Raw genomic sequence first — 72,089 nt, 5'->3', positions numbered from 1 at the left:
GCATCATAAATATCTATGTCACAACAAAGAGATTTTAGGCCTAAAATTGACCGACACGTTAATATTTTTGGTTTTCTATTTTGAGCACTATTGTTAGTTTGGGGTGTTTTTGCAAGAATATATTTAAATATATTTTTTGTGAGATGTTTTTAATTAGATAACGTTATTGCGGAAACTAGATTTAATGTTTTTTACTTTGGGGATTGAGACCGACACAAGGCCATCCCTTTCAAATGGAACTACAACAAGGTAAAGCTTGGGTAAAGAAAATTCTAGAGAGTGGACAAGTAAAAAACCCATAAATCACCCTAGGAGATTAAAAAAAAAAAAAAAAACAACTACCACCCAACCTAGATTAAGACAAATAAACAATATCAAGAACTTGACAAGAGACAACCCCAAATTTAAGATAAGACAAACAAAAAATAATTGAAGTTGTAATTGCTATTGAGAAACATATTAACAAGACTGAAAAGATAAAAGACAGAGAAATTATAATAACCACATCTCGAGTACTATCCCCTATTTTTAGAACTAACAAGTCTCTCATATTGTTATACAAAAAGATAAATTGAGTCCCACCTAAATTGCCCCATCTATCATCTTGAGGATGAGTTTGGCTTCAAACTTTGTTCAAACAAGATGAGTATGCCATGTTAATATGCCTTGGATGATCCACATCTCAAAGTCATGCACTAATGATCACATTAAACTTCCATGTGGCTAAGAACCCTCATAGTTTAGGCACAACGACATTTATCCTCTCTCCTATTTCCTTTGTTTTTCTATCCATTCTTCTTTGATTTTAGGAACCAAAAAAAAAAAATCAGTGACCACAGTTGTAACTAGATAAATTAATTATAAATTAAACCTATGCATCTAGGTTTAATTTCAAATTTAGATTCTTATCTAGGTTAAAAATCATACCTAGAGGCCAAGTTTGAAACTGCACCCAAGATCTTAGGTTTGTAATTGAACCTTGAAATCTAAGGTTGAAATCAAACCCAAAATATGAGAGAGAGAGAGAGAGAGAGAGAGAGAGAGAGAGAGAAACCTTATCTGCACAATGAACCCAAATTTTTTGGGAGAGAAATAGAGAGATTATCACTAGTGCTACCGTTGTTACCCTCAAAGAAAAGTCACTACTATTGATTTTTTAAAGGAAATGAGAAAGAATGAGTAGAAAGAGAATGGAGAAAAATATGAGAGACAAGGAAAATTCCTTTAAATTATAAGGGTATTTTGATAATTTTTAATGTGTAACTGGGGATAACTAACGTCGACAGAGAAAAATTGTAACATAACATTAAATTTAAGAGTACTTGTTATATTTTCTCAAATACAAAAGGTAATTTTTGTAATTATCTTAAACCTTAGAGGTACATGTGAAATTTTTCCTAAAAATACCATACCCATCTACATCATCAATTGCAATCAAAATCACCATCTAAGAAATCCAACCATTTCTAACCATTGACAAATTTCTTGTCTAGATCCCACATTTATGAAGCTACAAGAGAAATCCCATGGCTAGATCAAGCCTTGTAGAGACAACAATCAATGACTCTAGGGAGCTATGGAAATCAACTAAGGTGAGATAGATGGACCTGATTTAAGGGGGAAAAAACATGGGTTAAGGTAAGAGGATTTCAAGGAACAAAAAGATCATAGGGGTAAGGAAAAAAGGGAAAACAACAATGGTTGATATATAGAAAGGTAGTTATGGGAAGAGACTATAGAAAGGTAGTTCAAGAAGAGGTGTTGGAAACAAGCACCCCTTTCACCAAATACCCTAAGAAACCTTGGTAGAGAAGAAGAAGGTTAATCAATGACCTGGTGGTGGAAATTTCTATCCTAAGAAACCCTAGAAAAAAGGCAATGAGACTTGTTTTATTTACTAATATGGAATTACTATTATTATTATTATTATTATTATTAGCTTGGAATAACATTAAGGCTAAAAACAACAAGAGAGCAACTAATCTCGCCCTAACAAAGTGGTAAGATAGCTAGCCAAAATAAGAAGACAATTACAACAAATTCTCTGGCTAGCAAAGAACCCATATGCTCTTTTCAATAACTTAAGTGGATTGTGGAAAGGAAAACAAGGGTAGGAGAGCCAAGTGCAGAGCAAATGGAGTAATATAGGTAGCTTTGAAATCACGATTTAAAAAATGTCAGATGACCGAAAAAGGCCATAACCTGCATAAAGAGGGAAGCCACCTTCCTTGTCATACCAAAAGTGTTTGGTTAAAGAAATGAGAAAGGGGAACCCAAATACATAGGGAAGTATCAAGGAAGAAACAAAACCATACACGTAAATGCCTACATATATATACACAACAAAAGCCTAAGTACTAAAAAAGAAAGCTCAACCATATGCCATTCGATCTCAATTAAAAAAAGATGAATGAACATAACTTTAACTTTATCATCATCATAGATAAGACCATACCCATATTGTGCTTGATATTGTCAATTGGTTGTAGATAGGAAGATGGTTTAACACCCTAAATCCTCTTCCCAATGCGCTATAATGGCCAAATTACTAACCAAAGCCCTATATGGAATATTAGAATCACAACGTTTCAAAAGCTAGTTAGATTGTACGTATTGTTGGGGTAGTTTTGTTATCAAATGCCAAAAACCCAAAAAAAAAAATATCATCTGCAAAATAGAGGCATTGCACCTAAATTGTCACTATAAAGAATGAGATAGGTAAAAACGTAATAAACGTTGTTGCCTTTCACTTCCTACTAGTCATCAATCACTAGTTGCTATAAATCCTTCTTCTTTCCTCTCTAGAGTTGTCTAGTGTAGGATACCTTCCCTCCTATAGTTGTCCTCCACGATCAATCTTTATTTTGATCAATGTTCTTTTCCCTTTTCCCTTTCCCCTTTCTCTCTCTTCTCATCTTCCTTTTGCTCAAGTTCTCACCAACTGATCTTTACCACGTTGTCACCTCACATTGTAATCTCTTTTCTCACATCCTAGACCACCGGGTCGCTATATCATGTTGATCGTATGCTAGATTCGATTTGTGTGACCACAAAAATGCTAGATCCAACCATTGGTCCTTCACCTCAACCAAATTTTTCTATCATCTTGCCAATGCTACCATAACATAAGGTCACTACCACATCTCTACAAGATCTAGTCATTAACAATGAACAACCTCTAGATTTTGTCGGCATCGATGCATTCAGGCTAGATATATTCCTTGTCAGTGTGTTTGAGTTAGATCTTGCAACCATTGTCATGTTTCTAAGGCTAATCGTTGAAAGCTAGATCTTATCGGCATTGGCGTTAACATAACTATACTAGAGCTCACATTTGGTTTAGTTGATGGATTTTATTGATAGTTTCTATTCAAGTCCACATCAAAATTGTATGTTTTACCCATAGTATATGGGGATTGATCTATTGGATAGATTTTTTGGAATTAATAATAGAATAGTACCGAACTCATTCAAAGGAGATTAATGTTTTTTGTGGGTTATTTAATCTAGTAAGGTTTGACTACTTCAGATGTTTATCCACTAGAACCACGACTTGAATAAGTAATCTAAACATCCCTAGGTATTCTACTCTGATTGGTAACATACTTCTCTTCTATTTTTTCCCTTTTTCATTGACCAAAAGAACCTTTATCGCTACATATGTAGATTTGACCTCTCATGAAGAGTGCAACAACCTTGCTTGGTCATTTTTATCCGCATTGTGGGCATGTAAAGTTGTCTTGAATAACTTCCTTCCATGAACTTCATTCCATGTTGGTTGGATTGATTTGTCTATGGTCATTAGGGCTAGAGAATGGAGAAGTTGTTTTGTTTAGGTTGGAACACTTTTACCCATGTCTTGGATGATTAGAAACACTTTTTTGGTACTTGTAGGATTGTTGCACAATGATGTTTATTTTGATGAGCAATTATACTTAAAATATTTTTGTTTTTGCTAGTGCTTATTATGGCCTTTAAGTTAAGGTTTATTCATAATTGACATGTAGTCTATGTAATTGGATCCATTGTAACCCTTGGATCCCTATTTTGTAATGTGCTAGTCTACTCCTCAATCTATTTTACTTGAGAGAGAAAATGGGGGGGGGGGGGGGGAAGCACTAGATTAGGGATTACAAATAGATTATTGAGAGAAAATAAGATAAGAAAGACAAAAAAGAAAAGCAAAGAAAAAGAGGAAGGGCAAAAGGGGGGGGGAAGCACTAGATTAGGGATTACGGATAAATTATTGGGAGAAAATAAGATAAGAAAGACAAAAAAAGAAAGAAAAGAAAAAGAGGAAGGGGAAATGAAAGCAATGAGAGTCAAAAAGAAATAGAAGATACAAATTTAGAATTTACGTTATGTATCACCAAGGAAATTTGAATTTCTCTCTATCTAGAGAGAGAAAAAGCTCATGTTTCAAACATATACCAACAATTGGTCTAACATTAATTATGTTCTTCTATAAATTTGTATGGTTTAATGCATAGATATATTCTATATTTCTAAGAAAAGAAATATTATGATATTTGCTTTCAATATATTACATTTATTAATTAAATAATATTCCTCAAGACAAAGCCTTAAGACAATTGCTTTTTAGTATGGGCACTAATTAATAAATAAAAAAAATCTAGAGGAATATGTCTAGAACTAATTATATATGATATTTTTATATAACATCCATTATAAAAGTTACCCACAAAATAGATAAAAGCGCTAAGGCACAAAGCATCAAGCTAATGCACGGAAGTCAAACTAGAACATAAACTCAACCCTACAAAGGCCCAAATAATACCCGAAAACAGCGTAAAACAAAACATGTAAGGGCTTTAAATAAAATGCAACTACACTAAACAAGCCCTGAAGACGAGAAAACATTAGCCCTATCATCTATCGCTCAACACCAATCACCTTCTTTGTTTTCTCAAAATTCCACTAGATAAAAGGAACCAAAGCTTTCTTTTCCTCCTCGAAATCTAGCTACACCATAACCCTATAGAAAAACCTTTAGTGTCACCTTCATGCTTCGCAGAACTCATATCCCCTCTCCTCCCTCATTGTCATCAAATCTTTTAGGAACTTTTCTCCATTTTTCAATTTAATCCTATTTTGAGAATTGCTTCAATTTATGACTAATACTTTAAGATTGTTTGCAATTCTACCCTAATTTTCCCTAGTATGTGCCCCCACTGATGTGGCGAGCTAAGATAGCATGCTGATGTGTCAAATTGATGACTCAATAATGAAATGGTACTATTTTTGTCGCCATTCGCTTCTGTCATCAATGAAACGGTGTCGTTTTTGATAGGCTATGACGACTCACCCACCTCGTTAATGCCCCCATCAGCTATCCCAATCGCATTAAAAATCCCATTAACAGGTTAACCACGATTTGACCATGTGGGCCCAACATCTTTAACGCCCATTCTATCACCCCAATTGCCACCAAATGACAAAACTCAACTACATGTGACTGCCTGCCTCCATCCCCACTATCTCTAACCACAACTTCTGCTTAAATTCCTTGATACCATTTTTTCTGCTTTTTTTTTTCAATCCATTGTCAATTACCCGCCAAAGATGGTGTGTTAGCATGAACTAAGCACCCCATCTTGCAATTGCTCTTCTAGATTTCACTTACTTGTTCCATCTCCTGCGAAACCGCCATTAGCTAACAAGGCGAGATTTTAGGACCAAAGTGCCCTATACCCGAAACAACCACCGTCTGTCATCCCCATCCACTAGAAAACCTTCCTCTCTTGCCTTTAAACTTGTCATATCAATCATCACCGACTCAGGATGTATCTAACGAAAAGGATGCATGGACAAATTATGCATGGTACAAGCTGTCCTCGTGGCCTCTTCTTTATGTTGCTACTTGGTCATTTCCTATAAAGCCTTTTGCTACAACTCGCAATTACCTTGGAGCTGCACTGCAACAATCTACTCTCATTCGACCTCATTTTTAGAAGGCGAGTTGCCATAGTTGTCGAAATCTTCCAGTCCTTCATACACAAACATGTCCAAAGAACCAATAACTGAATTGAAAACAACTATAGCCATCGAAAATGACGTTGTTTCATTGATGAGTCCTCAATTTGACACATCAGCATGCCAACTCAACTCGCCACATTAACAAGGGCACATGCCAGGGTAAATTAGGATAGAATTGCAACCAATCTTAAAGTACTAAGTATAAATTGAAACAATTCTCAAAACACAATTAAATTGAAAAAAGGCGAAAAGTTGAGGATAAATCAAGCTATTAGCCCTATCTTTTAATCACCTTCTCCCACTTCGCATGCTTCAACTTTGAGCTTTAACCTCAACCTAGATTTGTTCACCTTGCATAGCTGAATTTGAGGAATACCTCACTAGCAAAATAGGGGATCAAAATGGAAGGGGCTAAACTAATAAGGAGGAGACAAAGGATCGAGATTAAAAGTAGAGCAAGCTCTAGAAGCGATAACAATAACTAACTAGTCATAAAACAACATTTGGGCTGGATCTACCATGACCAAGAATGGTTGAAAGAAAGGAAACAACAAGAAAGGGCCCACTACCAAACCCTTTGCCAAAAATCAATTGAGTCCTCATGGTGGGAAGACTAACTAGAATTTGGTAATGGTGAGGTCAGTGGGTCGAAAACGGTAGAACCCCTGATAAACCCTAGAGAAAAGCTCCATAGGGTCTTATTGATTATTTTTATCATGATATGTTTTTTTTCGTAACTAACTAATTAAGACTGTAAATGATCACGTGTCTTGTCACTTTAATTAACTAGTACTACAAAAACAACTTCAGAATATCAGTATATCATATAAAATGAAAATAAATTTGGTATGAAAATTTGAGATTAAAACTTCTCATCTAACAAGAGTTGTATTGAAAAAAAAAAAAAAGAAGGGGGAGGGGGGGGGGGGGGAAGAAACATCAGTTGTACGTGTTCAGAAACAATGAAAGGGTTGAGTTGGAGCAACATTAATAAACTCAACAATCAATTGACAGCTGCTCCTAAACTCAACCCTCTCATGATTGGATTGATTCCAGTACATTCAAGGTTGAAGGGCTATGGTTAAACCATCAAAATTAAGCGAACCCAACTTTATGCCAACTCTAACCACAATTAGGAAGCAAATTGTTTCACACACAAGATCAGAAGAGTTTCAAGTGTTTAAAACTCTAATTCCAAGTATTTGCAAGGGCAAAGTTGTTACTATCAGGCTTTGCATGGAAGCAACGTCTTATCACTTCCCCAGAGGACTTGCTTTTCTCAGCAAGAAAGGCATGGACAGATACATATCAAACAATGAAATGAATTTTGGGTTGGGGAGGGGGCATTAAATACTCAAAGGAGACGTTTCATAGTGATTCTTTTCAAGAATGTGGTTAATTGGAGAGTTGAGTTTGTCTCATGTGATTCGGTTGCCTATTCTAAGCTCTAGAAAGGCATAGTGGTCTTTTCCTCTCTACTTCTGAGTTTTCTTCTTGCATGTTGGGTGGACTTTTTTATGTCAACATTTATGGAATGGCAATGGGGCTGGATGACTATACAATGCAACGCTTTCATTTAAATGCTTTTGTTTTTTTATTTATGTGCTTACTCTATACAATATTAATTGATTGGGAAACGAGCCATTCTTGTTTGTTTCTTTTCATTGTGAAGTGTCACCCACAAGACATTATTTATATATACATATAGGGCGGGGATCAGGTGGACTTGGGCGTACTGACATTAAGTGTGATCACCCCCAAATTCATTCATCATAAGCTTACAGCATGGGAAATATATATGATAATTGCCTAAAAACAGGAATGGTTTCTGTCATCTTAATATTATTTTTGTCTTATTAGGTAACAACATATATAGAAAAACAATAAGAAAGTTGGGCACGATTGGATTTTAATGGTAAAAGAAATAAATGTTTCTGAAATTTTGGCACAATTCATTTTGGGTATGTGTTGGCTTAAAAGAGAAGTTTTTTTTTTTTTTTTGAGTGAGAGAAGAATAGAATATAACCTGTGTTCAATTCTTAACAATAGTATTTTAATTATAATAATAATAATATCTTAACTAAATAAAGAGATCGAACAGCAGAATCCGTAGGCCAACTATACAAATTGTTCAAAAATTGTCCTCGTGTAGATTTTAACAACCGCTTTTTATAATTCACCTAAAGAATATAGTTAGAATTAGATACCTTTTTCTTTTATCTATCTATCTATCTATCTATATTTCATAACTATAAAAAAATTAATTACTGCTTTATTATTTGAATAATATTTTTAGAAAAGGGTGAGAAAACTGATAAGAAAATAAAATTTTGGATGACAAATTGGCCGGCAATGGAATAGAAATGGGGATTTGCTTCTCCTAATTAGTTCAATCACTTTAGTTAATTTAATCTCTCTCTCTCTCTATCCCCCCATTATATATAATATATATAAATCTATATAGTATTAGATATTTTGAGGTGTATTATGAAATGATGACAACGAAAGAAAACAAAGTCCAAAAGCAAAACATATATATGCTGCATGGAAGAGGCCCCAAGGGGATCTCTCTGTGTCCCCCTCCCTCGTCTTCTTTTATTCTTTTAATTTGCCCCTTTGGATTCTCTCTCATACGTTTAACTATTTCAAATTATTGTGTGCAGTAGTTAATTAATTATTGATTCAAACATGAAATTTTGTCCTATGTAAACTATTCTAAGTTAAAGTTTATTAGAAACATAATTAATAATGACCGATTGATTCATACGTTATAATAATATTATTATGAAACGAAAACAATACTCCTCTTAATTTACTGTTTTTGTCACTCTTTGTATACATATATTAATTGAGCTATATATGGATTGTCAGTTAGCTGCTTCTTTCCTTACTATATCTTCTAAATCTTGCCCAGTAGTTTGGTTACGGTTTTCATGCTTACTTTTTACATATTTATAATTGATTCTCTAAAAATAATTAACTCATCTAATGTCTTGGTTATTCAAACTAAAAAAAAATATTTGAAATTATAATTATATACCGGAGGGTGTGTGGTCGATGAACACACACATAAAAAAATAAAAAAAATTAAGAAAAACGATTATGAGTTAAAATCTTATTAATTTTTTATTTTTTAAGCAAAATAAATAAAATTTCAAATGATAAATAACTCAAAACTGCTTGTATGTGTGTGTGAGGTATGCACATAAATAAATAATTCCCCAATATGGATGTTATTAATCAACCAATTTAGTTTAAGCTAATCTGACTCTGCCAAAAACCCACCACCTCTTCTATCAACTTATTTCCAGTTTTTTTTACCAAAAACAAGACTCCACATAGCACTCCCAAGGCAGCTCTTATATCTAAGGGAATCTGATATTTTTCAGATTATAATTAACCTAATAAAATAAGAACATTTTGATAATTATAAATCATTTGCTCTTCTCTATATTATTATTCATCACACCAGTCAAAATTCTAGAAAAATGCCAAATTCGGAAGAAATTAGGTACGACGCGTCCAATCAGTCACAAACGCATTAGATGGCCCTTCTCTCTCTCTCTCTCTCTCTGTGTTTCCTTTTCTCCTTTTATTTTTGTATTAAAATCAATCTTTCTTGTCGTGGGTGGGGAGAGGACCGGAGAAAAAAAAAAAACAGAAAAGTACCAATAACAATAAATAAGATGACAAGAATTATTTTTAAATGGGCCAGCTTTTGACAAAAGATTTGACAAGGGGGGGGGCCCCCACTGATCAAATGGCTGTGATTGATGGGAATGAGCATCATTTGAATGGTATAGAGCTGTACCAATGTTCAAGGATAACAACCATGCCATGCCATTCCATTCCATTCCATTCCATATCTTCCCCTATATATTCTTCTTTTAACCACTGACCCCCATTAATGTCTCCATGTGAGATTTCTCCTGCTCGGACAACAGCCATCTCCAGTCTGGGGCTTTCACACAAGTGCCTATTCTCAACTTAATTTGCCCAAGCTTTTACATAAATTAAAATAAATACAAGGGCTAGAGATTAGGACGGTAGTAGTTACCCTGCTGAAGTTGTTAATTATTGTTGAGCCTTAGGTAATGAGTTTCCTAAATTTTATTATTTATTTATTTAAATATAACGATTATTATTAATCGAGTTTAATTAAAAAGTATAAAAAGTAATAATTCTCTTAGTAATATCTAATAAGAAGTATTCTTAATGTTTTAAATAATCAGAGATGTAACAGAAACAGATAATTTATTGTCGAACTATCCCTCCTAGCTTAAGTCATGGGTGGACTAGAAGTTGGACTTGCCCTTCTAGTAAGCAAGCCCCTGACATTCAGCCTTCCCAATTTTTATTTTAAAAAAAAAAAAAGTTTTAAGAGTCCTTTCACAACTTTTTGTCTAAAATAAAAAAAAAGTAATAAAAATAGAATTCGTTTAATACACACACATATATATATATACAGAAATGTTAACTAAGTTTGGCGGTGTTATTCTCATGGTTAGTTATATTCTAGCTCTTTTTTTTTTTTTTTTTTTGTAGTTATGACAAAAAATAAAGTGTGACTAACAATAATTTTATAAAAATAAGAGTAACTTTCACACATTAATTACCCATAGGTTAGATAAAATGCATTAATTACCTTTTACATTTTCAAAACAACACATACTTTCCTTTGACTTATATTATCCACGTCAATTTATTATTACACCTTATAAACAACGATGATATAACAACTCATGTAAATTATATTTGTTGGGCATCTTTTCATCTTCTCTAAGTAATTATACAATTTACATAGATATGTACCGATAGATACAATCCACGCACGTAGATTGTCACATCATTGTTGTTCATCTTTACTAGGAATGAATAGCATTACTCAAAAATAACTGTTTAATTTTTTAAATAATCAAAATACCTTCATATTTATATATTCTTATATTTTTTCTTTTTCTTCTGCACTTCATTTTTTAGCTCATCAACGGTGTCAAGAGTCAATTACCAATAACAGTAGTTTTTCTCTCACTTTTTTTTGTGCACGCACTGTTTGTTAACAACCATGGCTTATCCTTTCTGGCCTTTCTAATTCCCCCACTTTCTTTCTAGAATTGTCCTTCGACTACCTTCTCAAGTCTAGGGCTTTTGAGTAGTAGAGAGAGGGGAAGGAAAAAGGAAATGATAATTGCACTACTTCTATTTCCTCTCGTTGATGGGTACCTCTTTCTATTGTGGAAGATGAATTCATACTTGGATTCATTCGAACCTAGATCGAAGGTTCAAGCGAATTTTGTAACGAACAAGCCTAAATGATTTGGGTTCGTTCAAACTAGATTTGGGTTTGATTTCGATAACCAAACCGAGATGATTTAGATTCATTCATTCGATCAAAGTTTGTTGATTCTTTGACCTCGAAAGATGAACAAATCCAAATTAGGGTTTGTTCATCTTCAAATTAGGTTTATGTAATTACCTTCAAACATGAAGGTCAACTCAAAACTATTTTCTTTCTTTTTTTAATTTTCTCAGCTCTCGCATTGGCTGCCATTATCTACTAGAAAGAAATGACAGGTTACAGAGAGATGGAATGGTGCTATGGGTCTGGTAAAATGGTCGTTTTGCTATGTTTTAACCAGTGAGAACCTTAGGTTGCGTTCTCTTTACTGTTTTCAAGTAATTTTTAGTTTTCAATTTTCTAAAATAATGAAAACGCGTTCTCTTTACTGTTTTTAAAAATGCATTTTTGAAAACAGAAAAAAAATTATAAAGAAAACTCAAAACAACAAAAAGTTATTTTGAGTGTTTTCATCCAAAACAAACTCAAAACTCAAAACACATTTATTTATTTATTTATTCATATTTTATTATTATAATGAAAAAAATGTTACAAAATTCATTAACTTTAAAATGTAGATTTTTTTTAATAACTTATAAACATTAAATATTTTTAATTTACTAAATAATTAAATTTATTGAATAAAATATCATTAAAAATTTATTTTCAAAATTTCAAAGAGAACGCGTTTTCTAATTTTCTGTTTTGAGAAATAGTTTTTCAAAATGACAAAGAGAATGCGTTTTCAATTTTCTAAAAATAGATTATCAAAACAGAAAACTGAAAATGAATTCAAAACTCAAAACTAAAAATTAAAAAACAAAGAGAACGCACCCTTAGTGTCTGTTTTGAAAATACAAAAATAATCACTATAATTTTATCAATCTCAAAAATAATATGTGAAGTGTATGTTAAAAATAATAATTCCTCTTAACTGGATAGTATTATAAAAAGTAAATATAATTTGTAATATAAGAATTTAATAATATATTTTGCTAGTCATTTCTATATTAAAATAATATACAAAACCATAATAATGCAAAGAAACATGATCCACTGGAGAATGGCCACCGACATCGACATCGACATCGCAATCAAATTTGGTATTTACGTTTTTGTTCCTCACGATGTTCACTGAACAAGAAAAAGGAAAACAGAAAGAAACATAGTCATGAAAGCCGCAATTTTAAAGTTCTCAGGAACACTTTCTTCTTATTTAATTCGAGGAAAGTGTATTATTTTTTTAAAAAAAAATAATTTGTCCCAATCACATATTCTCTCATATTTGGTTTTATCAAAAAAATAAAAAATAAATCTCACAATTGACGTGTTATATTTTTAAGAAAATAATTTTATCATGGAAACAGTTCCCTGTATTTAGTGGGAATCACAGCTTCAAGAGAGGTGAAAGTTAAAGGCTGATTAGCTTTGGAACAACCCTGATTTTTTACAAATTATTTCACAGAAATTAAAAAATTAAAACTTGTTAAAATATAAAAAAAATTAAATTAGTTATAAAAATTTTAAAAACACAATTTTTTTTTCTAAATTAAATTAAATTTGAAAAACTCCTCAAATGAGTTTTCCTTATTTTTTTGAGTTTTCCCTGTTATATATTAGGAGGTTTTTGAGTTTATAATCTAATATTAATTTGGGGTTTTCCTTATATATATAATTTCATTTATATTAATAATAATTATATTATACTATAAATAGTAATATATATTTTTATGTATTATATGTTAAAGTATGTTTACAATTTATACTATAAATATATATATTCATTTATTCTACAAATGAAATAATATATGTCGTATTTTACTTATAGTGTATTAAATAAAATATTTTATATTTTATATTATATGTATATGTTTTTATATTATAACAAATATAATATGTATATATGTTTATAATATATAAGATATATTATTCTAATATTTAATATCTATTTTATCGATAAATGTTATATATTATGTTAGTGTTGTATATATGCTCAAAAGCTAGATTTGGATAATGTCTTGGGATTTGTGATTAATACATTCATTGTATTTATATATATATATATATCAATAAAAGACAAGTTTTCATCATTCATAAACTCTCTAATTTTTTATATGAATGAGTCTCTAGATCTCTTGTTTGAGAATCTTATTCTCAAAATATTGAAATTGTGTGACAGGTCTAATAATAAGATTTCTTAAAAGATTCTTAGTCTTTAGATTCTTTAGATATGGACTCTAATTAGTCGAGTATAGACTAGCACAAGGGTTACTACCTTGTTCAGTATGAGATACTAATGGGAGGGTGGTGTGTCACACGTCATATGACATTGGGATGTCTCTAATAAACTTGTGGGTGATTGTTGAAGAATAACACACCAAATATGACGCCGATAACTGACCACATGGCATAGTGAATAATAGTCATGTCGTTAAGTTGCAATAGTGTAGCTAATCCTTAGACTAAACTGTCACAGTTATCTTGTGTATTAGTGTGCAGGATTTGCTAATAGGCCAAACCATTCAATTGCGAGATGGAGAGGTTCATATATGTTGTTCTATATTGTTGGTGCATGGAGATAGGTGTTTAGGGAGAGAATATGTCACCCTCATCGTTACTAATGGGGTGAACATTCTATGTGATCTATTGTTAATGTAACGGGACAATCCATGGCCAGGGCAAATTGATTATCAAGAAAGATATTTCTTGATGTGTCATCTAATCACATTGATGAGGTCAAATACATAGTTACTAAGTTCGTGACTTTATCATTCCATAGCTCTCGCTCAAATGAGATATTAGGTGATATAAGGATTATAGCACATAGTAATCATCAACTATAATAAGTTCACTTTAAGTAAGATTTTACCATCACCTATATTGTCCTAAACCGCTATTAGGCACTATTCAAGAACCCTCAAATCATCATCGAGATATGAAAATATTCTAGTTGGCCGGTGCTGAAATGAGTTTTGGTGCTATCTGATTGCTAGTGGACACTAGGCCTAAAAAGTGACACACCATATGGTGTTGTGTTTGGTATCAACATCATGTGCTCAAAGTGTCTCGGGAAATAGCTGGTCAAATGTTGACTTGTTTGGCAGGGAAGTCGACTCCCAGTGGTTGCGAAAGTCATTGGGAAGTCGACTTCTCATCACTAGTTCAGCCTTCTAATAGTGTTACACATGGCACTTAATTGTGAAGAGTGAGGTGGTGAAGTTGGAGAGGGGTGACATTAAAGAGAAATAATAGAGAGCCTTCACTACTTGTTGCCTTTGTAATTTCTACTTTCTTTTTATATGCTTCTATTAAAAATTACAGGTGTGTGATTCTCACGCTGGAATTTTGAGATGCAGGTGCTGGTGATACGGACAACTTCTGGTCTAGCACGGGAAAATGTGATCTGAACGGTACCAAACAGCATTCTAGGTGTGGACAACCTAGGACCACCATAAAATGAGGTGAAATCTGTCTCAGTATATTAAGCATTTATGTACCCCAACCTAACATCAGACTTCAGGTATGCATTTATTGTATTCATGTGATGAATATACGTGTTGCTTAAATATCCAACCTATGTATGATGTGTATATATTACTTTCGTTGCGTGTATCTGATGCATGTAAAAAAAATTAATTTTACTCGTACTGTCATACGTGTTATCTGTCATATTATATATAATATAATATATAGTATACACAGATAATAATATATTATATTATATAATATGTTATTTTAGACTATTAATAGTTAATAAATGTCTCTTAAGAATATAAAATTTCAATTTTAGGTCATAGGGTGTTTTTGAAATTTTCAAGTACATCCTCATGAGAGTGTCAAAAATACCAAATACAACAGACTTATTTTACAAGGAATGAGAAAATATATAAAAGTTGGGAAGACATCAAATGCCACCTTTAAGTTCAACATAATTAAAATTGCTACCAGACACCTCTAGTCGACAACCCACCCTTCTCTCTTAGAGATCCATGTGTAAGATGCAAAACCGAATGTTTAATGCAAGGATTGGCTATCCAACACCAATATCGCTCATTTCTTACTGATCCATGTTTACAATGCAAAACCAATTGTTCAACGCTTAACATTGATATAGTCCAACACCAACACCTCTGCTATAGCCTTTCCTTTACCATTGACGATATATTGGTCTTTCCCAACCATTGCACACTGACGATTGATCTCTCACCATGACAATAACCCTTCATTATCGACTGCAAATCTTCTCTGCCCTGCATCTCTCATAAATAATCACCCATCAAGAACCACTCATGTATCACCATTTTCCTTTATCACCGACAAGTAAGAACCACCCACTGCCACCATCAAACCCAAGGTTATCATTGGCATCCCATCAATCAAGAGTGCCTCTCAAAATCCCAAAATCCCTACAAATCTAATGACACCTATACTTTTTCCCTAAAAGATCACTCACCCAACATACTTTCTTGGTCTAATGTCTGTTCATATTCCCTCAGAATTAGCCCTTTCTTATATGATCTTTGTTCTTACAAGCACCCATACAACTTAGGATATGTTAAACCCATCTCAAGCGCTTCAACTCATCCTCTCCTTTATGTCGGGCCCACCTCGGATAAATTCTCCTGATCTCCCGAGGTGGCTCCCTGTCTCTAATGGTGTTTTTTCAATACGTCTAGCGTTGAGGGATTTACAAACTAGGCATAGTAAGGTCCCTTGGTTTCACCTTGTTTGGCATAGTTAGGTGTCCTCTTGTATGCTTTTATCCTTTAGTTGGCTATTCATGAGCAGTTTTCCACCCTTGATCAGATCAATCTTTATTTACCTTTTCTTAACAGATGTTATCAATGTAGGAGCGCTTCTGAGTGCCATAGCCATTTGTTTTTTGCATGTTCCTTCTCTTGGCAGGTTGTTTTCTAGCTAAGGAGCGCGACAGGTAAAATTTATGTGGCCTTGGAAGTGCTAGTCGAGTGGAATTTTCTAGGCCACCCATAGATGGCATGGAAAATTGCTATGGAATGTGGCTACCCAGCTTACCCTATAAGCAGTTGTCTATTTCCTTTGGCATGAACGCAACAACAGATGCTTTCATGATAGTAAGCATACCCCTACTCAAATTGCGTACCAAATCCAAACCTCGATTTGGATTCATTTGTCCTCTATGCGCGTCCCTCGATCGTTGCAAGGTTTGGATTTTGTTCATCACTAGTGTCTTCCGCCTTCATATATAAGCTAACTCCTCCCCCCTTCTCACTGTCCGAATGGTTTTTCAGATGCTACCGATTCTCTTATTTATGAGTGTGATTTTTTTTTACAAGGTTGTCCTTCTCTCCACTTTTCTTTTTTGCAATCTCCCTATGCGGTTGTCCTTATTAGGAGCAGGTTTATCCTACATCATATTTCATCTTGGGATGGGGCTTGTTTTAGTGGATGGACGCATTTGGATTTGATGGCACCCCTCGTTTTTCACCCTTCAAGCTCTCTAGAGGTATCGGGTGGCAGTATTCGATTCCCTTCTCTCTTGCCCCCCTATTCGATGCTTCTTTAGAGACCTTCCCATGTTCTCTTGTGTCTTTTCTCACTATGAGATTCTTCTTGTTGGTCTCTTATAGTTTATTTCATTTCTTGTTTATTTTCACCCAGCATTGTATGTTTGAGGTGACGACAGTTTTGGTTCCTTTTCTAGTGTGAGGTTTGGTCTGTTTTCGTGTGTCTTTGCGTGGTATGCCCCGTTGCTAGGGCTGTAAACAAGCCAAGTTGAGCTTCTCAGCTCGACAAATTTAAGTACAGGCTAGAGCTGGAGCTTGAACTCAAGTTCAAGTCAAGCCTGGAAGCTTGTCTGAGCTCAAGCTCAGTTAACATAAACTGAGCTCGAGTTAGGCCTGGGCTCAATTTTGGCTTGGCTCATCAATTTGGTTGACAAGTTGAGCTCAGGCTTGCCACAAAGAGGAGGATAAGCGGTAGAGAAGGAGAAGTGTGTAGCGATGGCGAGAGGCGACAGAGATGGAGGACGAACGACAGTTGGTAGCAAGTGGCGAGGCGACAATAAGAAGCAAGGTCGCAGTGAGAGGCAAGGCGGCTGCAAGGGGCAAGGCAACAACTAGGAAAGGCAACGAAGAGATAAAAAGGTTGGAGAAGAATAGCAACAGGCAAAAAAGAAGAAAAGAGAGAAATAGACGGCCAAGGGAAGGGAAGAAGAGAGGAGAGAGTGGGTTTCCTCTTGGGCAGAGAGAGTGGGTTTCTTGGGCAACGAGAGGGTTTCTTAGGGAGAGAAAAGTGATACAATATGTATGTATATATGTGTGTGTTAAATAATATATTTATAAAATATATATCTAATATATAATTTAATAAATGATATAATAATATATATATATGTATGTATGTTAAATAATATATTTATAATTTATATATCTAATATATTATATATACATATATTATTATATCTAATCACAAACTTCTAATAAAGCCTACTCATGAGTCTTTAATCGAGTTTTACTGAGTTCGAACTCGGGTCATTTACAAATAGAGTTTCAAAATTATACTCAAACTCGGCTCATTTACTTTAACAAACAAGCTTTTTTCGAGCCAAACACCTAGCTGAGTCTAAACAACTCGACTCATTTGCAGCCCTACCTTGTTGGTCTTTCTATAAACTTTTGTGCAGTTTTTCTTGTTAATACATTTTCTTTTACAAATATATATATATATATATATCACCCTACTATCATTACAAAAGCCAACATTAATGTTTGATTAATGCTCATCATATACCCCAACCCTTTAATCTCCCATGGTTGGACCTTAGATTAATTCTATAATCAACTCCCTCACTTGGGAAGATTATTTCAATAGTACATTTATTTAGATGAAATGAACTTATAATCTAAGGAATTAACTATCAAAACTAAGTCCGGTTTTCAATCTTTTTTTTGTTTAGCCTCCCACATTAAGTAGTTCAATTTTGCTTTATATTTTTAGTGTTTTTTCTCTTCTATTGTGTTTATGGGAATCTCCCTGTTCATTAGGGTTTTTTTTTTGTAATGGTTATTAGTTGTGGTGTCTTCTTTGGCTTTTATGCCTTTCAATTATGGGGAAAGATTGTCAAGATTTTATCTTTGCTTCTAGGACTATGACCCTTTTAGGTCATTTCTTTACCCTTCGTTGGCCATCTACCTTTTAGGGTCCTTCCCATGCTATGCAAACAAATCTTCAAGCTACATTTTGGTATCCTTTTAGTCCATTGCAGGCTTTTTTTTTTTTTTTCTTTTGGTTGATCTATGGTTTCATTCCTTTATTGATCTTCTTTGTAGTTTTAGCAATAGCTTGATCCCTCATTAAAAAATTCTCCATTAGCCTTTAGTTATATGAACCTAGTCATCCTTGTTTTTGAGCTTGTTGTTGTATTTTGTCATTAATTTTATTATTAGAAAAAATTAAAAAAAACAAAACTAAAAGTCAACCAACCAAAGCTAAGTGTCACAGGCTTGGACTTTTACCAACGACCGTGCAGCACTTAGTCACAATCCATCACAACCAAGTTAGATTATCCTCCAAACAAGCTATAAAGATAGCTAAAGAACTTTAGAAGGTAAGAGGGAATGTGGAAACAAAGGAAGAACACTTGAAAGGAAGCTTGGAAAGCAAAGAACTTCTATTGCTTTAAAGCATGTTTTACAAGGCTTCTAATTTGGCTTCCTCCCTACAAATAAATGCCTACTCTTATTTATAACCTTCCACCTCCTCAATGGACAACATAGATCAATTCGATTCTACGGTGGTTATTGCTCCTCTAGAAACTTCTTCCACTTCTACCATATTCTAGAATATTCTACACAACTCTATAAGGTTCCAAGGTATTTTAGAATCTTCCAAACTACTCTAGAGTAGTCTACACATTTCTAGAGTTTTCTAAATCATTCTAGAACATTCCGAGATATCCTGAAACATTCTAAAACTTCTTAGAATCCTTTAGAGTATTCTACACAATTCTACACACTTTACATAATATACAACACTAAGAAGGGTTTTGTCTAATCCAAACCTCCATTAGGCAAAATTGGGGCAGAATGTGACATTCTCCCCCACATATTGTGCAATGCCCCCATTGCGGCTATGTGAGGCCTTGGAAAAATTCTTCAATCTTCTACTTGAACTGCCACAAATCAAGCTCGTGTTCCCAACTAGCCTCACTGTCCAGTTGTCCCTTCCATCTCACCAAATACTCTGTGTATCTTGGGTGAGTACCACACCTCGGGATGACTCGATGAGCTAAGATCTCATCCACCTCTTGCTCGTGTGACATGGTGATGGCTGTGGGAGCTCTCGAAGATTCACCCCTACTCTAATCCTCCTTATCGGCATGCTATGGTTTCAAAAGACTCACATGAAACACTAGGCGAATCTCTAATGTGATGGGAGTCTTACCTGATATGCTATCTTTTTTATCCTCTTTTTCACCGAAAAGGGTCTTTCATACCTTCGTACAAGGCCCTTACGCAAATGTGAGAAAGTGCAGACTTGATAGGGAAGGAGCTTTACCATCACTAAGTCTCCCTCCTCAAACTCATGATGCTTCTGCTTCTTATTTGCCCACGTCTTCATCTACTTGGCTGCCTTAACCAAGTAGGATCGTGCTAGCTCCATCTTTTCTTTCCATCCCTTGGAAAATTTGCAAGCAGACGGGCTTTTTTCACTATAACTCGTATCCAAGGTGTGTGGAGTCATCAGTTGTTGCCCTGTTGCTAGCTTGAACGGGCTTATCCCTGTGGACTCATTCTTCTACAAGTTATAAGAGAATTGGGCAATGTCTAGCAATTTCACCCAATTCTATTAATTGGCATTTACGTAGTGCCTAAGGTAAATCTCCAATAAGGCATTCACCCTCTCCATTTAGCCATCAAATTGCTGATGAAAGCTTGACGAGAAGTTAAGCTTGAACCCCAATATCTTGAATAGCTCTGTCCAGAACCTCCTAGTGAAGCAGGTGTCTCAATCGCTTATTACAGTTTGTTGAATCCCTCAATACTTCACCACATGACGGATGAATAACCTCATTGCATTTTCTGCATTAAACTTAATCAGGACAGGGTTGAACACTCCATATTTGCTGAAGAGATCCACCACTACCATGATGTTGCCACACCGATCCACCTTTGGTAAGCTCACAATAAAGTCCATGGAGACACTCTCCTATGGTCTCTCCAAAATGGGTAATGGCTCTAGCAATCCTACTAGACGACCATGATCAATCTTGTCTTGTTGGCACACAAGACAAGTCTTCACATAAAGCTCAACATCGTCCTTCATTTGTGGCGAATAGTATACATCCTCTACAAGTGCCATAGTACGATGCATACCTGGGTATCCTACCCATTTGGAATTGTGGCACTCCTCAATGATCTCTTTCCTCAAGCCTCCCCACTTTGGCACATAGAGGCGATCTCCTTTGGTGATGAGCAGTCTATCCCTTAGCCAAAATCAGCGAGTCTTCCCTTGCTTTGCCAATTCTCCCAAACTCTTGGCTTGCGAATCATGCTCAAGTCCCTCCTTAATATAATCTACCAATGGAAAGTGTGGCTGAGTGATGGCAACTAGCTCAACCTTCCTACTTAGTGCATCTGCCACCAAGTTGGCCTTCCCCGGCTTGTACTCCATCACGAAATCGAATTTGGCCAAGAAATCTTGCCATCTAGCTTGCTTCGGCAACAACTTCTTCTGCTTAAAGAAGTAACTTGTAGCCATATTATCAGTCATCACAACGAACTTGGATCCCAACAAGTAATGCCTCCAAGTTCACAATCAATGCACCACCGCAGTCATCTCCTTTTCTTGAACTGTATAACGACGTTTGGTGTCATTAAGCTTTCTATTCTCATAAGCAATTGGGTGGCCATCTTGCATCAACACTTCCCCAATCGCGAAGTCAGAAGCATCCATGTGCACTTCATAACTCTTGGTGTGATTAGGGAGAGCCAAGACTAGTTCCTCCACTACAGCTCTCTTCAACGTCTTAAATGCTTCTTAGCACTTCTCATCTCAATCCGGTGGCTGATTTTTCTTAAGAAAATCTATTAATGGGGCTGCTATAGAAGAGTAGCCCATAATTAACCGCCTATAGTAGTTAACCAAACCTAGGAAGGACCTCAACTCTAGCACTTTCCTTAATGGTTCCCAATCTTGTATTGCTTGCACCTTAGCTAGATCCTTGCAAAGCTTGCCCCTTCCAACAATGTGTCCCAAGAATGCGACTTCTTATTGTGCAAATGCACACTTCTGCTTTTTCACATACAGCTCATTCTCCCTTAGCACTTGGAAGACTTATCGCAAGTGCTAGATGTGTTCTTGTAGTGTTTTACTATATACCACAATATCATCCAAGTATACCACGACAAAGCAATCCAAGAATGATTGGAAGACTTTTTTCATAAGTGTGCAAAACATAGTTGGGGCGTTAGTAAGACCAAAGGGAATAACTAAGAATTTGAATGAGCCATACCTAGTAACACATGTCATCTTGGGCTTATTCCCTTTGGCAATCCTCGCTTAGTAGTAGCCCGACCTTAGATTTAACTTTGAAACCATTGTGCATCACCAAGTTGATCGAATAGGTCGGGGATGAGTGGGATGGGATACTTATTCTTCACCGTGATCTAGTGACCCATGGTGCTTCTTTTGGAACAACACGCGTGCTTCATATGGTGCCTTCGACGATTGGATGTACCCCGCATCCAACAATTCCTTCAATTGCCTCCTTAACTCCTCTAATTCTGGATGTGCCATGCAGTAAGGTACTGTAGCAAGAGGCCTAGTTCCCAACTCTAATTCAATGTGGTGATCCCTCTCTCTCTTAGGTGGTAATCTCTTTGGCAATTCGATAGGCATGACAACTTTAAACTCTTAAAGGACCCCTTCAATCTCCTTTGGTTGTTGGCTTAGACTGTTGGACTCGTCCACCTTTATTGCAGTAAGGAGAGTTGGTTGTGCCTTCTTTATGCCTTTGGAAAGTTGCATGGCTAAAATTGTCTTGGCTTGGAGACTTGTTTCTCACGATAAAGGCACCATGCACGTATTCTTTTCCTCCAAGATACACATTGTGTTGGCGACAATAATAGGCATATCCTTAACTCGATCCATGAACTCCATGCCAAGTACTATAGGATAATCATCCATTGGCACAATTGAAAAGTCCATAAGGCCAGACCACTTACCTAGGCACACCTTTACTCCATAAGCAAGACCAAAAATTGGTTTAGGATCGGAGTTGACTACCTTAAGCCATCCTTACTCCTCCTCATATTTGATGCCAAGTCGGTCAGCTTCCTTCACCTCAAGAAAGTTGTGGGTAGCTCACGTATCTACAAAAGCTCGAACCTCGTGTCCACCAACCTTGGTCGTTACATACAATCATCTCTTCTTCTCAGACTGGGGTATCTTCACCTTGGCTTTGATGGCATTAAGGATCTGCAAAGAACCCATCTTAGTATCCTCATATTATTGCGTGGTTGCTCATCCTTTGACTCAGTCAAGACTGAAAGTTTGCTCATTTTTGGGCAATCCCTTGCCATATACAGTTCTTCCCAAAGGAAGCACTTCAAATGTGGCCTTCCACTTCCTTTGTTATCCTTATTACTCTTTTGACCCTTATTAAAGTCTACCTTAGACTTTACCAAATCATTTGTTGCCTACTTGCTTTGATGGCTATTTCCCCTACCTTTGCCCTTAAAACTCTTCTGTGGATTGCTTTTCTCAGGCCTCTTAAACTCAATAAGGGATTCAGCAATAGCGATGGCAATGCCAAGGTCTTATGCTCCCCAAAGTTGGATCTCCAACCTTGCCCATGTTTGTAGCCCAACCATGAAGGCAAAAAAGGCCTCCTTATCGTGGAAGTTGGGGATCTTCATAATCAACTTGGAGAACTCCTTAACATACTCCCTAATGATGCCTTATTGTGTCAAGCACCGAAGCTTTACCCTAGCTTTATTTTCAGCATTCTTTGGGTAGAATTGTCGCTTGAGTTCCTTCTTGAACTCATCCCAAGTGGCAATGTTGCAAAGACCCCTATCTATCTCGCCATGCCTCCTCCTCCACCATACCATCACAATGTCTTCTAGGTAAAGGGATGCATGGTCGATTTTCTTCGCATCGTCCGTGATGCCGACACTTCTAAAGTATTATGTAACATCCCGCGTCGAGTGATAGGAAGGACTGCAACAACTTACCCTGATAGGCCTACACGAACTTCCCAGGAGGTCACCCATCCTTAGGCTTCTCCAGCTCAAGCACGCTTAACCTGGGAGTTTTTTGCCTACATTCAGTCCAAAAGGTATTTAGCTGGTGTTATTCCCTTTCCCTACTTATCCTCGATATATATTACCTTTCTTTGGCCTCTTGGGGTATTACATTTTGCTTCAAGCTCCAAAGAAAATTATCAATCTCTTTCACATTTGACCCCTTATATGCCTTGGGCTTAGGAATTTCCATCTTCGTAGGAGTTGGAGTTTAGGGTATGGTGGTAACTCCTCCTTGTGTGACCACCATTTTACAAAAGGTCCAATCTCCCTTAACATCCCCCAACTCGGTAGCCAATTTTATAACCTCTTCCCTAAGAGTCACAATCTTATTCCTAAGGGCATTAATATCACCAATGAGAGTCTTTAAGGTCCTTACCTTGGCTAGCACATGATTCTGCCACCACGTTCAAGGATCCTTGCATCTCTCCACGAAGCTCCTCTTATCTACCCTCAAGCTTCTCGATATGTTACCATAACTCCTTAAACTAATCTATCCAATCGACCATAGAAAGCTCCACCGTAGCGAGCCTTGTGTTCATGTCTGCCATGGCATCCCTAAACTTCTCCCTACAATTCTTGTTGCCCTTTGGAGCTTTAGTCTCCTTTTCCCATCCCTCGTGGATGGTAACATCATTACCACTTGCCATCTCCCTTGTTGGCTATTCGTGTAGCTGAAATATCCTTCCTTAAGCTGAACCAAGCTCTGATACCGATTGTCGTGGGCTTGGACTTTTACCAACGATCATGCGACACTTAGTCGCAATCCGTCGCAACAAAGTTAGCCTATCCTCCAAACAAGCTATAAAGATAGCTAAAGAACTTTAGAAGGTAAAAGGGAATTTGGAAACAAAGGAAGAACACTTGAAAGGAAGCTTGGAAAGCAAAGAACTTCTATTGCTTTAAAGAATGCTTTACGAGGCTTCTAATTTGGCTTCCTCCCTACAAATGAATGCCTACTCCTATTTATAGCATTTCACCTCCTCAATGGACGTCGAAGATCAATTCAATCTTACGATGGTTATTGCTCCTCTAGAAGCTTCTCCCACCTCTACCATATTCTAGAATATTCTACACAACTCTATAAGGTTTCATGGTGTTCTAGAACCTTCCAAAATACTCTAGAGTAATTTAGACCTTTCTAGGCTAGTCTACACATTTCTATAGTTTTCTAAAATGTTCTGGAATATTTCAGGGTATCTTGAAACATTCTAGAACTTTCTAGAATCCTCTAAGGTATTCTACACACTTCACATAATATACAACACCAATAAGGGTTTTACCTAATCCAAACATCCAATGGGTAAAATTGGGGTTGAATGTGACATAAGGCAAGGCATCTTAAAAGACAACTAGAATAAAAAAACAAATACAACAAGTCCAAGTAAGATCATTGACCAACAAAAACAACTACGAATGCTAAAAAGCTTACCTTAACAACTTGGGAGGAAGTGATGGATATCGTTGGTGAACGAACTAGAAGCGAGAAGGCCAAGAAAGAAATGACCAGCGGTGAGAAAAAAGGAACTCGAATCGAGGGAGCACTAGAGCAGACGACGGAAGGCTAAGAAAGACTAACGGCAAGGACGATCGAAGGAGAAGAAATTGCTAGAAGAAGAAGAACAAGAAGAAAAGAGGGAAAAGGGAAGGAAACAAGCTTTTTGTAGGGATCCGTGCAATCTAGTTGGGCAGCACTTGTTTTTTAAATTTTGAAATAGCTCAAAGTTTTTCAAAAATTACACAAACGGCCCGAAAAATATTTCGGGTCATTTTTTCCCTTTATGTGCTTCACAGCACACACATACAAGTCTCTGTCATCTAAAAAAAAAAAGGAAAATATTCAAATTTAGACTGATCTAAATAAATGAAGGCTCTAAGTTTTTACATTTATGATGCGAATGACATAATAATGGATTTTTTTATAATTCAAAAATATATTAATAAAATTCTCCAAATTAAAGTGGCATACTCACAGTTAAGAATATTATTTGTTTAATAATTTTGTAAAAGATTTTATAATTTAGCCTTGCGTTCTCACAGCTCTAACATTGATGAATGCGGAAAAGAAACACACAACCCATTAAAAACCCGACCAAAAGGTTTGCAGCCCTAGACCTAGAGTTAGTTAATCTCCAGTGAAAGCATTAAAAGAGAGGAGTAACTTCCCATTTAAATTAAGATCCAAGGATCTCCACGATAAAATAAACTTTGTTTTTATCTTTTGATTCGGTCTAGGGTTTTGAAAACCCTAACCCAGTGGTGGGATGGACTCAATCAATGCAAGTGTTGGGTGGAAGCATGTGGATGAGCAAGGAAAAGACATAATAAAACCCAGTGATGAGAAGACAAAGTCGTTGAAAGATTAGAAGGGGAATATTTGGGAGAATGAAAGGGAATTAGAAGCTAATAAAGGATTATTATATATAAAAAAAAATATGCAAGAAAACAAACACCCCTTTGCGGTTGTCTCTCACTAAGGTCAATGGGTCTATCTCTAGATTGCTGGTGCTGCCTTTATATATATACACACACACATACACACGCATTAATTTATAAACTCAAAGATCTAACTAAAATTTAATTATAGCATGAAAATGGAATTGCATTAATGCCTTCTAGAAATAATAAAACATAAACTATATTATATTAATTTAGAGAGCGAGCGAGAGGGCGAAGAGGGTGGGGGGAAAGGAATCAGCGGGAGAGACTCTCTTCGTCTCTCTAACATTTTTTATCCCGTCCTCTCCGGGGAAGGAAATTAGATCAAAACAAAAGTGACCGTATCGACTTTGTTTTCTTTCTCTTGGTGGGTTTTTAATATATATATATATATTGATATATTTATTTATTTTGGGCTTTTTGTTTCGGTTTTGTTTTGACTAGAGGGAGGGGGAGGGAAGAGAGAGAGATTGGTCTCTCTGGGAGTGTCGTTTTCCGAGATATACTCTCGAGGAACACCAGACCCAAATCCTTCTCCTTTCCTTCCATGCCTTTCTGGAATTCCTCTCTTTTCTTAATTTTTGCCCATTTCATTGCTCACTCTCTCTCTACAATGTCTATTTGAAGTAGATACAGAAGGGTCTTTCTTTTACTCCACCCCTCCTTTAAGTTCTCTCCTTTAGTCTTCAAAACCCAACATATCAAGGCGTTTTCTTTCCCATCTTTCCATACTTCAGACAAGCCAAGAGAGTAATCTTCTCTCTCTCAAAAACATCCAACAAGGTCAAAAGCCTCCAGCATCAGTTACAAGCTCAGTTGCAGTCCTTCATTTTGTTTCTTCCCCCCTCCTCTCTCTCCTCTCTCTGTCTCTGTCTCTCTCTCTCTCAATTTGGATTTGGATTTGCACCAGAGAAAGACCATCCATCATTTGGCAATATAATCCAATAAAAATGCCCTTGGAAGGGATTTTCATTGAACCCACTTCAAACCCACTTCCTGACCTCTCTCTCCACATTAGCCTTCCCAATACTGTTGAACCAGACACCAGTTTCGACGTCTCCGGCCGCCGCCAAAACCATAAGTCCAGCACCACCAGCGCTTCTTTTGCCGCCGACAGCTCCACCGAGCTCTCTCTGGCACACCCTGCGACCTCCCTCGACGACGGCCGGGCCGTCCTTTTCCGCAGAAATTTCACCAGTGGAGCCGAAGAACAGCCGCCGCGAAACCCTTATCACCACCGGAGCCATCTAATCAGCCACCCTAGTACCCAGCTAAATCACATCAACCACGGCGTGTCTTTGCTCGATGTCTCAGACAGCTTGCGTCCGATAAAGGGTATTCCGGTTTATCAAAATCGGACATTCCCATTCCTGCCTATGGATCAAACTAGGCAAGATAGAGATCCGAGGGTTTCGTTCTACCACATGTCTCATCCGCCATGGGCTTCTTCTTCTTCTTCCTCTCTTTGCTCCTCTTCCGTGTCACACTCGCCGTCGTCACCTTATGTTGGGGCAAGTTTGGATCCTATGTCCATCTTGAACGCGGGGCCTAACGCATCTTCGTCGTTGCCTTACCGGATTGGTGGTACCACAGGCAGGTTTAACGGGCTGTCGCCGCCGTACCAATTGCACCACCACCACGGCCAGTACGGCGTCGGGCCGTCTCACCATGAGGGGATGATGAGATCAAGGTTCATGCCGAAGCTTCCCACCAAGCGGACCATGAGAGCGCCTAGGATGCGCTGGACCAGTTCCCTTCATGCTCGATTTGTTCATGCTGTTGAGCTTCTTGGTGGCCACGAAAGTATACATCGTTTCCTTCCTCTTTCCCTAATTTCATCTTCTTAATTCTCTTCTCCGGAAAAATTAGGTTTCTGTTTTTTTTTTTCAAATAAAATACATTGAAGGAAAGGCTTTACAAAGGAAGACCCTGGATGCAAACCAGAGGATCTGATAAAAGAGAGAAATGAAAAACCAAAAACAGATTCAATCGTTAATGCAAAGCAATAGATGAAACAAAACAGCACACAAATGGTGAGCTTTGGATATTTGGGGGGTATGTTTGGATCTCATTTTTTAATGGTTTTGTTTTTCTTGATTTTAGGAGCTACTCCAAAGTCAGTTCTTGAGCTCATGGACGTGAAGGATCTAACACTAGCTCACGTCAAGAGCCATTTACAGGTACGGCAGAAAAGAAAGAAACTTCATTACTTAATTTTCAACTCTCTCTATCTCTCTCATCTGTTGGTTTGTGTTTTCCGGAGCGGTCTTCGTCCTCCGGCACAGTAGCCAATGAATAGAGTGAATGACTGAATGAATGAGTTAAAGAATAGGAGAAAGAAAGTCTGATTTCCTCAGAGCAGAGAGAGAGAGAGAGGTAGCTAGAATGACATCGGACAACAACAAGTCATCATTTCTCAATAATATAGCTCATTACTACCTTATCAAACATCAACCTCGTGATTAATGAAGAAATCGAGACATGAACTAAAAGCCAGAAAGAAAGCCTTAGTAATATATATGAGCGCGCGGGTGTGAGGAGAGAGAGAGATCTGGGAGAGGTACTACTAGCTAGCTAGTAATATTTTCTTTTTCTTTTTCTTTTACATTCTTATTTGATTCAATTGTCTTTGCGAATGCTCGCCATTGCTTTGCAGATGTATCGAACTGTTAAAACAACTGACAAGCCTGCAGCTTCCTCAGGTAATTCGTATTGCTTAGCTTTCAACTTTTTCTCTCCCACCTCCATTTCTTTTCTGCTTTTCTTTCCCATAAACTTCCCTCCATTTGTTCTTCCTTATAATTTTAATTATTGTCTTTCCTGAAAACAAATCGATTCATGAAATACCCATTTCGAAGTTCCTATCTTATTTCAATTGTAACCCATTCTCCTAAACCATATATATATATATATATATATATCAACTGCATTGCGTAGCAATTCACTTGTCGAATCTGGGGTGTTCCTGAAGGCCAATCGGACGGGTCTGGAGAAGAAGATATCTCCACATTGGGCAGCGCAAGCGACCGGAGCGGCGGTGGTTTACGGCGATTCGCCGATCAAAGGGCTTCTTCTGATGGGTCTTTGCAGCAAGAAACGGACTTTCCTTCCACTCTTTGGAGTAATTCTTCGAGGTATTTGTGAATCTGTTTCAGTGTTTGTTTGTGTGCGTTGAAATTAAGATGGTGAAATGCCCACGAACACTTTCCAGCATTGATAGGACTAACACACGATGCTCCCCTTTTTCTTTTGCATGGTGCTCTAACTTAGAAATGCTAGCTCACACACACACGTCCACCATTTTTTGAAGAATAAAAGGATTCTTGTGGCAGCTTTTGCTTTTGTTATGTTTCGCTTCTTCTTCCTTTTTTAATCTTTGTTAAGGAAGATTTTCTCAGGAGGTTAGATATGTTCCTTTCGTGGGATATATATAATATATATGTATAAAGCTGATTAGGATAAGAGAAAGCAACACTGCCACACTTTTTCTTTTCTCTTTAGTTAAATCTATTTCCATTTAGTAATAATTAATATGTTGCTACTATTATATATATATATTTATTTAAAAAACGCAAGAATGATATGACAATTTTAAAATTTTCTTCTCTATACACCATGATGAAGCAAATGATTCTATACAAAATTTTATTTTATATATTATTTATAACTCTTATGAACCGGAAAAAAAAAAAAAAAGACTGGCTCTTATTCTCTTCACGAGGAGACTGCACATATGACTAAAAAGGCCACTTACCTTGACTTAAGTGCTCTTCCTTTTTTTAAAGCTTAACCAAACCTCTTCGTGAGAGATCCTTGTCCATATATGCACACCCTAAATATGTATACATACAGCCAAGCAAAAAGATATATATGTATATGTATACATGCATACACTGTATGTATATATATACATACTGGGCATTGTTTGGTACTAGCTTCTATTAAACGTACGCACCAACTGGGTTAATTTGAGAACTATTTTTTTGCAATAGCCAGCCAACAAGCCCTAGCGATATATCAGATGGCTCCTGCCAGTACGAAACTTCTTGAGCCACTTGCAGAGTGATAAATGTTGGGTTTAGTACATTCTGTGGCCTCTGTGAATTGGTTACGCGTTTACTTCAGAAATTTTCTTGCAACCCGTGAACGATTAATTCACACACTATAATGAATTTAAAAGATATTTTTTTGTAAGTGCATTTTAAAGATTTTCATTAGACAGTTCATAATCTTGTTAAGAATCTTAAGATAGTTCCTTCATTTTAACAATGTGTCACCATCGTGTTTCCAAAATCGTTGTGATATTCTGACTAGCAAAAAGAAAAAGAAAAAGAAAAAGAAAATCGATTGCCCCTCTCTGTTTCTGCTTATTTTAGAAGGTAAATCATGAGCTTTATTTGGCTTGCTTTGTTATATTCCAAGGAACAAGAACAACATAAAAAAGCAACCGATTCTACGTACTTAAGGAAACAGACAAAAGGCATCTCATTTAGAAAATTATCGGAGAATATTAGGTTGCATACTTGGGCCGTAATTCGTTAGAGTAAACTTACTAGATTATTGTGCTTCCTTTCTCTATATATTACGTAAATAGTGCAATCAACTTTTGTCTTTATTCCTGTAAGAACCGAGCAAGAAACCGAAAGGAACGATGAATATCAGTTTATTTGTTCAAACAAAAGAATGTCTTTATTGTTTTATTGGAACAATTAGATGAAAGATGCATAACACTATCTTTCAATGCTGAAATCCTTGCTCAGTTTAAGAGTAACATTTTAAATTATTGTCTGAAAACATAAGGAAATTCATGTGTTGAATTTGCGTATGAACAAGCTCGAAGAGCTCAAGTTATCAATTTTCTTTTTCGTTTTTCTTTTTGTGCTAGGTTCAAGCCACCCTTTTTAGATATTTGGTCAAATTAGGACTTGTTTAAACAGTATCTAACTTGTATATGACTATTAATAATCAAGGTGTTCGATTTGAGCATCAATTAATTAATGCAATGACATGCATGCTTAGTTTGTTGTTGATGATCTTTAATCCTTCCTTCTCTAGCTTTTTCTACTTTTCCTCCTTGGTGATATTAATTTGATCCAGTTTGAATACAACAACAACATATCCAGCATTTATCCAATTATGATCCAATTATGTGGGGTCAGCTACATGAATCTACAAGCATGCACATGTGTATAGTTATACGTCATATATATATTGTGTATAGTTATATTGTTTTTGACAGTTGAAGTATGATGGTGTGGAATTTGCTTGCAAGTTTAGGGAAGAACTGTTAGCTCTTCTAAAATGCTGGAAAGTAACTTCATTCTTGGAACTTGTTAGCCTTGTTGCTTTTCAAAACCTGTAATAATTCTTCCAACATTCAACATAAGAGATACAAAACTGTGTTGTCTAATAGAGTTCTAAGTTATACCATGCATGACGTGTAAGGACACATAATTAATTACCTTTTACTATAGAGAAAATAATCCCTCCCAAACGTTGTCAAAACCCTATAGGGCGTCGCCCTTATTGCCACCAATCAACACTCCCTTCACTGTCCAATCTTCCCTCTTCTCTCTTCATTTTCCTTCTCTCCTAATCTCTACTCATCCCAAACCCTAAAATCCCATCTCTCATTTGATTGAACCACTTTTCCTAAACCATGTCGAAAATCCCCTTCCCCCAAATCAACACAATCTCCTATTTTCAATATCTTTTACCCAATTCTGTTGGTTTCCTTTGCTCTTTGTTAGTATTCACTTTTGTAGTGACTGGTTTGCTCGAGGAAGGCCAATATTTGTTCCTCCTATCCTCTAGACAGTCTTGGAAGCTAGTGATTTAATCATTTCCATGGGAGCAGCATCAATGCTCCAGCTACACGACCCTGGGAAGTACCTGTAAAGTAAGGAACCCTTTTCTCTCTTATGAAGAATAACGATTAGTATTTTTTTTGTAATTAAGGAGTCTAGATGTTTGTAGCAAGTTAGTCTTCCAGTGTAACCTTTAATCAAGTCCATGGAGGGTTTTGCGAAAAATAAATCAGTTATGGAGTCTAGGAAAGTTAATTTTCGTAATTAAAGGTTTTAGTAATTAATTAAGAGCAATCCAAAAATTAGTCAAATGTCATTTATTTAGTCTATTAAGAGTCCAATATGTAGAACTTGGAGGAGTTTATAAATAGGGGTTTCCAACTGTATTTTGGAGCAACTTTGAATAATATTTCACTCTAATATCTTTTGATATTAACTTCTAATCTCTCAAATCAGTTATCTAAATTCTTCAGGTTTCTATCCAAGGAGGTGGACTCCTCCCACACATCCAACCTTTTATTAAATTTCCTCTAAGTAGTATCAGTTTTGGTATCAAAGCCAAATTGTTCTACATTTGAGAGTTGTTCCTACATTTAAATGACAACGAGAAGCAAAAGAGAGTACCAAGGCAGGCTCACTGATCGTGAGAGATATGATTTGTTGCAGTGTACTGCTCGAGATATTCATAACCTCTCTAATCGAGCTGCTAGTCTAGAAACGTGGAAAAGGGCAACAACAGTCAACCATGAAGGCCTAAATGATGATCATGAAGCTAGAAGTAATGATAGTCAACCATGAAGGATGGCAACCAAGCCAAATGCAATGAATCGAAATTACCTTTTTAATAGGGCTCCAGTTCATGGCAATTCTAAGCAATTTTTGGAACATAATTACAACTATGATGATATCACCAAAAGAGAGTCCATGTCCTAGATTTCTATGGAAAGCTAGATCCCCAAGATTGGATAACAACTTTGTAATATCCCATATTGACATGAGATTTTCACGTAATTTAGATGAGTTTAAAATATCGAAAATTGGCTTGATAGTAAAAATAATTCGTCGAATCGACCGCAAGGAGTGCCCTGGAACCTTGATATCTAAGGAAAATAATATTGTATTGACGAGAATCCCGAGATAAGATTTATGGTATTAAAAGAAATCAAAATCGAAACTGTTTTCGATATAGTTGTGATTCAGGCTGAAAACTAAATTGTTATACAGGACTTCCAGAAAGTCAACAAAACCCTGAGGGGACTTCGATTTTATGTAAAAATCAACCTTAAGGGGGCTCCTGTGAGGGAGCAGAGACGAAACGTACTTATCGAGTAAACCTGGAATTATTAATTTTAGATTTTAAGTATCTCGATGATTATTAATTTGATATTTAAGGGTATAATAGCAATTGAGCAAAGTCTAAAATGGGATTATGAAATTAATTGAGGATGTGGCCTTAAGGTGATGTAAGGTATGGTGAAGTGATGTGAGGTATAGCTAGTAAGGTATGGTGAGTTCGTAAGAGCTATGATTGTAGATTTCAAAAGTTAATCCATTTTAGTTTTGGATCACTTTGGAGTCCAAGCCTATAAATACGGCCATGGGATTGTTCTCAAAACCATTCCATTTGAGAGAGATTGAGATGAGGGATTTGTGTTTGAGAAATATGAGAGAAATCTACAAAAGGAATGAGAAAGGTCAAAGCAAAATCAAGATTGTGCACGAGAATCAAGATGGTCTGAGATACGTTCAAGATGAGAGTTCTTAATCAAAGTTTTGTTTTACTGTGAGTAGTTCTACCGAAAACTTGATTTTATTGTGAAAGATTCTACTTCAACTTGGTTTATTTTTGGGTGGTTCAACCCTATACACGATTTGTTTATACAAATCATTTGGCATGTGATAGGTTATTGCATATGGATAGTTCATCCAAAGTGGTTATTTACATGTGTATTGAATTTTGTATTTTAAACTATGTGCATGCAAATGTTGGTTTTATATGATGCATGGTTGGTGATAGTGATATTGGCATGTTTGTGAAATGTCCACGCGAGATGTGGGTTGTCAACCTGTGTTGTGATACTTGAATGATAACACTCAGGATGCGTGTCAAGGATTAATGTTATGTAACCTACTTGAGACGGGGTTAAGACGAACTTCACCCTATAGTACTCAACATGCAATTGATCTCATACTCGAACATCACTTCCAAACTTGTTAGCTTATCAAATGAGCCCAACTGAACATGAAAAGCTTTGGAGACAAGTACAAGATTTGCCATCCAAAGGTTACATTAGAGAAAGTCTCAGTCCATCCACTATTCCAGCACTATTAACACCCAAAAAGGATGGCACTTGGGGGATGTGCACTGATAGTCGAGCAATTAATAGAATATCCATCAAGTATCGATTCCCTATACCAAGACTTGATGATATATGCTCGACTTGATGACAACAAAAGTGTTTTCCATAATTAACCTCAGAAGCTATATCATCAAATTTGCATTTGACCAAGAGATGAGTGGAAAACGACATTTAAGACAAATGATGAGTTGTATGAGTGGTTGGTAATGTCATTTGAACTTACTAATTCCCCAAGTACCTTTATGAGAGTAATGAATCATGTTCTACAGGCATATATTGAAAAATTTGTTGCTATTTATTTTGATGACATACTGATTTAGAGCTACAACATTGAGGAACATTTTCCCGTGTAAGGTAGGTCTTGATGAATCTAATGGCAAATAAGCTCTACATTAATTTAAAGAAGTGTGAGTTCTTAAGTGACAAAGTAAACTCTGTTGGATTTATTATCTCTTTTGAAGGCATTGAAACTTATCCATAAAAGGTGAAGTCTATACTTGATTAGCCCACTCCAAGCAGCCTAAGTGAAGTTAGAAGTTTTCATGGATTGGCTAGTTTTTATAAGTGATTCATTCGCAGTGTCAGCTCCATTATGGCATCAATTACTGAGTGCCTCAAAAAATAAAGCTTTGAATGGTCACATGCAGCAGACAGAGCTTATAAAGAAATTAAGAAATTGCTAGCTGAAGCACCAATTCTTAGATTTTAAAACTTTGGACAAAGTATTTGAATTGTCTTGTGATGCATCCCTACAGGAATCGGTGCAATTCTTAGTCAAGAAGGGCATCATATTCCTTTCTATAGTGAGAAGTTAAATGAGGCAAAGAAAAGGTACTCTACTTATGACCTTGAGTTTTATGTTGTTTTTCAAGCTATCAAACATTGGAGAAGCTATCTTTCCTACAAGGAATTTATTCTTTTTTCAGACTATGAGGCTTTAAAGTATCTCAATTCTTAGAAACACCTAAATGCTAGACATGCCAAATGGAATGAATATTTACAGTAATTTAACTTTGTCATTAAGCATTGTTCGTGTGTGGAGAATAAAACAGTTGATGCTCTCAACTGAAAGGCAACATTGCTCGTTATCATTTCAGTAAAGGTGGTTGGTTTTGAAGAATGAATATTCAAGTGATAAATACTTTAGACCAATCTACATAGATTTGCAAGCTAACCAAGGCAAAAAGTATCCTGATTTCAGCATTAAAGAAGGTTATCTCTTTTATGGAAATCGATGTGCTTACCAAATACCTCAATTCGAGATTCTGCTATATGGCAACTACATTCTAGAGGACTTGGTGGACATTTTGGAAGAGACAAGACTGCTATTTTGATAGAAGATCATTTTTATTAGCCTCGTTTAAGGTGCGACGTTGAAAAGATTATACACCAATGTCATATTTGTCAAATTTCTAAAGAGAGAAAGCAAAATTATGGATTGCATACGCCACTTCTAGTCCCAAATGCACCTTGGGAGGACTTGTCCATGACTTTGTTCTAGGACTCCCTAAGACACCAAGGGAGTTTGATTCAATTTTTGTCATTGTGGACAAGTCCTCCAAAATGGTCCACTTCATTCCTTGTAAGAAAACATCAGCTGCCTCTAAAATTGCTCAACTCTTTTTTCGTGAAGTAGTGAGGCTGAATGGTCTTCTAAAAATCATAGTTTCTGACCGAGGTGCTAAATTTGTATCTTACTTTTAGAAGACATTATAGAGACTCATGGGAACCAAACTCAAGTTTTACAGCTCCTACCACCCACAAATTGGCAGGCAAACAAAGGTTATTAATTAATCGAAGTTTGGGTGACCTGTTAAGATGTCTAGTAAAGGACAATGCTCAATCATGGGACCTTATTCTACCTATAGCCAAATTTGCTTATAACAATTTTGTGAACAAAAGCACAGGTCATTCCCTATTTGAGATAGTGACAAGTTTAATACCCAGACAGCCCGTTGATCTTGTACATCTACCTGTGAAAACCAAGACTAGCCTAGAAGCTGGAGGGTTCGCCACACATTTACCATCTCCATGAAAAATTCAAAAGGAAAATTATGACAAACAACTAACAATGATAAGGCTAAGACCTGAACGTTTCCCAAAATATGCCTACCAAAAGCTTTCAAGAGAAATGTTGAATTCCGAGAGCGAGATCAAGTAATGATAAAGTTAAAGCCTAAATGTTTCCCAAAAGATGCCTACCAAAAGCTTCATTCAAGAAAGGTAGGACCATACAAGGTGCTCAAGCATTTGGAAAACAATACTTACTTGTTATAGCTGCCAAAAGAGTTGAACATCAATCTTATATTTAATGTAAAGGATCTAATTAAATACTATGGAACCAATGAAGACAAAAATCCAAGGCAACCTAGCTACTCCTAGACTTCCTAATTAAGGTACAACACGCAAGAGAAGATATCGAAGACATTCTTGATGAACAAGATATTCATACAAGGCATGGGAGTCATAAGAAATTTTGATAAATTGAAAAAAAAAACCAATTTCAGAAAGCACTTGAATCACTGTTGTAGACCTTCAACACCACAATCCAAAGCTCTACAAAACACATCAAGCTTATCACTCGTCGTAGACGAGTTTTGCTGGGCAAGAGGGAATTGATGGAGAGTAATGATTAGTATTTTTTTTAATTAAAGAGTCTAGATGTTTGTAGCAAGTTAGTCTTCCAACCTAGCCTTTAATTGAGTCCATGGAGAGTTTTAGGGAAAATAAGTCAGTTAAGGAGTCTTGGAAAGTTGATTTTCATAATTAAGGGTATGAGTAATTAAGAGTAGTCCAGAAGTCAGTCAAATGTCATTTATTTAATCTGTTAAGAACCCAATATGTCCTAGAATCTAAAGGGATCTATAAATAAGGGTTTCCCTTTATATTTTGGAGTAGCTTCGAAGAATATTTTAGTCTAATATTTTTTTATATTAACTTTTATTCTCTCATATCAGTACACTTGTTTAATTTGTTTAATTTTCTTTCTCTGTTGGAAATTTCACATTTTTTTCTTAGAGCTATAACTCCACTGTTTAATTTGTTTAATTTCATTTCTCTTGCTAAAAATTTGTTTATGTGTTCAAGTTTGTTTTTGTTTTGAAAAGGATTTTGTGACAGCATAAAGGTTGTATAAGTCTAGTTATATTTTGTTTGTTTTTCCAAAGGTGACTAAACATGATTTCTGGTTTATGGCAATTATTAATCATTGCGGTATCCGAGATAACCCACTGCATAGCCAAATGTGCAGTGAAAATTGAAAATGCAGTTGTCTGCCATCCATTAAAAATCATCTACAAATTCCAAGAACTATATGTTTTTCACAAATTTAGGCTTAATTCCATTTCGGGTAAGCAAAAAGAATAAACAAAATATAATAAAATACTGAAATAGAAACTGAAAATGGGCGAGAAAAGGTTTTGACTACTGTTTTGTTATAATAGATATATAAATGTTGCCTGATCTCATGGTTTCTTTTCTATATTTGTTGGCTTCTATCTATATGGGTCTAGCCCACTCTCTTCTTGTCTATGTTTTTTTTCCCTTTGGCATTAATTTAATGATTAGCAAAAAATAAGTTATACCATGAATAGCCAAATTATAACTAAACTCAAAAACTTTTAAAAAATTGAAGGAAGGCATTGTATTTAATAGCAAGTTCTAGGTAAATTTAATATGGATTAGTACTTTTTTTCATTCCCATAACATTTAGATCCCCCAGTTGTAGTAATGTAGCTATGTTAAGAAACAGTTCAATATAAATTTTATTTGCCAATTTAAATGTTTCCTTTATCATGATCAATGACAACAAATGTAACACTTCGATGTTATAGGCTTCACAACTTCAGTTCATAAACATACAAATGGAAAAGCATGAGCAGAAAAGCAAGAGAAACCCAAATCCATACACACAAACTCCTAGATTTACATAGTAGAAGCCAAAGGGAAAACAAAAACCAAGAGGGTCAAAGACCCTAAAACAACTTCCTAAACCCCATGGCCAACTCAAATAATGAATCCCAATGAAGAAGTTCAAAACCACAAAACTTTAAAACCAATGATATTTTAGAGGTGGTCTTCAATCAAAATGTTAAAACTCAAATAGATAACTCACAATTAGAGGTGTTTCACCTTGATCAATCATTACCAAGTGTAACTGAAGTCTAGGCTTGAATCAAAAGTAAGGAAACAGGGGTGGGGGAGGGAACAATTTGAGTCTAAATTAGGTAGCAAAGAGATTAAGGAAATGAGATGATGAAGCAGAAAAATGGAAAAAGAAAGGAATAGAGGAATAATAGAAATTAAAGAGATGAAAAAGAGAAGAGAATAACCAAATCTAGGGTTTGTGGCAAGGGTCAGGGGAGCTCTCTAAGCGGTTTCTCTCCTCTTAGAGATAGAAAGGTTACTGCCTCATGTTAATTTGAGGTTTAGATTGAGACATAAATACAAATGATTATTTGTGTACCATATCTTTGCTAAGAACATATCATGAAAGCCCATAAAAAAACTACACTAAGACAGCGTAGTCTAGGACCCAGAGAACAACGAATACCCAATGACAAACACTAAACAACCAAACCTAAAAGCTAACATAAAACATGAGAACCACCAAAGCAAAACAAAACAACACTCTCTATTGAAGGAAAACAAGAGGGAGGCCTAAACAAAACATCACATAAAGAAACAAACACCCCAAATGGCCTCTAAACCCAAGAAACAAAAGCCACCAACCTAGATTAGTCAATCTAAATTGTGTCATAGTGGAAATTGAAGTATTAATAAATAGACCATCTAAATTATTTCAAAGTAGGTCCTAATGAGTGAGCACTTTAACCTTTTTCTCTAATAAATGAGATGATGAATGAAATTGCACTTCCTTAAAAGCTATTGACTCTTACTTATAGGTAACATCGTAAGAGAACAATTAATTTTCATATTTATGATTTTTACCATAAGGACCCAACATGTTATCTCCCAAGTCTGGCTATCCAACAAGCACATTGTCTCCTCAGGATAGTATTAGTATACCTCTTCAACAATGAGAGATCTCCAATTTTCCTTTTATATATGGGGCTCTAGTGGGATAGATAACAAGAGTGGAAGCATTAGGTTAATTCGAGCCATATGCTCTTTTAGAGAATAACTTGGTCAATTATTAGTAAAACCTTCATTTTCGTCCTTGTTATCCTCAACCACAACCGTCACCTATATCACATTAATATGTGAATAATCTTTTAGAGCATCCTTGGATCAAACTTAATATTGACATATAATACCTTGTAAGATGAATGCCAATACTCCTTTCTATTTTATGAAGAAAAAAAAATAATCGACTGCCTTTTGAACTTACACTTATCATCCTCCTATTTTGAATCATCGAATGAAGCTTTTGTTACATAGAAGCTTTCCATCAACTTCAAAATGACCTTTTCAAGTAATTTGCATTTAGCCTTTGCTTGACAGTGATCTTAAGTTTCTTTCATATTAAATGCATAAGACTCGAGGCTAAAGAAAGTATGCTTTTAATCCTTGGGAAAATTTGAGATAATAATCTTGACAAACCTCCCATTTTGATTTTTTGTGCCTATATATTAACACCACATATTGGCAAGCATATGACATCGATCGGCCATCTTGGCTAAAACTCTACCTACCTTTGCTTGATTGCGTTTTCTACCTAGCACTAAGACGATCCAAGAATCCTATTTCAATGTTCATCCCCTTAACTACCATGACCATCTATTGACTCTCCACCATCTCGTCTATGATCAATACCCAATTAGAAACTATCTTTCACTTAAGAAAACTGTTTTACATTCAAGTTTCAAATTTACGGAGAGCACGAAATGAGTATTGCAATGAACCCTATTCAACTTCTTTCAAACATTCCTAAACCATGTGATCAAGGCCACACTTATAGCAATAGTCACCCAAACACTCATACAAAATAGAAATGTTAAGGCATTCCAAATTTGGTTCCTTAATAGTTAAGCAGGCTAATAATGGATTTGACAAAAAAATCTTAGCATTAACCCAAAGACATTCAAACCATCCATACCTCATTGTGAACTCCTCGTCAACTTTGATTAAAGTTTATAAAGCTAGTAATCACCATTGTATTACCAACTATCACCCTGCAAGGAATCAAGTCATCCCAAGTTTATTCCTAAAACTCTATCTCCTAAAATTCATGGACTTCCCGAGGAAGAATCGTTGTATTCATAGACTTCGAGACTAATAGTTTCCATTAATTAATATTCTATGGGATTCGATTGCACACCACAAGGATATCATTCTTTTATGAGAAATGAAGATTGTATTAGTTTTTTGGCACAAAGATACCTAAATCGACTTTTCAATTCCAACAAACTCTACACCACATATTTAACCACGTACTTGAGAAATAAGAGAATTTTGTGTGTATATCTTCCCCACCAATGAATATACCTCAATGAAGGGCACATGAGAAGAATCCATTTCATGTTGCAAGTTTATCTCCATGGTAATGGCCCTAAAATCTGCAATTAAGGTAAAAAAAAAAAAAAACCTAGAAAATCCAACGCCCAACAAACAAGGTGCGGAACTAATGGGATAATAGAATGACAGTGGAAAACAAAGAGATTGACATAAACCTTAGAAAGGCAGTGAGAGCTAGGGAGACAAGGGGTTTTTACCCTCTAGAGATTTTAGATAAGGTTAGGAACAATCTATTTTTATATTATATTTTTTTATGAAATAATTTAAATGCCGGCAAAACAAAAGGAATTGTCCACAAGGGCACACACCAAGAACATGACCCGAGCCCAAGAGCTCCAAATGAGACAAACCATAGATCAGCTTTTGATCATGGTTTGTTTCGTGATATCTTGTAGGGAAGTTTTACCTAGTGTCTATTTTGTCTTTTGCTTGTCACAACTTTCAGTTAGCTTGTTTGGGCTTGCCTTGTTTGTTTTGTTGTGGGCTCTGCCCCCTCTCTAATGAAAAGCAAACTAAAAAACAAAGAATCCATTGCTAAATTCATGGATTGATCCTTCTTAGTATGCTTCTCTTATTACTAATTCTATGTGAGGCAATGCATATTCTATAGTCACTTCACCACATTTTATGTGAGACCATTTTCCTTTGTGTAGGAGACCTGGTATTTTGTATACAGGTAGAAACTTTGATGTCATCGATGTTGATGTGGAAAACTCTCATTATAGTTTTTGATCCTCTATAGTAAGACAGTGACGGTTGTGTTCTGTCTGTAATGACTTTGTTGAGCAAAAGAAAATCAAAGTAATCCCCCGCAAATTTCTTGAATAAACATTGAAACATATCAAATATATAGCCATTGCTTTTTGATGATTGAACAAGCTATGCCATATAGGAATACCAGAAAGAAGGTAAAGCTCCAATCAAAGATCCATGGCGCCTTCCTTTTTTGTTTGCTTCCTATTAAATCACTTTTTTTAAGCATCTGTTGAAGGATTTATGTATATTCCTGTTCATTATTAAACAAGTGGTAGGATATAATGAAATTATCATTTAAATTTCACCAAAACCTTCATATTTGATTGAGCAAAAAGAGTAGTGAATATACATGTGGTTGAGAAGATTAACAATGTCCTATGTAAAACTTCAGCAGTGGAGAGGCTTGGCTGCAAAACGACATGGATGCATTCAGACCATCTAGCTTGCAACCGCAGCAAAGATCTGGACACCAGATAGAGGTATTGATGATTCCAAAACTGATAGAAACATATATATAGATATATATCCATCATTAGGAAATTAACTTTTGTTTTTTGTAATTGCTTTTTTTTTTTTTTTTTTTTTTGGTACTGTTATCTGAATGAATGGCTTCAGTGTAGAGATAACGGTGTCATGGAAACAATATTGCAGGGAAGTGAATTGAATGGCAATAAGAGTTATTTATGTTCAGATTTGAATCAGAAGAAGCCGAGCTTGGAGTTCACATTAGGCAGACCGGACTGGCAGGAGAAAGATCGCGCTTGATTAGCTATATAATAATTAAATTAAGGGTTCATTTGATGATCATTGATTAATTAGCTGTGATTTTGCATTTGATGATCTGGTTAACTGCTATCTTCATGAACGAAAACAGAAGGTATAGATATATGAAGAGGGAATGGTGAGGATCAAAAGAAGAAAGAAAGAAGAAAGTAAAATGATAAAGAAAGAGAAGCAAGATTTCCTCCATCCCTCCCTGTTAATCAATTCTCTTTTTGTATTCAACTTTCTTCTTCCTTCTTTTCATGTTAAGCCATCTTAATTAGCCGATGCATCTCTCTCTCTCTCTCTCTCTTTCCAAAAGTTAATAGTACAATACCGGATATGCATAATATAATTTGATGGAATGTAACTAAGATTTTTCAATGATGAAAGAAATTATGAATTAGAGTTGTGAAAATAAAATTTGTTACAAATTAATCACTAATAGGGTATCTACAGAAACGAGCCCTACCAGCAACCTTCACAAAATCAAGGAGTCTCGTGCAATTATATGTATCTTTTTTTTATATATAATCTTAACACTCGATTGATTTCTTATTGAACGTTTATCTATTTGCATCACAAAAGAAAGAGTGATTGAGCCTCATTAATTACTCTATTGAATTAATACACAAATTTTTCCATAAAACGGAAAGTCACAAAGCACAATGCACTATTAAGTGTTAATGTAAAGTTTAATATATTAAAAGTAAACTCATTTAATTACTTTGAGAGAGATGTAGTTTGGGACGATGGGAGTCGGGGCCTGAATTATGGCCCAAGTGTATCGGTCGGCCTCAAAAAGTGGACCAATTGGGGCACATTTCTTAAACTAAAGCCCAGCCCTTTTCTGACCCATCATAGTATTATTCTAAATCTAATTAATAAACCGCTCCAAAACTGGTTCATTCACAAATTAAATAGTTAAATACATTTCACAAGAAAGCATTTGATCTACTTCTAAAAAAATTGTATTCTTCCTTTATCGAATGAAAATGTATCTGTTTATTTATTTCTTTTTTAAATCCCTATTTTCATATATATATATATATATTCCATATATACATTGGATGGCAAAATCTTAGTAACCAAAAACAACGAATATATGAACCTTTACGTTGTCAAAAAATACAAATCTTATTTATGTATAATTTTTTTTATTTTTCATAAAAAAAATCATTCACACCTCAAACCATGATCTTTTAATCATGAAAAGGTCATAGACAAACTTGGAATTCAATTCAAAAAATGCTTTGCAATATGTGACAAGATTGAGCATATCCACCACATTCAGAAATTTGTTTCCACCACATTATTGCATATGAACAAAAGTGCATGGCCGCTACCAGATTTAGGCTTATTCTTCCAGCTAAGAAACAGTATCACAGCACCAACAACATTATCTAAGAGAACATCACAATAAGGTAAACGTAAACCAAAACTTACAAAGATTTCTACATGGACTTGTTTCTACAGCAGCAACTCAACCGACAACTTTACCGCCTTGGCGCCGAGTAGTAGAATATGCAGAGAGTGCTGATCCAGTCACACTAAGTGAACGCTTTGCAACATCCACACTTTTCTTTGTTACCAACCAGACGGTCCAAAAGAACCCTACCCAACCTGATATGAATATATTTTTGCCATTGGTCAAGAATTAAAGAAAGAAAACAGCAATATCAGAAGCATGTTGATTTTGAGACATTGATTCTTGAGTTTTAGCTCATATAAACTGTAAAAGGAGTCTAGGAATTCGATGGAAGAAGCCAGCCCAATGCATGTGTGATATTTTTTCAAGACCAATTTCTAAATATTTAGGGCATGTCAATAAGTAAATATATATTTCATTAGCATGTGTTGAAACAATACCTCTTTCTCATTTTCTTTTTACAAGAGATTTAACATTTGTGTTTTATTATATCACATTCTACAACTATGAAAAAAATATGAAAAAGCAGTCCTAATGTCCATTTTAGAGACCACCATGCATGGGATAGAACCTATTTTGTTAAAGCTTAATGAACATCAAAGAAAACAAACCATGGAGACTAAGGGAATAAGCAGTATTGAAAAAACAAAACAAACGTAAGAGAAACAGCTTGCCTGTAGCTATCAGAACGGCTATGATTGCAGAAACTGTTGCAGTTGAAACAACAACCACAGCGACTGATAATGCCCCAATATAAATTGCAGTCACACACGCAAAGAAAATAGCCAAGAAACCCCCTACTGCTGCTAAACACATGAGGAGAGAAATTACAACTGCATTGACAGTTGCTGCCAGAAAGAAAAGCATAAAGACTGCCAGTCCTGTCAACAGCAAAAGAGCAATTGTCCCAACCTGCAACAATTTTGGCAAGCATTTCATAGATATACAGAAAAAAGAACAAAAGGTTCGTTTAAATTTTGTTCAACCAAATTAAGCTGTGTTTTTCTTTTCATTTGTACTTCAGCTCTGAAACAGAAAGACTCCTAACAAGGGACCACATAAAAATAAAACAAAAAAAAAAAAAAAAAGGAAGAAGTATATTAATCTAGATGATATGTTAACAAATTCCATCTGCACTAAAAGTGCTTGAATAGCAATGAACAACGAGGAAAGAGGATAAAAATAGTAACATAGCCCCACCCCTTACAAAGCATCGAGCACTAAGGATGCTATTTACACAAGACAAAAGGGAGTCTGCAGTTCACCAAGCTCCTCGCTTTGCTAGGGTCAAGGGAGGGACATATTTGTATGCAGCTTTCCCCTTACTTTTTTGCAAAGAGGTTGTTTCTACTTTCTACAATTCAAACCCACGACTTTCCAGTCACAAAGAAGCAACTTTACCTTTGCTAATTACCCCAATTATTTCTCAACTACAACTCATGGGCTATTCCACATTTTTGTGTTTCACATAAAGAGCCTATCAGCCTATGCACTCCTTTAAGATAAGTTTCTCCATAAAAGGTAAACTCAGAGCTTCTTTTTTTTTTTTTTTTTTTGCTACAATATAGGAGTCATAGTTTAAACTTTTAGCATATCCTACATGCAAAAAAACGAGTATAATTGGGGTAATTGGCTTTTGGGAAAACTGAAAATCCAAAGGTCAGACCCTCAGTTCCATACATTAGAAAATTTATGGAATAAATTTGAGGGTAATGGAAATAATAAGACAGCTTGAAACCAAACCCAGATGAGAATGCCAATTGGAGTTTCATGTCTAATAATCCTGAAACAGTAAGATTCTATAACCTAACTTGCACAAAAACATAGCATTTCTTAGAAATTTGGGATAATTTGCACATGGAGTCTTAATTTGATTAGGGATTGAAAATTTGAGCTGATACCACACTTATTTCAAATTGGATAGTCAAATACCAGATATTGCATGAAACTGGTAACTTAATTACTCTGCACTATCATTCAAAATAGGCATAGGGAATTCTCCGTAAGTTATTAAGATTGTTCAAGAGTGGGAAACTGAGGAGAAAACAAGTGTATTCACAACTTTTAGCCACTTGCAAACATTTAAAAAATTGTCATGGTCCCAAAATCAACAAAAGAACCCATAACAGAAAACATTAAAGAGAAATGGCAACAACTCCTGTTTGTATCCCAATCTAATAAGTGCATCCAGGCATTTTCTGTACTGAAGGGAGGTTCTTTCACATTCATAAATAAAGAAATAAGAAATAAACAAACAATTGTTGATTCCATTCTTATTCTAGAAAGTCATTCACTGAAGAGGACTTAGAAAATTTGAGAAATCCCCATCCACAAGTTGCAAAATCAATAAACTGATTTCAAACCAAGCAACTGAACAAAAGTATGATGATGCACCCATTTTTTTCCACATTGCAAAACCAAATTACTTAAAACAATGAAGATGTCCTCTGGGTAACCGCACACTTCTCTTTTCACTGAACTACAATGAAAAATACGAGTATAAATCACTAGTATAATTCTACATTGAATGGCTGCTTTCTGCATCTGAAATTAAGCAGAAATAGTTACTTTAACGATCTAGAAGATGGGCCTCAAAATAGAGCATCGCCTCTTTCATAAACAGATATTTAGATAAGCAAATAATAATAACCTACCTAGCAGATCTTACAAATGGTAAACAGTAACATGAACTGTTGGGAATAATGGACTTTGGTGGACAAGAGGTGTATTAGATTCAACGTGTGACAGACATCACTGACCTTAAGGATAATTTCCACCGCTCACAATCGGTGCAAGAGACAAAGTGGTTATCTCCCAAGATACAACGAGCCCTTCCAAATACGCGTGCACTCACGTGATTTGGAAACAAACTAAGAGCAAGATATAATGTGGGAACCCAGCAACAGTCGGACAGCAGGTGCAAGGCAGAGTGTAAACAGAGAAGAGAATGAGAGAAGGCTTGCTCATTATCTATCTCACAAGTGCAGGAAGGGCTGCCTTTTATAGGTAGAGAATATGGCCGTTATAATATGATCGTTGGAAAGTGGAACCAATGCACTCTGTGGACCAATGGACCATTTGAAATATCAATATTTTACAACAATCCCCCACATATTTCAAATGGGTTCAAATAAGAGGAATGACTGCTGCTGGGTTAAGCTGAGTGTAACACCTCAAACTTGGTGTCTTTTGGACTAACCAAGTCTAGAAAGAATGAGACACAACTTACATAGTCATTGGTGAAACTTACAGTTTCTATGAACCAAGGAACATGCTTGTAAATTATGATTCTCACCAATCATATTACACCTCTTTAATTCTTGCTACTCATCGCAGTTTTGCACTAATAGGCCATGCACGTGCCGAGTAATTAAATGAGTGCTCTAGAAATTTAGCCACAAATTTCATAGGAGCGGCCCCACTCCACACTCACATAGGTGAATCCATCAAGTGTATACTGCAATACTATACACCACCCATAAGGGATATAAAATTCATTAAGAACTTAGCTCAACCCTTGTACATTGCAATTAATTTGCACTATTTACACCATAGGATGGGACACCACAACAATAACAGTGCTTCACCATAAGATCAACATATGATTTGTTATTACCCATATAAACCTAATTCATGGGATCTCCAATCATATAGGTTGGGTTACCATCACTGTTGATTTCTCTCAGTTGGCAATAGTCCCATTTCCCTCGATGTTTCATTTATTAATATTCTACCCAATGGTTTAGTCAGAGAATCGGCCAAATTCACTTCTGACTTCACATAATCTATGGAAATAATTCCATCTTAAGCAGTTGCTTTATCACATTATGTCTCAATCGAATATGTTGACTTTTACCATTGAAAGTTTTGTTCTTTGCAATGGCTATTGCCACTTAGAAATCACAATGCATCGACACTGAAGGTGTTGGTTTTATTCCTAATAAAATATCCACTAAAAAGTTTTTCAACCACTCAGCCTCATTACTAGCCAACTCCAGAACTATAAACTTTGATTCCATGGTGGATCTGGCAATAATAGTTTGCTTGGCTGATTTCCAAGACACTACACCCCCACCAAAGGTGAACACATAACCACTAGTGGATTTTATCCCATCTAAATCAGAGATCTAGTTAACATCACTATATCCTTCTAATATAATGAGAAATCCACTATATAGAATACCATAATTCATAGTACCTCTTAAATATTTCATTAGTCTAACTAATGCAGACCAATGATCACGATTGGAACTTTGTGTATATCTACTCAATCTACACACAGCATAAGCTATATCGGGTCTAGTGAAGTTCATCAAATGCATTAGACTCCCAATAATCTGAGCATATTTAAACTAAGCTACACTATCACCTTTATTTTTAATTAAATGGGTATTAACATCATAAGGAGAGCTCACAAGTTGGACATCAAAATGTCCAAATTTCTTTAGTAGCCTCTCAACATAATTGTAACAAACCCAAATGTGACAATGTAAGCCGCCTTCTAATTTGATATGAATTAGAGAGGTCAGTAAGGATCTTAGAAGAAGACAAAGCAGGTAAGGAAGAGATTAGAAAGGGAGGAAAAGAGAGAAGAGAAAACAGAGAGAAGTTAATAGAGAAAATAATAGAATTCTTTTGATTTTTCATACCCGTTACAAGTTTAGTCTAGAGGGTATATAAGCCTCTAGCATGGGTGATGCCATAACAGATCCCACCCCTAATAACTAACTCTTTTGTCTTTTTCTCCGACCCCTTTACACGTGGACTATCCCTTAAAATATCCTACCCCTTATAGCTGCAATATCCAAATTAATACAAATGCATAAAGTAAATGAAAACATAACATAAAAGAAAAGACTACGAAGACAGTTCAAATTTATCAATAAATGGCTGATGTCACACCACTACCACCATGTGTGACACTAATGCTCTTGAGACAACATTAGGCTGCTATTACATCTTATGATTTTAACACCCAAAATTACATTAGCTTCTCTCATATCTTTCATATCAAACTTAGAAGCTAAAAATTGTTTGGTTTCATTTATAATTTCAATACACGTCCCAAAAATAAGCATATCATCAACATATAAACTAATGATCACATAATCATTGTCAACACATTTTGTACATACACATTTATCTACTTCAACAGAAGAAAATCCATTTGAAATTAAAACAAAATCAAATTTTCCATGCCATTATTTAAGAGCTTGTTTTAAGCCATATAAAAACATAAGCAATTTACAAACCATCTCTTCACCAGGAGCAACACAGCCTTCAGGCTTAAACATGTAAATCTCCTCTTCTAAATCACCATTTAGAAAAGCAATTTTAAGATCCATCTGGTGAATAATAAGATTATAAACAGAGGCCAAAGCAATTAAAACACGAATAGATGCAATTTGAGTAACTGGCGCAAAAGTATCAAAATAATCAATATTTTGTTTTTGAGTAAACCCTTTTGCAACCAATCTCACTTTATATTTATCAATAGACTCATCGGAATTAAATTTTCTTTTAAATATCCACTTAAATCCCATAGGTTTTGCCCCTGGAGACAAATCAATCAAAACTCAAGTTTGATTTTGTAAGATAGACTCAATCTCACTTTGAATAGCATTTTTCCAAAATTGACTTTCAAAAGAAGTTATAGCTTCAGAATAAGTTACAAGATCATTATCAACAAGATATGTATAAAAATCATTCCCAAAAGAAGTCCTTTTTCTTGGTCTTTTACTTCTTCTTAACTTATACTCAACATTTTCTAAATCAACCTTTTCAAAAAGTGAAGTAGAAATATTTTCAATTTTCAAAGGAAAGATGTTTTCAAAGAATTTAAAATTTTTTGCTTCAACAATAGTGTTGTATCCAAGCAGCACTATGATCAGCATAACCAATAAACAAATAATCAAATGTTTTAGAGCCTATTTTTCTCTTCTTGGGTTCAGGAAGCATAACCTTGGCAAGACACCCCCACACTTTTAAATATTTCAAGTTAGAAGGGTAACCCTTCCATAACTCATAGGGAGTCTTACCAGTTTTCTTATATAGAATTCTATTCTGTAAACGACATGCAGATAAAATGGTTTAACCCCAAAGATTATCAGGTGCATTAGAACTAATTAGCATAGCATTTATCATTTCTTTTAGTGTTCTATTTTTCCTTTCAGCTACACCATTAGATTCAGGGGAATAAGAAGGAATAATTTCATGTATAATTCCTTCCTTCTCACAAAAATTATTTATAATTATGTATTTGCCCCCTCTATCTAATCTAACTCTTCTAATTTTTCTATTTAATTGATTTTCTACTTCTGCCTTATAAGAAACAAACATGCTAAAGGCCTCGTCTTTGTTTCTGAGCAAATATACCTTAGAATATCTAGAGCAATCATCAATAAAGGTTATGTAATATCTCTTGCCACCTCTACTCATAGTTTGTTGCAAGTCTCCTAAATCAGTATGTATCAAATTTAATAGTTCAGATTATCTTTCTACAAAAATGCATGATTTTCTAGTTAGCTTATCTTCAACACAAATGTCACATTTATTCATGCATAAGTCACTAATTCCATAAATTAATCCTAAAGTTTACATTTTCTTAATATATGAATTGCTAACATGTCCTAGTCTACCATGCCAAAGATTAACAAAGTAAAGCATATAAGCAAAAGAAGTAGCATTTTCATTAATTATTTCATAAACATTAAGCACAAATAGACCCTAATTACAATAGCCTTTACCCACAAATATATTATTTTTGGTCATTATAATCTTGTCAGATTCAAATAACACTTTACTCCCAACCTTGCTTATCAAAGATACAGAAACCAGGTTAGCTCTAATGTTTGGAACATGAAGAGTATCAATCAAAAAACCAGAGTTTTGCTAGATGTGAGTTTGAGAATTATCTGCCCTTTTCCAAGAACTAGTCTAGTTCTTGAATCACCAAGGTAGATTGTTTCTTCTCCTTCTCCTACTAGAATGTAGGAGGAAAACGCATTTTTATTTACACATATATGCCTGGTAGCCCAGAGTCTACAACCCAATCTTTTACATTGGCCACAATGTTTGCTTGAGAAATGACTACAACAATAATATCATCTGCTTCAACCAAATTTGCCTTTCGCTGGGCAGGTTTATCATTTCTCACTCTCTTCCTACACTAAGGTGCATGGTGCCCTGATTTTCCACAGACAAAGCAAAAACCTTTCTTTTTCTTGAAATTGTGGTTAGACACTTTAGGCTTATAATCACTTATATTTTTGTATTCATGCCTTTTGATAGGATTTTGAGACTTACCTTGTACCAAGTGCCTTGTGTGCCATCTCCTTTGCCATCGCAGATTGTAGCTCTTTGCGGTTTGTTTCTTCAATGATGATGTGTATGACTAGGTCTTCGAGTGATAGTTGTTTGTGCTTGTGCTTGAGTTGGTTCTTGTAGTTGTTCCATGATTCAAGCAATTTTTCAATGAGTAGGCCGGCTGCAAATTCTTCTTGCAATACAATCTTTTCAGCTTTCAAGTCTTCCAAGAGCTTGTAGTACTCGTTGATTTGACATTTGATCTCCTTGTCATCCACCATTTCCCATCGATAGAATTTTCCAATCACAAACTTTTGTTTGCCCACATCTTTAGTTGTATACTTAACATTCATGAACTCCCAAATTTTCTTTACTTCCTTATAGGGACAATAGACATCAAATAATTCATTAGACAAAGTATTGATTATCATGTGCCTACATACCTTATTTGCATATGTCCAATGATCCACCAACTTGGCATCAACACTAGCTTCATTAGGCTTGGATTCACTAAGTTCATACACCACACCGTGTACATCAAGGATTGAATATACCTGTTCTTGCCATCTTTTGAAGTTGTTTCCATCGAATAGCTCGATCTTGGACGCGTCAAGAAACGGCTTTGCATATTGCATAGGTGGAATGGAAGGAAGCACAGGATGGGTAGTGGGCGACAATGACCCACTAGCATGGTTGGTGGCAGCGGCAACACCGGTAGAGGTAGCGGCATGAGCAACTGCGATAGCGCCAGCGGCTTGGGTAGGATCAACAACTGCACGGTTGACGGCGGCGATATGGAAAGAGGTGTCCATTTTATCCTTAAGATTGTTGGGAATAATGAACTTTGGTGGACAGGTGGTGTATTAGACTCGAGGCGTGACAGATGTCACTGACCTTAAGGATAATTTCCACCGCTCACAATCGGTGCAAGAGACAAAGTGGTTATCCCCTAGGATGCAATGAGCCCTTCCAAATACGTGTGCACTCACATGATTTGGGAACAAATTGAGAGCAAGATATAATGTGCACACGATTTGGGAACAAATTGAGAGCAAGATATAATGTGGGAACCCAGCAACAGTCAGACAGTAGGTGCAAGGCAAAGTGTAAACAGAGAAAAGAATGAGAGAAGGCTTGCTCGTTATCTATCTCACAAGTGCAGGAAGGGTTGCCTTTTATAGATAGAGAATATGGCCGTTATAATATGACTGTTGAATCTAGGACTGATTATTCACACAAAAACTATCACTTTTCCACAACCAACACTCACCCAATAGAAAACTGTAATAGGATAATAGAAATCAGAACAAAACACAGCAATAACAGAAAGATAAAAGAGGCAAGAACTTATCCTGATTCAGGCATGAAATGCCCTACATCCAGACTATCAGTGACCGAGACAAAATCCACTAGAAGCACAATCAAGATTACAGCACTCCCTCTCCCTCTTGCGCACCCTTAGACTATAAACAATAGCCTCCCTCTCGAGAATACAAAGGACCGAGCTGATGCTCTCTCTCAGTTCTCTAGAGCCCGCGCAAGATACAACAAAATGAAAATGAATGCTGAAAAACCATATCCCCTAAGAACCTACCCGTCTCTATTTATAAGTGATAAAGGCGGTTACAAAATTGGGACTTAAATGTAAATAGAATAAAGATAAAGGGCTATCAGTACTAACTTTAAGAAAGTTAGTTCCGTTACATTTTAAACTCATAAAACATAAAATGTAAACTTACTTCTAACTACATTTAACATCTTCTACCGAGAATTGATACTAACTAATGCAAATTCTAACAATGACCGTTCGAAAGTGGGACCAATGCACTCTATGGACCAATGGACCATTTGAAATATCAATATTTTACAACATGAACAACACAGACGATAAAGTTATTGATGCCAGAACTTTTTACTATTGTCCAAAGGTTACTGAGGCTTTTAGTTCTGTTCAATCCATAATCAGTGAAGCTAAGTTCAGTTAGTTAATCTAATTAGTAATCTAGGAAAGATCCACAATCAGGTTAGTCAACAAGATTTCCAGCAAGAAATCAGTTCAACAGTGTTAACAGAGAACTCTCATTTGCACAATGGGCATCCCTTCCTACTCAAGATTTCCCAATCTTTGGGCCTTCCCGTACCATTCAGGAAAAGGTAAATATAATTAAGGTCTTTACCTTTCCTCACAAGGTTTACAAGAAAATGGAAAGATCACAAAGCATATCTTTGGCCACAATGAACGTGAATTCAGAGAATTATCTTCAAATCAAAAGAAAAAAATTGCAGCTGTTGGTAAAACATCAAATTTTACATATCACGTAATCCTCATTGACGAAATTTCTATCAAAGTCAGCCAATCATCATAATTCCCGGCCTAACACACAAAAACGAACAATTGACAGGAGTAAGCCAAATCCGCATCAAATCAACAGATAGAACTACATAATTCATCATAAAGGCGCTGTTACACTCACACAGACAACAAGGAGGGCCCGGAGAGGAGAGCCGCGGCGAGTCCATAGGAGGAGGTCGCGACCGGAGTTCCGGGAAGCTTCTCGGAGAAGAGGAACGGTCTCGGAGAGAGAAGATTTGATCCGGCGGACCACTGGAGTAGCGCGGCCATACTTTTCGTCAAGATCCGGAAAGAAAATCTGAGCCACCACACGGCGGAGAAGGTCGTAGAGCGTCACCTCTGCAGTATCGCTGGGCTTCCGTATCTCCTCAGCGAACAATCCGTTCGTCTTCTCGCTACTGAAATCGTCCGATTCTGCCATTGTCGCCCTGGAACTGCAGTGTAATCGATCTTTCTTTGCTCAGGCCTGCGTTTGGCTGTGTGTATTTCTGTGAAGTGTTCAAGAAGCAGTTTAGAAGCAGCGGCGAAAGAAATGGGGGAAAAGATGGTGAAAAGAATAGGTTTATTATAAGCTATATATTTATTATTATTTACGGATAATTGCTAAAGTATAAACTAATGTTTCGAAGAGAGAGTCAATGGCTAACAGTTGGATCGGGATGAAATTAAGATGTTATTTTATTTATATATAATATATTAAATTTATAATTTAAAGATAAATAATTATATAATGTTTTTTATATTCTCCTGCATTTAAATTCTATTCTATTATTATTATTATATAAGTATTATTCTATTTTGATTTTTATAAATTGTTATATCCAAACTCCTTTTAATTTAAATTAAATTAAATTGTCAACCATAAAACATAAATACAGGTCGCATTTGTAGTACAGATGTATTAAAACAGTTGGGACCCATCGCCTAACTGCAATTTGTCACATTCTGCCCCAATTTTCTCAATGGAGATTTGGGTTAGGCAAAATCCCTCTCGGTGTTGTATGTTATGTAATTTTGCTCAATGAAAATTTGGATTAAGCAAAACTTTTTTCGGTATTGTATATTATGTAAGTGTGTAGAATTGTGTAGAAAATTTTAAGAGAATTCTAACAAGTTTTAGAATATTTCAAAATACCTCAGAACATTCTAGAATATTTAAGAAAACTCTAAAAATGTGTAGACTAATTTAGAATGGTCTAAATTAAAAATTCTATAACACCATATAACCTTATAAAATTGAGTAGAATATTATAGAATATAGTAGAAGTGGAAGAAACTTCTGAAAAAGCAATAACTACCGTAGGATCAAATTAATCTCTGTCATCCATTGAGGAGGTAGAATGGTATAAATAGGAGTAGGTATTCATTTGGAATGTATGAAGCCAAATCAAAAGCCTTCTGAAGCATTCTTTAAAGTAATAAAAGTTATTTGCTTTCTAAGCTTTCTTTCAAGTATTTTTCCTTTATTTACACGTTCTCTCTTATTTTCTAAAGTTCTTTAGCTATCTTTATAGCTTGTTTGGAGGATAGATTGACTTGGTTGTGACGGATTGCGACTAAGTGCCGCACGATCGTTGGTAAAAAGTCCTAACCCGAGACAAATTGCAACGGTGGGTGCTAATGTTTAGTAATATATATTCTTTGGTCAAACTATATTCATAATTAAATGGCATTTAGTATGACGATTCTCTGTGTCACTTAGATGATGAAATATTTGATGTTTAGAGCAAAATATCATGTCAAGTCTCATTTTTACTGTTGAGATTTTTCTACTATCGACCAACACCACAAAATGTCAGCAGTACCACAAAATCAAAGAAACGATCAGAAAACGTAAACCATAAATCACAAGAACAAACCACAAGATCGAGACAACAGCATATATGTGTTCAGATCGAAAGATCCTACTCACGGCAGGGGTTTCGCCCCTAGTCAATCCACTATACGAATAGGTGATTACACAACCAAGATTACATTCGAATCCCTCAAGAAACAAAGCTATCAGAATCAAAACAGAAGCAAGATACAATGAAAATACAACTCGATCTCAGAACAAGTAATAGAAACGAAACAAGTTTCTTACTGACCAATCTCACACACCATAGGCGATTTGCATCGAGATATATAGATACCTGAAAGCCGATTCTTGCCAAGAACATAAAGGATTCACGATATGTCCGTCGGTTACAAATTTAGGATTTCAAACAAGAGAGAAATCGCAAGCTTTTGCTGGTTAGAGCATGAACAAGCCCTTACATACTTGGGCACTGAAGACTTGGACCAAGCAATAGAGATGGGCCAAATGCGTGCTTGGACTGGGCTACTAATAAACTCGACCCACCATATATATATCTAACATAATGTATATATAGCAGATAACCAAATAAAATACAAACAAAATATAAATGCAAATGAGATGCAAATATAAGTGAAATGCAAATTCACATAAAACCCAACTGCAAACATAAAATGTAATAATCAAATACATCTTGAATCACTTAAAAAATATCAACATTTACACTCTTTATTAGCAATTTGGCTTACAAAACAAAATTTGGAACGATAAATATAAGTATTATTCAACTCCACATGTTTTAAATATGGTCAAACATTCGTCATATAAAAAATATTCGTAATAGAATTAATTCGTATTTAATACGTTTTAACTAAATAAATTTAGCATATTATATATATATATGCACATAAATATATTCCTGATAAATAAGCAGACAATTATTAAACACAAAAACATAATTTTACATTTTCACCAATATTACAAATGATTTCTCTGCACAGACAAACGTGAATAGCTTTTTGAAAAAGCCAAATTGAAAAAAAAAAAAATTGAAGGTACAATTGAGGGAGTAGGTGGGGAGTGCGATTTTGTTAACCCCCTTTAAGAGGGGTGAACGTCACCCTCACAGTTTTTGTGAGGGTGAAAAAAACAATGGAACGGCATCAAAATATTCACGCTGTTCCGTTATTTTTTTCACCCTCACAGTTTCCGTGAGGGTGATGTTCACCTCTGTTAAAGGGGGTGAACAAAATTGCACTCGTAGGTGGGTTACGTGGGTAGAGGCGCATGGGATAGTCGCATGATTGCATAGAAATAATGTAACATGAACAAGGATTGAAACAATGTAAATAAATTTTTTCAACCAAATTTTAAAAAAATCACTTAGTACGTGTTTTAAATTTTTTAGCTTTAAAAATTACGTATTAATCTAAATCTTTTAAATAGATGCAAGTATAATATTTTTTAAAAAAATATAAAATAATTCTCATTTTATTTGTGAATAATTCGACTAATTGTGCGGTACTTAGTTGATGTCACGCTAACAAGGTTCACATTAGGTTGTGTGACACTTAGTTGATGTCACCTAATTAGATGACACACTTTGTCTAAAAAGAATGAAGAGTGAAGGAATAAACAAACCACAATTTTAAAGAGAGAAATGCTCTTGGAGAAGCTCTCAACTGATATCCAAAGAAAATTTATTTACTGAATGATTAGAAATAGTCATCCACCTTATTTTTAGAGTACTCTACCATTAATGACTTTTTTAAATATTTTATTAATTTCTAATCAACCACTATATGACTCTTTCATATTATTAGATTTCTTTACGCAAGACTAGAACAATGTAGAACATTAAACACAAAAAAGACTTAGTATAGTACTTTATAATAATCTAAAATAATATATAATAGTCTAAATAGGGCGTCTTAATATATAATATTAGGTCATACTATTTATATATTATTTATGTACATTTTAAACTATACAAGATACATAAATAACATAAATATCCCTATTCTCACTGTGCCTTACCACTTTGGATGAGAGCATTTTAGACATTGCACACAATGATGTACCAATAGCATTTTTTTATAATATTTGTAACACGAGTTATTTTGGTGGTATTTTATTAATATAAATAATTATTCAAAATTTAGTTTTTTACTTTTTAAAATATAAAATTACTAATTAAATTCTTATATTCAACTTTAGAAAGTAAATCTTTTTTAATTGACAATATAGATAAGAGGAAAATATCTAGAAACATAAGAGTTTAATAAACAAAAAATGTGAAAAATTCATAGTTAGATCCTGTAAATTAAAAAGTCATCAATTTACTTTCTTTTTTTTTTTCTTTAATGCCCAAATCAATGTGAATTCCCTAGATAAAATTTTTACCGTTCAAATAATCTTTTTATTAAGTTATCCTCCTAAAATAATATCACTTCATGTCTTTTTTTTCCGTTGTATTATTGATTTACATCTCATTATTCATTATCTAATATTAGAAAATAATATATAAACTTGAAGAGTTGAAGAGTCTTTTCATTTAAATAATATCTCACTATTTATTGTCTAATATTAAAAAATAATCTAAGTTTTGAGAGCTTTTTTGTCTAAATGACACCTTACTATTCATTCTCTAACGTTAAAAAATGATTCGTGGAGTTATAGAGTTAGAGAATTTTCTTGTCCAAATGAAACAACAAAATAAATAGAATATAAATTCAAATAAAAAATTATTATAAAATAGAATTAGTGATTTTGTATCTTAAAAAATAATAAATAAATAAATTTTAATTATTACTCAATAGTGATTTGGGAGCCCCTTGACATAAGCTTTCCTGACCTATAGCCAACACTGAGTCCAAAGTCTTTTCAACATCGCCAGAATTCTTAGGAACCATCCAAAACCTTCTTGGTAACCCTTAAGGTCTTTTTTGTATTTTACCTGCATCATCTCCTAGCAACTCCCAAACCTTGTCCATGCCATTTAGCCAATATGCCGAATGAGCACATTTTGGCTCGCCACTGTGCAACAATTGTGGCCCCTTCACGGGCCTGTTGTTGAACCCGCAAGTTACAGCCACTACAGTCGAGGTTCCCACCGTGCCAATAATTGACCTGCAGTCTGCCACAAGCGACTGCCATAGCCTGACACTTGCTGCAGTCTGGTGCGCAAGCCAAGCTGACACCAGAAGTGCGCGCCACAGGCCAAGCCTTAATGCAGCATGCGGGGCTGATTGAGGCCACTTGTCTTGGTGCAATCCGCATGACAAAGGCGCAGGCGCTAGCAGGGGCATCCGAAGATAGGTCATCTGCACCAAGCAGCACCGTGCAGGGCTAGTAAGGACCATGACAGGCGCGCGGCCACAGAAGCACGCCCACTGCTAGCCAGCCTAGACACTCATTGCCAGCAACCTGCCCATAACTGTCAAGGCCAATGGTTGCATATTTTTATTTCCAGCAATTATGTACATTTATTTATAAATTGTATCTTTTTGAAGGGTCACGTACAACCACTATATAAAGAATTGTCTGGCTCGTTTGTATTCACCAAGTAAATAATACAAAGAGACCTTTATTTCTTAAATATTCTGATTTCCTCATATTCCGAAATCGCAAGGCGTTAATCACCTTCCAAGGACTAGGGCATCCATCACCCGTGTCTTGCCAACCTTCCCCGTTGCTTCGCCCATGCATGCCATTGTGCCCCTGCCATTTTCCTTCGATACTCACCCACGACATCTCCAATCTTCTTTGAAATCTCCTTGTCATCTTCCAATGTACACAAGCAAGCTCCTCAAGGCATTCCCATGCCTTGGCCTGCTCATGGCTCGCCCCTTTTCCCCAGGGTGGCTCCCAACTCTTATCCCATGTCCGGTTCATTTTGTGCAACACCGCAATGCACTTGGCTCACCCTTGATTCCCTTTAATCTCTCCAAGGCTCGCTCGCCCCATCAGCTTGCTTCAGTTGATCTTTGCCTTGCCCAACACATGGGTTTCTTCCCTTAGCTTGATCCTTCCTCTACAATTTGGGCCCAACGCATACGTCAACTCCCAGCTTGGCTCGATCATCCTCTCACCAACTTGGCCTAACTCACTGGCTAACTCCTATCTAGCCCCAGTCAACACCTTCTTACCTTGTCAAATACAATCACAATCACCACAAAATATCAACAATGATAAAAAGCTGACTTGTAGACTTTGTCGAAAAAAGAATGGAAATATTATACTTATAAATAAATTTTACAAATTGATGTAGTATATATCCAATTTTATAATAATTTTATCTAAATTCATAATAGTTCTATTCAAAATTAATAATAATTTATAATAATAATAATAAGCTTATTTATTATTAATTTTAGATAAGATTATTATGAATTTTTTGTCATATAAACAGATATATTATTAATAATTTTAAATAGAACTATTATAAATTTATGTCTACTACATTAATTTGTGAGAATTATTTGTGTGTAGTATTTCTCTTGAAAAAAAAAAAAAGGTTCCTTCACATATTTCTTTTCTGTCCTCATTGAAGTTCTTAAAATTTTTTGTTTGATCAGTTAATGGATCCTACCTGGTTCAAATTAATTTAATGAGGACTGAATTCATTTCATTAATTAATATATGGTTCAATTGACTGTCCGATTAGAATTTAAGTCTTATAAAGATTAAAAAAACTGCAAGTATTTACATATGTTTATGGATTTAAAAAAAAAAAAAAACAAGAAACTTGCGATTAAGTTACTGAAAAAAGTCTTACAAAGGATTTTAAAGGAGAAAAGAGTTTGAATATATAAGGTTACTCAAGGCATATATAAGTAAACATATATATTTTAAATATGTGTGAAGAAGATAGTGAGACTTTATTTCAACTATAATAGAATTCATATCAAGAATACGCAAAAAGCCCTTATTTGTTTGGCCTAATACTAGATGAACAAAGATGTTATGGTATATGTTATTTGCAAATGGCTTTACGTTGATAAAAGAATATACGGCTACTAATCTCTAAGGATGATTAAACACTATATATGCATATATATAAAATTATATGCATGAAAAGTGTTAGTGTTGTGTGTTCTAATATTAGATTTGGATGACATCTAACGAGTTTGTTTTAATACATTAATTGTATTTTTTTATAAATCTATAAAAGGCAAGGTTATTTTCATTTATATTTTTTTCAATTAATTATATGAATGAGTCCCTATATCTTCTATGTGAGAATCTTATTTTCAAAGTGTTGAGACTGTGTGACAGGATTCTCTGATAATAGAATATCTTAAACTATTCTTAATTCTTAGATTCTTTGGATGAGGACTCCGATTAATCAAGTATGGACTACTACAAGGGTTACTATCTTGTTCAATATGGAGATACCGATGGGATGATGGTGTGTCATGCGTCATATGACATAAGATGTCGCTAGTAAACTTGTAGGTGGTCGTTGGGGAATGATCAATCGAATGTGACATCGATGACTAACCACATGGTCTGGTGGATAATGGTCGTATCATCAGATTACGATGGTGTGTTGATCCTTAGACTTGAACCGACACGGTTATTTTGTGTATTGGTGTGTGGGATTTGCCAATAAATCGAATCATCCAATTAGGAAGTGGGAACGTTCATCTATATGGTTTTGTATTACTGGTATATAAATACAGATGTTGAGAATAGGATCTGTCGCCCTCATCCGTATTTGATGGGGTGAACGTCATATATGATCTACTATTGATATGACGAGACAGTCCCTAGCCAAGGCAGATTGAAAGTCAAGAAAGGTGTTTTGAGGTGTCATATAGTCACATTAATGAGATCTAACACATAGTTACTAAGTTTGTTATTCCATGACTCTCACTCAGTCGAGACTTTAGGTGATGGAAGGATTATGGCACATAATAATCGTCAATTGTAATAGATTCACTTGAAGTGAGACTTTACTGCCACATATACTATTTTGAACGGCGGCTAGGCATTATTCAGTAACTCTCATAACGTCGTTGGGATTTGGAGAAGTTATGGCGATAAATCAAGGGATTGACCGATACCGAAAAGGGTTTCGGTATTATTTGATTATTTGTGAGTAGTGAATGTAGAAAATCACACGCCATATAGTAGTGCGTTTGGTATCGACATCGTGTGCCCAAAATTTCTCTAGAATTGATTGGTCAAAAATTGACCATCGACCCCCTGCCAATAGTGCATAATTGAAATGCATAGTACATAGTAATAATGCATAGTATATAGTGTGAATGTGAAATGAATGCATAGTGTATAATGAATAATAAAATTGTATAATAACCTCTAAATTATTGAATTGCATTATTGGAGGTGGGGGAGGGTTGCAGACTTCAAAAAGAAATTAAATTAAATTAAAGGGAGGGGAAGAGATTGAATAAAAGAACAGAGGCAGGGCCTTTGTCTTTTCTTCTCTCATCTCTTCTGTCGTTGCTTTCTGCTTCCTCTTCTTCTTTCTTCTTTCACTGAAAAATCATAAAAATTATATGTGTAATCGTTATGTATACAATTTTAAGACACGGGCACCAGTGATATGTAGATTCTCTATGTCTAGCACAGGAAAATGTGACTGAAACGATACCCTACTACATACTAGATGTGAATCGACTAGGACAACCACATCTTAAGATAAACTCTGTCTGTCTCAATATAGAAATCGATTCTGTATTTCATCCATTTATCGGGTAGCAGATATGCATTTATTTATGTATTCAATTGTGAATATGTTTGTTGCTTAAATACTCAAGTTATGTATGACGTGTATATTATATTTTACTACGTGTATTTGATATATGATAAAAATTTAATTTTTTTTATACTGTTATACTAGTGATTCCCTTCAAAAGTGCTATGATAATTGTTAAAATTAGAAGATAAAATTATATAATGACAAATCAATTCAAATCTTTTGAATCAATCATTCAAAAAAAATTGAGGGATTAATGAAAATGTTTAGGATGCTATAATAAAATTAAAAGATAATGTCACATCAAGAAAAATTAATTAAGATATCATGAATTAATCATTCAAAAAGGTTGAAAATTAATTAGAATAATTGGCAATAAAAGACCATGTGCAAACTATGAAATTCATAGAGATTGGCAGATAGGATGCCAAGATAAATGTATCAAAATATAAAAAAAGATAAAATTAACAATAACAACGTTTATAATAATAAGATTATAACAACTCTAAGACTATCTCTAACGCTCTTAATTTTCCCTGGCTAAGCCAATATTTTAGCAAAGGGGAATGTAGCTTCTCATTCTCAAATTTCCTTGCTATCTAAATAATAAAGGCCAAATCCCTTGTCTTTTTTGGCAATTGTCGACGTTCACCACAACTCTTGCCATCTTTTCTCACAATAGTCACTGTCAGAATCATTGCCATCGCCATCATAATCACAATTGCAACCATTATCGTCAAAGCACGAAGCTTGCCAGAGAAGATGAATAGGAGAAAGCACGTTGCAATTGATTTGTCGTTAACTTCAAAGACAGCTATTAAACGCAATCGAACAAGATGAAAAAGAAAAGACCCACGGCCAAAGAAAATGCAAAATCACGATAAAAGAAAAGACAAACAAACACGACGATAGTTAGTTACGACGAAACCCACATTGAGAGCAACCCACATTGAGAGCAATGTCCTCTTCAAGGTATTCCGTTGTTTTTGTAAAAACAAAAAAAAAATCAATTTTAATTGATAGTTGTTGATTTTTTCTGATCAATCACAACAGAGATTCTTCTTTTTTTTTTTTTTTTTTCAATTTTTGCAATTACTTTCTTTTTTAATTTTTCATCACCTGCTATGTCTTTGTTTGATCCGTCTTTGCTAAATTTGATTTGGGTTTGTTTAGTCTGCCTTTATTGCCTTTTTATGCTTTTTCCTATTTAGAATTTGATTTTAATATTAAAATTTAATACAATAATATTTACTATTAAATTTAAAAATAAATATTAAATTTTTATAATAATAAAAATTGTAGATAAGATAAAAATAATTAAAATTAAAATTTATTAATAAATAAATAAAATAAATAATCAAATAAACGGTAGAATAAGAAGTGTGATGAGAGTAAACATAATTTTTTAGGTAAAAAGAGAATAGAAAATTTATTATTTATAATATAATAAAGAGTAAAATAAAGAGCATAATTGAAGATAGTTAACAATGATAAGACACCTGAAATATAAGTAATATGCATTATAATGACTACACTGCAAAAATTATTACAAATGGAGATGAATGACGAACCAAAATTTTTATAACCTCCCCACCTCATGAAATTAAGATTTAACATGTTATTGCTGTCCTATTCTTCCACACAACAAATGGTCTTGGCCTGTAACAAACCATTTGAAACCAGCAATTATCAGAGGGGGGGGGGGGGGGGGGGGGGGGAATCCAAAAAAAAGTACACAAGTCAAATTTCAGAAGCCTTTTTATTCAACGTTACTGCAAGTTCAACACATTCAAATTTCAGGGGTTTGAAGCAGAAAATGCCGGTCGATTGTCACCACTCACCACTACTGGGAACAATTTTAACTGGATCCTAGATTTCTTTGGGGGAGAAATCCAGAGACACCAAAAGGACTCACATAAAATCAAAGTCGTCATAACCATCATAACCATCAACTACCACATCATCGTCTGGCTTATCAACAAGGAGTTGTTTCTTCTTCCCACCTGCAGGTGAGGACCAATTGATAACCCAATATGAGTAAGTTTAGCCTTCATTCTTACTATATATAATACATAATGAGCAACCCAAGATTAATTTGTTGAAAATGAGCAAGAATCACATATCAAATATCGCACAAGCACATGAGCAGGAATCACATATCAAATATAGCACAAGCACATGAGCAATCTTATGTTACCTCGGGCAGAACTTTGATTGTTCACTATATACAGGTGATGCCGGAAATTATACATTTTTTCCTCCTTTTTTCTTTTTGAAAAAAATAGAACTTCAACAAAATTTTGAATAACTATACAAAGAAAATGGAGAATTCTCCAAGAGTCTTTTTACAAAAGAGCGTTACTTGATGACAGTAGCATATAACAGATCTGTGAATACAGCCAGGCAGCTATAACTGATAGCCCACACAGTCCATCAATGTTCGCTATGACTTTGAGAAATATATAATGTTGTATGGCAAGACATGGGGAAAAAATTAAGCCGGACTGCACTAATTACATGAGTTCGGGATAAGTTGTAAAAGTCTGCCCCTGCCCCTGCCCCTGCCCCATCCATTAATTTTATATTTTAATAAGTGACGTACAAACATTTTTTCTGTTATATTTAACCTCTTTTAGTATTATCTAGTTATATATTACAAAAATGTGAGAGTTTTTTTTTTTTCTAATGAGATTTGAACATTGATGTTGAATTATGTTGAAATATCGGTAGTATCAAGCTAAAATCGGAGGAGATTTCCAAATATTTCTTTTATATTGTTTTCCTTTCATAGTTCATTCTACTTTCAAATTGTTTCCTAGATTAGAGATGTGGTAACTTTCTTAATCTTCCCTTAGCCTATATATTATTCTCTTCCCCATGGGTTGTAAGTATCCGTCAAAACACTCTTGAAATAAAGATATAGAAATTTCAAGATTTCATGGTATCAAAGCAAGGCAGCAAACCCTAGCCGCCGCCCCCCTATCCCCCCCAGGTTATGATCCCTCTCATCAGCCAGGTCCACAATCAAGCCCAGCCGCCATCGACAGGAACCAACTCGGTCGTCATCGTCACCGTCACCATCGCTGTCCCATTCGAGCCCAGCCGCCATTGACGACAACCGATGTGGCTATTGCCTCCGCCATTCCAGTTGAACTCAACCGCTGCCGACACCAGGTTCAGATAGCCAACGTCACGATCTCCATTGCTAGTGCAGCCAAGCCAGCCACTGTCAAATCTCGATTTCGAAGCAATCATTCCTGTTGCTTCAGAAATCGAAACAGGTCTTGGTCACCACTGTCAGACACCATCACTGCCAGCCACCACCACAACCAAGTTGTTTAGGCCAACAAACCACCACTGAATGAAAACCCAGTTTGGTCTCATGGCAGAATCTACTTCAGACCCAAAGAAACCGGTTGCCGCCCCATTCATTGATGAACAGATGGAACTATTAAAGAACCTGCTAACACAGTCCCAATCTGAATCCCCTGCTCCTACTACCTCTGCTGCCAATGTCGCACAAAAATGTAATTCTCACTCATCCTTCTTGTCAAAACAGGTCTCTAACAGTGAATGGATTGTCGATTCAGGGGCCTCTGACCACATGACTGGGTCATCCACATTTTTCTCTTCATATCGTTTGTGTAATGGGGATGTAAGAATTACTGTGGCTGATGGGAGTTCTTTGGTTGTTGCTAGTATTGGGAATCTAAATTTGTTTGGGCTTAAACTCAAGTCTGTCCTGCACGTACCAAATTTACAATATAATCCCATTTCTCCAGCAAGCTAACTAAGGATCAAAACTGTGCAGTAACTTTTTTTTCGACTCATTGTGAATTTCAAGATTTGTCTACGGGGACGATGATTGGTAATGCTAAGGAACGAAGTGGCCTCTACTATTTCACTGCTTCTCCTTCGAGATCAGGTCCATTCAAGAAACTTTCTTTGTCCAGTGTTTTTTATTCAAATGTGTTCCTTTGGCATAATCGTCTTGGTTATCCCAGCTTTACTTATTTGAAGTACTTGTACTCGGATTTATTTCTCAATAAAGATGTCTCTTCTTTCACTTGTGAGCACTATATTCTTGCTAAACACGCTCACAAACCTCATCCCTCCCATTCTTACCATGTCTCCAAACCCTTTCATCTTATTCACAGTGACATTTAGGGGCCCGCTCATGTGGCCAACATTACTAAGGCTCGTTGGTTCCTTACTTACTTTTATAGATGACCATACCCGTGTGCGTTGAACTTATCTCCTTGAAGAAAAATCTGAGCCAGTACCATTTTCAAGCAATTCCATTAACTTGTTGCCAATTTGTTTCAGTCATCTATTTCTATTCAGATTCTTCATTCTGACAATGGGAAGGAGTACTTCACCCACGAATTAAATGCCTATCTTACTGAACATGGCATCCTTCATCAGAGCTCATGTCCCTATTCTCCTCAACAAAATAGTATTGCCGAGCAGAAAAATCGCCATATTCCGAAAGTTGCTCGCTCCCTCATGTTCACTTCCAATGTTCCAAATTATTTTTTGGGGAAAGCTATGCTCACTGCTACCTATCTTATCAATCGTATTCCTTTAAAAACCCGTCAATTTCTACCTCCTCTTCATTGTTGAAGCCAAGAGTTTCCTTCAGTCCGGCTCCCTGATTCCCTTCTACCCAAAATATTCAAGTGTACGGTCTTTGTTCATAATCTCAATTCTACTCGCGAAAAACTCGATTCCAAGGCTTATAAATGCATCTTACTCAGCTACTCTCCTACTCAAAAAGGGTGCAAGTGCTACTACCCTACGTCCAGACACTTCTACATTTCCTATGATACCACATTTCTAGAAATTCAACCCTTCTTCCCCAATGCTTCTCTTCATGAGGAGACCTCAGTCAAAGATCAACATCGGGATCCGTCTATCTCCTTTCCAAGTTCTCTTCCACTACCTAATCTCACATCCCAGGACCTCTCTATCCAACAATTTGAATCTAATCCTAGAGTGACTAGTCAAGGGGGAGAAGTTGGAAAATCATCTCAAGAGGAGCTGATAGTCTATTCTAGGAGACCACGAGTTCCTCGGCAAAGCATACCACCAAACCTGAAGCCAAATCCAGTGGAAGACACACATCTTGGAGAAGGTAAATGTATAGTAGATGATCTTGACATGCCTATTGCCCTAAGAAAAAGAATAAGGTATTGAAGTCAGTATCCCATATCCAGCCATCTCACTTACTCTAAACTCCCCTCAAAATTCAGGGCATTCACTTCAAGCCTAGATCATGTAAAGATTCCTAACAATGTTCATGAAGCCCTTCAAGATCAGAAGTGGAAGACAGCTATAATGGAGGAAATGGCAGCTCTGAATGGGAACAAGACTTGGGATATTGTTCCACTTCTAATGGAAAGAAGGCCGTGGGATGTAAGTGGATCTTCACCACAAAATTGAATGCTGGTGGACACATAAACAGATACAAGGCAAGACTGGTTACTTAGGGGCATACTTAGACCTATGGTATAGATTATGAAGAAACATTTGCTCTAGTTGCCAAGTTGAACTCTATTAGAGTCCTTATCTCTCGCTGGCAATCTGGATTCGGATTTACACTAGACGGATGTAAAGAATGCATTTTTGAATGGAAACTTGGAAGAAAAAGTATATATGAGACTCCCTCCTGGGTTTGAAGAGAATAGAGCAGGCATGGTGTGCAATGGACTAAAAATCTCCCAGAAGGTGGTTTACTCGATTCAGTACAGCTATGAAACAGTTCGGTCACACATAGAGTCAGACGAACCATACTCTCTTTGTAAAAAAGTCTAAAGATGAGAAATGGACTATTCTTATTGTCTATAGATGATATGGCAGTTATTGGGGATGACACATAAGAAATTGTCAGGCTCAAAGATCAGTTGTAGGCAAAATTCAAAGTAAAAGACCTCGGACACCTACAATATTTTCTTGGGATAGAAATTGCTAGAGTAAAAAGAGCAATTTTATTTCCCAAAGGGAGTACACCTTGGATCTACTAAAGGAGACAGGGAAACTAGGAAACTAGAATGCAAACTTGAGGAACACCCCTAGACCGAAATTGGAAGTATAAAATTACTGGAGAGAATCCACCAATTGAAATAGAGAGATATCAAAATCTTGAGAGGAAACCAATTTATTTATCGCTCATCAGGCCTGATATTGTTTATAGCGTCAATATGGTGAGTCAATTCATACATGCTCCCACTAAGAGGCATTTCGAAGCAGTGAGTCAAATTCTTTGCTACCTAAAGGGTACTCTAGAAAAGGGTTTACTATTCAAGAAAAATGACCAAGAGATGTTGAGTGCTACACAGATGCAAACTAGGCAGGTTCAATTGAAGACAAAGTCTGCTACTAGGTATTGCACAAGAGTATGGGAAAATGTGGTAACTTGGAAAAGCAAACAAACAGTAGTTGCAAGAAGTAGTGCCAAAGCTGAATACAAGGCAATAGCTCAAGGGATGTGTGAACTAATTTGGATTAGTAGATTGCTACAAGATCTATCTAATCCAATGGAAGAGCCTATGAAACTATACACTGAAAGTAAATTTGTCATAAGCATAATCCATAACCCTATTCAACATGACAAGATGAAGTATGTGAGGATCAACATAAACTTTATCAAATTAGAAATCGCCAGTGGGACATTCACCTGGCACTACATTCCAACAAAACGACAAGAAGCTAATATTCTTACAAAAGCCCTGTCAAGGCCAAACTTTGAAGCAAATGTTAGCAAGTTGGGAATGATAGACATCTATTCACCAGCTTTAGAGGGAGTGTTGGAAGATTGATAGTATCAAGCTCAAATCAAAGGAGATTTCCAAATATTTCTTTTATATTGTTTCCTTTCATAGTTGATTCTACTTTCAAATTGTTTCCTAGATTAGAGATTTGGTAACTTTGTTAATCTTGTTCTTCCCTTAGCCTATATATTATTCTCTTCCTCATGGGTTGTAAGTATCGGAGAAAACATTCTTGAAATAAAGATATAGAAATTTCAAGATTTCAATTAAAAGAAAAAAAAAACAAAAAGAGGTTAAAATGATTATTGAATAAATTCTGGACTACATGGCTGGCTTAGAACCTTTTTTTCAGTTGGGTTGGCTAGGATAACTACGATTAGACCCAATCCTTAGCCAAACTCGGTTTAAAGAAGTCATAATACATAGGCTATGCCAGGCCTGAATCTAGCCCAGCATGCATGATGTCCACTCCTATGGACAACGCAGAGAGAGAGAAAGAGAAGCCCAAACAAATAAAATAGATTCAAAGAAATAGGAAAAGAAAATTACCTGTCTTCTTTTTACCAGCATTGGCTTCCTTCTCCGCTCTTAGTTTTTCATTTGCTATAGCAGTGACAGAAGACGCAACCTCCTTTGCATCTGCTGCTTTCAGAGACATCATTGACAATCTTATTACATCTTTGAGCAATTGAATGTAATGGAATCTTTTCTGCATTGAATAAATGAACAACAGACAAATCAGATACCACTTATCATCAAGAGACACCAAAAAGAAAGAAAAAGGAATCAACAAACCTCATATGGGCGAAGTTTATGAGAAATGAGTTCTGCATATTCTAAAAAGTCACTTTCAGATTTGGGAATAAAATTATCAAGGGTCTTCTCGTCACCTCTCCCACCAAACAAGTCTCTGGTGGACTTAAAATCAGCCTCCTCCACAAGTCTGTATGATATAAGTATAGAAGGGAAAAGTAAACATAAATCCTGTGAACAAAGTTAAATCACTTCTGCTGATCAACCACAGTATCATATGAATTAGGCTTTATAATATTGAAGTGCCAACCAAGTCATTAAAACAAAACAAAGCAGAAACAAAAATGGCATCATCATCAATCCAATAGAAAACAATAATGGACCAATTCATTAAAACAAAACAAAGCAGAAACAAAAATGGCATCATCATTGATCCAATAGAAAACAATAATGGACCTTGGTATGCATGCTACTGTAGTAAACGAAAGTAGATAACTGTGCATAGAGCATGTATGGTCAATTAATCAATGATTGAACACATTTTGCAACTGGGTCAGCCTCTATCAAGAATAAAAAACCAAGATAAGGTCACAATAACATTCACGCATTGATTGATTATTTAGATCTGAAGACCACAACACACCTAGATAAGACTTGATTTCACAAATTCATGGTCAAATGTCCAAGTCCAAAGGGACAACATGAAGAAAGCGAAGAAGGGACCCACTGGAAAATTTAAATTTCAAGAAAGTGCTTACTAGTCTGTGAGGGATTCAAGCTATAGACATGAAGACTTATAGTCAATCCGGGACGTGCAAGAGACTAACCTAGAAAATAACTATATTCCAGGGTCTATCCCCATTATTACTAGAATAACCGATGAGAGAATCAACGTGAAAAAAATGAGCTACAACTTCAATAAAAGTTGGTCATTTTCAAGGGAATATCAGCTGGCAGCATTCAAGTACAAGCACCTTCAAGAATTTTGGCCAAATTAACATTTGAAGGTTTTTCAGACTTTAGGCAAACATAACTTGCTAAATGTATAGAGCATAAACCAGCAGTCTTAAATTTGTCGGGATATATTTTTGCTATTTACTGCAGAGATCTACCTTCCCTTTCAGATGATCCTCTAAGGTATAAACCGATTGTGCATGCATGTTCAACACAAGATAGGCATAAAAATGTACAACACCTTCAAGCACTCCCATATAAAGCTGCCTGCAATGAGTTTCATAGTGGATTTGGTAACTTCTACCATTGTATAAAGAGAATTATACAAAGATAAGGGTGTTGAGGTGGAAGTGCAGCCATTCAATAAAAGACAGAATCTTAAATGATATTATCCATAATAAAGCCAAAGTGGCACCAATAAGATGTGCCAGACGCAAAAGGGTTTGGTTATATGAAAAAAGAAAGATGCATAGGAAGAACAAGAGAAAGGGTATCCATAGAAAACAACCCACCCACCCCACAGGAGGTGCAAGGGTCAGAGGAGATCGTTTTCATACAAACCTTACCCTCGCTTTGCAAAGAGGCTGTTTCCATAAACAACTCAAACCCATGACTTTCTAGTCACCAAAAAAATAAAAGCATCATTATCATTGCTATCAATGCTCGCCCTCACAGGAAGACCTAGAAAAATGTGGGGAAAAACTCTAATAGATATAGTCATGGATAGAGATGAATAGAGTTAAGAACTATGTAATTGACCACACCTACTGGGAATAAGCTTGATGTGTCGTTGTAGCTTGATTCTGAAACGCTTCATTCTATTAGAATAATTAGGTAAGCAGACACAAACAGAATTTCAAATTCTCATTTGCCAACTCAATTTTTTCCCCCAAAGCTAATGGGCATATGCCAACTCTTTAAGTAATACCATTGCGTAGATATTTTAAGTTTTTATAAATCTGTCCCTATGTGAACTGAAATCCCGAATAGGGAATATGATCTTTTAACTATCTAGAACATTTTGCACCTACTAAAAAGCATATAACATCCTAGAACAAAAGTATGACATGCATGAACACACATGACTGACACCAAGACCCCACAATTCAGCAAGTTGAGGAACACCAAAAACACCTTTTTAACTCTATTAAAACTTAATAAAACTTAAAGAATGGAACTAGCAGGCCCTCTAAGCCATCTGAAGAGTCAAATTAATCATCAACATGATTACTGAATGTCCAAGATAGGATCCACATGATATCCCAAAATTGCCTTGTTTTTCCTCAAATTTCTCCCCCTGCCCCCCCCCCCCCCAAACAAAAAGAAAAAACCAGAAATATAGAGATTGAGTTCCTGATTTTTAGAAAAGAATTACAGAATAGCTAATTTTTGTTTTTTATCAAGGCTTGAATCCCATAACCAATCATTGCAATCAAATCTTGAATCTCCAAATTAATTACATAAATAAATAAAATAAAAACAAAAAACTTAGATAAACCAGGTAGCACATCAAACACTTATCTAATAGTATCTCAAATGCATGTGTAGTTTAAGTGTTGGTATAAAAAAGAACGAACAGAGCATCCATGTCATGAAGAAAATGGATCGTCCATGATATGAAATTTCGTGTTAATGTGTGTCTAATTGACAATGCTGTTTCTCTTCCTATGACAGATATAGCTAAATAAAAATGACAACCCCAAAACAAGAAAAGACATCAATATATCTTCCACCTCTGTTGACGAAGTTTTTCAGCCACAGCATTTAGTGGCACTTCCTTCAC

At 35.6% G+C, this 72,089-nt stretch overlaps 3 protein-coding genes across 7 annotated transcripts in view; 1 reads left to right on the top strand and 2 right to left on the bottom strand.

Moving 5' to 3' along the window:
- The first annotated feature begins 26,326 nt into the window (after positions 1-26,326).
- On the top strand, positions 26,327-42,552 carry LOC127804704 (transcription repressor KAN1-like). 2 transcript variants are annotated; one of them, XM_052341645.1, is made up of 6 exons: positions 26,327-27,864; positions 28,165-28,241; positions 28,718-28,763; positions 29,033-29,195; positions 41,856-41,940; positions 42,113-42,552. In XM_052341645.1, the coding sequence occupies exons 1-6, from the start codon at positions 27,012-27,014 to the stop codon at positions 42,224-42,226; spliced, it is 1,338 nt and encodes a 445-aa protein (XP_052197605.1). In that variant the 5' UTR covers positions 26,327-27,011; the 3' UTR covers positions 42,227-42,552. The 2 variants fall into 2 exon arrangements, with proteins under 2 accessions (XP_052197605.1, XP_052197604.1); XM_052341644.1 differs by having other exon boundaries at positions 26,328-27,864; positions 41,853-41,940; positions 42,113-42,549.
- A 960-nt stretch (positions 42,553-43,512) lies between these two features.
- LOC127804643 (uncharacterized) lies at positions 43,513-53,859 on the bottom strand. 2 transcript variants are annotated; one of them, XM_052341540.1, is made up of 3 exons: positions 53,432-53,859; positions 44,327-44,564; positions 43,513-43,846 (listed from the first exon to the last, which is right to left on the bottom strand). In XM_052341540.1, exons 1-3 carry the CDS (start codon positions 53,729-53,731, stop codon positions 43,707-43,709), a joined length of 678 nt encoding a protein of 225 aa, XP_052197500.1. In that variant the 5' UTR covers positions 53,732-53,859; the 3' UTR covers positions 43,513-43,706. The 2 variants fall into 2 exon arrangements, with proteins under 2 accessions (XP_052197500.1, XP_052197499.1); XM_052341539.1 differs by lacking the exon at positions 43,513-43,846 and adding an exon at positions 50,958-53,331 and having other exon boundaries at positions 44,418-44,564; positions 53,432-53,573.
- Positions 53,860-63,558: 9,699 nt separating this feature from the next.
- The window catches only part of LOC127803533 (uncharacterized), a 31,967-nt gene continuing 23,436 nt past the window's right edge, over positions 63,559-72,089 (bottom strand). Inside the window, exons 4-8 of one of the 3 annotated variants that reach the window (XM_052339814.1) lie at positions 72,040-72,089; positions 70,465-70,573; positions 69,395-69,583; positions 69,149-69,308; positions 63,559-63,832 (exon numbers count right to left, since the gene is read on the bottom strand). The exon at positions 72,040-72,089 is cut by the window's right edge and continues 111 nt beyond it. In XM_052339814.1, coding sequence (XP_052195774.1) covers positions 63,741-63,832; positions 69,149-69,308; positions 69,395-69,583; positions 70,465-70,573; positions 72,040-72,089 — 600 coding nt within the window. In that variant the 3' untranslated portion in view covers positions 63,559-63,740. The remainder of the gene's footprint in view (positions 63,833-69,148; positions 69,309-69,394; positions 69,584-70,464; positions 70,574-72,039) is intronic. The other 2 variants (XM_052339815.1, XM_052339816.1) reach the window with 2 other exon arrangements.

Source organism: Diospyros lotus, chromosome 6 (genome assembly GCF_014633365.1).
Source record: "Diospyros lotus cultivar Yz01 chromosome 6, ASM1463336v1, whole genome shotgun sequence".
Classification (NCBI taxonomy): domain Eukaryota; kingdom Viridiplantae; phylum Streptophyta; class Magnoliopsida; order Ericales; family Ebenaceae; genus Diospyros; species Diospyros lotus.
This window is presented reverse-complemented; position numbering and strand designations above follow the sequence as displayed.

Excerpts from the sequence above, each read along its gene's own strand:
- LOC127804704 (XM_052341644.1), top strand. The coding sequence starts at position 27,012 with ATGCCCTTGGAAGGGATTTTCATTGAACCCACTTCAAACCCACTTCCT. Across the intron at positions 28,764-29,032 it reads CAAGCCTGCAGCTTCCTCAG|GCCAATCGGACGGGTCTGGA; the intron begins GTAATTCGTATT and ends GTGTTCCTGAAG. Across the intron at positions 41,941-42,112 it reads GATCTGGACACCAGATAGAG|GGAAGTGAATTGAATGGCAA; the intron begins GTATTGATGATT and ends ACAATATTGCAG.
- LOC127804643 (XM_052341539.1), bottom strand. The coding sequence starts at position 51,769 with ATGGACACCTCTTTCCATATCGCCGCCGTCAACCGTGCAGTTGTTGAT. Across the intron at positions 44,565-50,957 it reads CACAAGGCACTTGGTACAAG|GTTGGGACAATTGCTCTTTT; the intron begins GTAAGTCTCAAA and ends AAATTGTTGCAG.